The 72089-nt window shown below is 41.0% G+C and overlaps 3 protein-coding genes across 7 annotated transcripts in view; 2 read left to right on the top strand and 1 right to left on the bottom strand.

The window, feature by feature from the left end:
- Positions 1 to 5856: 5856 nt before the first annotated feature.
- On the bottom strand, positions 5857 to 11524 carry LOC144023011 (adenosine receptor A1). Its single transcript, XM_077528260.1, has 4 exons — positions 11439 to 11524; positions 8217 to 8559; positions 6282 to 7006; positions 5857 to 6209 (listed from the first exon to the last, which is right to left on the bottom strand). The coding sequence occupies exons 2-4, from the start codon at positions 8555 to 8557 to the stop codon at positions 6166 to 6168; spliced, it is 1110 nt and encodes a 369-aa protein (XP_077384386.1). The 5' UTR covers positions 8558 to 8559; positions 11439 to 11524; the 3' UTR covers positions 5857 to 6165.
- A 2093-nt stretch (positions 11525 to 13617) lies between these two features.
- Positions 13618 to 17892, top strand: rps19 (ribosomal protein S19). The gene is made up of 6 exons (XM_077528042.1): positions 13618 to 13704; positions 14365 to 14435; positions 15140 to 15240; positions 15723 to 15906; positions 16013 to 16067; positions 17839 to 17892. Exons 2-6 carry the CDS (start codon positions 14365 to 14367, stop codon positions 17866 to 17868), a joined length of 441 nt encoding a protein of 146 aa, XP_077384168.1. The 5' UTR covers positions 13618 to 13704; the 3' UTR covers positions 17869 to 17892.
- Positions 17893 to 47081: 29189 nt separating this feature from the next.
- The window catches only part of bcam (basal cell adhesion molecule (Lutheran blood group)), a 58682-nt gene continuing 33674 nt past the window's right edge, over positions 47082 to 72089 (top strand). For 3 of the 5 annotated variants that reach the window (XM_077527127.1, XM_077527128.1, XM_077527130.1), the window contains exon 1: positions 47083 to 47364. In XM_077527127.1, the coding sequence (XP_077383253.1) occupies positions 47301 to 47364 (64 nt within the window). In that variant the 5' untranslated portion in view covers positions 47083 to 47300. Of the gene's footprint in view, positions 47365 to 72089 lie in introns of all 5 variants that reach the window. The other 2 variants (XR_013284318.1, XM_077527131.1) reach the window with 1 other exon arrangement.

Consider the following 72089-nt stretch of genomic DNA (forward strand, 5'->3'; position numbering starts at 1 on the left):
TTGAAGGGAGCCAATCCTATCAGGACTGACATGACGGATGGCTCGTCAAAAAGACAAATATTGGACTTTTTATTGGGGCTTCCAACCTCAAGCGGCCTTTATCTGTTTCCCGCAGGACAAGAGGGGAAAAAAAGCGCATAACTACGACTGCAAAAGTCAACAAGAGACGAGTAAAGTTGTCAAAATGATCAAACGCCAGCGGATAATCCCTTGGGATAATCTTCTGGGCTCGTATAAACAGCGAGTCGAATGATGGTCGACGGTCTCGTACGCACACGAAGATAATTGCTTGAAGCAAGGGCGGCAAGCGGCAGACTATTTTATTTATGAGAAAATTACCCGGTGGTCCGAGGTGTGTTAGAAGTGGATTTGGTAGAACCTCTGCTGGACGAGCACCCAAAAATGTTACGTACTCGTCTAGGGTTAGGTGCATATCATAAAAAGGGAAAACCTCTTGGTCCACAAGATTAATATAATACAGGGAGTCCTCGCGTTAGCTAGCGATTTAACCCAAATTTCGACTTAAGTCAAATTTCCCCATTTGTCAATATTTACATCAAAATAATTTGCATTCAAAAATCTAAAATACATTAAAATAAAAAAATAAGATGCTGTCCGTTTGTCGGCGTCTCTCCTTTCTGCGATCTTTTTTTGCCGTCTTGCTTCGCTTCCACGGTAATTGCTTTTCTTTTGGCTAGACCAACATTGATAGAAGACGAAGCTTTCTTCTTCTTTGGGACCATGATGTGGAAAAAAAGAGGGCGAAAAAAGCCAAAGATACACCCACAAGTGCACAAGCGCTAGCATTAGCTAAGGGCTATATAGCGGACGAGGCGAAAACACTGCAGGCTACATGGCGGACGAGGAGCCAAAATGGCGGACCGGGCGTAACCATTGTAAAGTCAAAAGGCCTTAGGTCGAGTGAGCTTAAACTTGAGGACTCCCTGTATGTACAGAAAGAAATGGTCGGGGCTATCGGGTAAATTTGTCCCAATTTTACAGCTTCATAACCAAGGACGATAAACGTTATATTTTGTATCTTATATCCTGTGGTCTGAGGTGTGTTAGAAGTGGATTTGGTCAAACCTATCCCGGACAAGCCCCCAAACTTTTTTCGCAAAACCGTCTTGGGTTTGGCGCATAGTTCACACGGACTACAAAAACCATGAAATGGTTGACTTTTATTTTTTATTTTTTAGGTCCAGACTCCAGGTACACAATTTTTTAAGATTAGTCCTAACACGGTGGACGAGTGGCTAGCACGTCCGCCTCCCAGTTCTGAGGACTCGGGTTCGAGTCCAGGCTCCGCCCTTCCTGGGTGGAGTTTGCATGTTCTCCCCGTGCCCGCGTGGGTCTTCTCCGGGTACTCTGGTCTCCTCCCACATTCCAAAGACATGCATGGCAGGTTAATTGGGCGCTCGGAATTGTCCCGAGGTGTGCTTGTGAGTGTGGATGGTTGTTTGTCTCTGTGTGCCCTGCGATTGGCTGGCAACCGGTCCAGGGTGTCCCCCGCCTACTGCCCAGAACCAGCTGAGATAGGCGCCAGCACCCCCCGCGACCCTTGTGAGGAATAAGCGGTCAAGAAAATGGATGGATGGATAGTCCTAACGCACGTTTCACACATTGTAAATGACTTTTCATCCACCTTTCAAGGCCCTCAAAGCACTTTACATTCGACTATCCGTTCACTTAACTGGGGGGTTCAGTATCTTGCTCAAGGATACTTCGACGGGATCACAATGGCCTGGGATCGAACCCACAAACACTGGGTTGGGCAGTCTATAGGGTCATCTAAGGACAGTCTCAGTCTGGAACCCTGTGCAATTCTGAACAATTTGCAAAACTGCAAATATACGGGCGCTCATGGGAGATATTTACATACAAATAATGTATCTCTGCCCATTCTCGTACATTCTTCCAAACCAGCCATTCACGCGCCTTTGAAAATACCGTCAAGCTTTTCAATATTTATTGAACCGCGTCAAACGGCGCAGCCATGGACGAGACACAAATCCATAGACATGAGCGAGCCCGACGAGAAACAAACACATATTCCTCTCCTTGACTTTATGGCATCCGGCGAACGGGCGCGTAACGCGCTCGATAATGACAACGTCAAGTCGATGAACGCCTCATTCGCTCCTGTGAGCAATTGTTTGCGGCCCTTTGCGGAAGGTCCCCGTTTACGACCGTCGTATTTCATTCGTATGAGATGCGGTAAACACGTCGCCGCGTCCGGTCCTGATGTCTTTACCGTTATCGGTTTGTACCTGTCCCGTACGTTCGCGTCGTCGTTGCGGAAAGCGCGAGCGGCGTGACCATGGCGACGTGTTTAAAAGTGTCATCGACGTGAGTGTGTTGAGGAATAATCAGGAAGCCGAAAGCAGACGGAACAATTGACGGACAAACCAGAACAATCGATACTTTTAACTCCTTGAGCTCTGAACAGTCAACTTGGCTGGTTTGAAAGCGGTGGAGAAAATGTACTTTATTGGGAACACCTGCTCGACTTCATGACATCCAACACAGGATCTTTCGCTCAACAAGAAATTTAATATATTTATAGCAAAATGACAATACAGTAGGACAGTGGTGTCCAAACTACGGCCCGGGGGCCATTTGTGGCCCGCCGTCCATTTTTTGTGGCCCGCGACATATGCTAAAAATGTCATTTGACTCGGTTCAAATAAAATAAAAACAAAAATGTTTGCCGATGGTCAAAGTAAGAAGGGAGGGTGACGAAAAACACAGGTGCTATTAAAACTCATTCACTGCCTTTGACAAGTATACTTGTCAATTGTATTTTTTAGAGCGGTGCTAAATGGGGGCGAATCTGAGCATGCTCCACTGTAAATATCAAACTTGGAAACAACTTTACTGATGCCCAACCACCGGTAGATGACATCATTGCCCCATTTTATAGGAAATAAACACAGTTTCAGAGTCCATGGGAGAAATGGCTGTATTTTGGCAAACCTACATTTTTCTGCTGTCAATTATAAAAGAACGGGACGGGACAAAAAGTAGGGAGTCTATTCTGTTATTTGGTAGATTCGGTTTATATATAATTATTGAATGTAATATCACGTGAGTACTGGAAATGTAAAAATTTTCTATAATGACTGGCAGTGAATGAGTTAAAGGTTATTTTAGTTAACTAAAACTAACGAAATAAACTAAAATTCAAAAAATGTCGTTAACAAAATAAAATAACGAAAACTGACTGAAATTACATTTTATGTTTACAAAACTAATTAAAACTATAGCAAAAATGTCCTTCGTTTTAGTTTTTGGTGTGATTTTTAAAAAAAAAATTTTTTAGTAGAATTATTTTGATATGAACCGGAATAATTACGTTTGAAGGTATATTACACAGAAGTGACGTCATCTAGCAGCAGCCAATAGAAAAGCACCAAAAGATGGCGTCACTCCCATGGTGTTGTTTAAATATTGTGCACAAGTAGTACACTTAAAAAACAAAAAACAAAAAACTAATACTAATACTGAAACTAACTAAAACTAAGCATTTATTAAAGAACTAAAACTAATAAAAACTAACTAAAATGAAAAATTCCAAAACTATAATAACCCTACTGCCATATTACAAATAAAAAAAATTTATATAGTGTAGCATTTTCCTAAATATGCAAAAGCACAAATAAATTATTTGTGCACTTTTTAAGACTAAACACAATTTCTCTTCATAACATTATGTGGCCCTTGCGTCCTTCTGATTTTCTGGATGTGGCCCTCAAATGAAAAAGTTTGGACACCCCTGCAGTAGGGCCTATTTCGAAATATACAGTAGATATACCAAACATGGAATTGCACCCAAAATCGGAATCCAATTTGATTAAAAAAATATACAGACTGAAGCAAGTTTTCATCCAGGACCGTACAGACTCTCATTCTGTGTTTTTATGAGTTTTAACAGCGTTTGAACGTAATTAAAATAACTAGTAGGGGTGTTAAAAAAAAACAAAATGGATTCGTCGATATATCGCGATACATCGCGCGATTCTCGAATCGATTCAATAATCGGCAGAATCGATTTTTTTTATTTTTTTTATTTTTTTTAGGATTCACACCTTGAGCATGGAAGAATGTTATATGAACGGAACATTAAGCCTTAATATTTTATTTTAATGCTGTTCAAACATGAAATATTACAACCTCTATAAGACTGAAATTTCAGATAAATAAATAATACATTTTCATATAAATCTTACACTCTACAAGCTTACTGATTAGTATTTTCTAAATTTGAATGAAAAAAATCGCAACAATCGACTTATAAATTCGTATCGGGATTAATCGGTATCGAATCGAATCGTGACCTGTGAATCGTGATACGAATCGAATCGTCAGGTACTAGACAATTCACACCCCTAATAACTAGTAACGAAAAGTAATATTACTTTTCCCCAAGTAGCAAATAGTGTAACGAATCTCAACACAAAAGAGTCACATGACAAGGGCAGGACAAAAAAACATTCCAAGCAGCACAACTCAAGATGAGAATAATATTCGTTTTCATGTTTTCTCCGGCACATCAAATGGTGGTTCGAGATGAACAATCCAATTAGCGGGAGTCGGGGCCCACTCTGTTTTTTTTGTTTTTTTTTCATTACCAGAAAGTACCGCATTGTATTTACAAGTGTAATCAAAACAAGCATGAAGATTGTGTCAAAAGCAGGTTAATTATGTTCCCCGCCTTTATGATGCGACGTCCTCTCTGGACCGTCGTGTTATTAGTCAATGTTTAATTAAACGCTGTCACTCAGATGTGCGTTATGGGTGGCCGTCTTGGCAAAAAAAACAAAAAACAGAGGATGGGCCTTGGCGGCAAAAGTGACATCTGCGAACAGGATTGCCGTCATCATCGTGAGGATTAATTTTCTGGCTGGCATTTGGCGTGGGAGACGATAATGAAGTGGCCTTTTCAGTTCGCGAGCTACTCCCAGCATATGCGCATGAGGTCAATGATTAGTTTAAAAAAACAAAAAAAAATAACCACAAACTAAAGCAAATTGCTGTTTATTTTTGGTCAGACCGCAAGCCTGCAAAGTCAGCGGAGCTGCTTGCAACACACGCACAGCAAGGAGGGAATTGTTTTGCTTCACTAGATGCATGTTTACACTGAGGCAAAACTGGAAGTTATAAATAAGCGTATAAAAATAGGAAAATCGTGGAAAGTTTGGTCAGAAAGAAAGAAAATCCAGGTCCAGAAAGTAAAACCCCTGCCGCAGTTTGTCTTTGGTCACAGGCGCTTCTACTCAACTAGCAGGTAAGAGCTTGTTTATCTGCCGGTTCTCATCGTTTACTAGAAACATTTGTGGCTAAAGCCAAACTGCGGCAGGGGTTTTACTTTCTGGACCTGGATTTGCCATGAAAAAAAATCTATACCAAAAAGGAAAGCATGTTTCTAATGCCTCATTTTTTTTTTTAGTTTACAGGGTTCTTTTTTGGTCCTGAGCTTAGGAATAGATGGATGGGACTTTCGTTCATATTCTGCGATTGAGAAACAGTTCGGTTGTGACTCAGAAGGAAAACACGTGAAGTTGATTCTCCTAATCAAAGGGAAAAAATGTGAAAATGCTAACTCGCCATTTGTTTGTTTGGTTCTACCATTAGGACTAGATGGACGGTTCCGTCCATTTGTGAGTGATTCGACTACTTTTAGGTTCCGATGTTTGGAGTAGATGGCCCACCAGATGATTTTTACTTTTTTTTTTTTTTTTGGGTGCGGGGCTTAAAAGTCTGCGATTGGTTGGCAACCAGTCCAGGGTGTCCCCCGCCTACTGCCCAGAGCCAGCTGAGATAGGCGCCAGCAGCCCCCGCGACCCTTGTGAGGAATAAGCGGTCAAGAAAATGGATGGATGGATGGGCTTAAAAGTTAAAATACAATTCCTGAACAGAAGTGCAACAATAAGGAACATCACATTTGTCCACTTTTTTTTTGTCAGTTAGCAGGCTCCATAGGAATTGCCGAAGAGGACTCTACCATTTCAATTATGATGCGGGGAGAGTGATTACGTCAAATGGGGGAAAAGGTAAGATCATGTAGCGCTTGTGTCCATTTCAACCCAAAATAGTAATTGGTGGAGGTGAGTATATTTTGAAATAGGCATGTTCTTGTGGACAATTTTTAAGAACCTCAGAATTTCAGACCTCAGGACACACCTTTGCTCTCAGGGAGTTTTTGGCCGAGACCCACGAAGCGGCGTGTGCCGCTTCACACAAGGCCTTATGGACCGACTTCCCAGTCGGTTGCAACACCCCCGGCGGAAGCGCCGAGAGCGCGAATGCCGCCCGCTCGTCACTCTCTTGTTTCCCCGGGGGAGTGAAGAGAACCTGGGGCACGAGACCGTACAACTGGAATAAAAAGACGGCCATGGCGTGAACCCAGGAAGGGAGGGCGGCGCTGGGGGTGAAGAGCGAGACGGCGTGGATGATTTGCAGCGGCAGGCAGAGCAGAACTAAGAAGGAGACCGACAGAGCCAGAGAGCAGAGCCTCTGGGAGTCATACTTAGAGGCGTCTGACTGACTAAACTGCTTGGGGTTCCTGCACTGAAGATCGAGGTAAAGAAATAGCAGGAAAAGCAAGGGGAGCATGAACACGGCCGTCCCGTGGACGTACACCAAGAACTGGGGGCTGAGGATCGTGTCAGGCGCACAAACACCCCAGTGGCTACTGTGAATCTCTTCATAGGTGAAATTACGCAAGTCCTCCATGTAAAACTTGGACAGGAAACCTCCATACGGAAGATGCTTCGCGATAACCATGCGCTCGTGCGGGTATTTAGGGAGAGGGCTAAGACTGGGTGAAGGTGTGGTCCAGTTGCCGTCCGAGCCAAGGTCGACTGTGTGCTGATCTTGGCCCTTCCTACCCCACCTGTCCAGGACGTCGGAGCTGATGAATTGGCCGAATGAGGTCAGGACAGACGCCATCCAGCACAGAAGGACCACACACAAGGCCCGCTGACGGGTCACCAGGGTGGAGTACCTGGTGTTGACAAAGCACATCAATAATACACACGGTTGAATGACGCACCTCAGACCAATCAAAGACCGAAGACATAAGATCTGTTTTCAGTAGTAGAAGCCAAACGCACAAACCTTCATCACAACCAAATACTTAAGTGTATCCGTATCTGCACCAGAACGCCTAAGGCTCCTTTCTTAGACCCTGATACACTTCTCTTCAAAGTACCTTGGAAATTTCATAGATTCACAAGCGAAAGAATTCAGACCTAACCTATCAGTGTATTCCCTGCAGATAAGTGATGGCAAGTCCAGGTCCAGAAAGTGGGGTGCCTTTCCTCACAGGGTTCTTCTGTGCCCCGCGTGTTGTGTTTTGCGTGCGTGTCTGTGGGTCCGATCATGGGGATAGTGGGTGTCTTTTTCTTTTTATTGTATTATGGATGTTTTAATTGTTAAGCACTTTGAGTTGAATTTGAATGTATGAATGGTGCGATATAAATAAAGTTTGATTTGATTTGAATAGCTTAGGTTTTCTTCCAACCAATTCCCTTGAACAAGATTTTGGTTGACCACGTGTCAAGTAGTCCATGTGACATCAGAACCGGAAGAAGGCAAAACAAAGCTTGTCCTCCTCTTGTACCGAGTACTGGTTGCTGTAATGTGTTGTCGGTTTTTTTTTTTTTTTTTTTTTTTTTTTTTTTTTTTTTAATGTCTTATTAGAAATGATCGGGGGAAAAAAACATTTTTAATTTAATCTCCGTTTCTAAACTTATTAAAAGGCAATTCAATTTGATACAAACACAGAAAAGAACAATTCCCTTCTCTTAAAAACTACATGTTGCTGCCAATCAAACATCTTTCAGCCTATTCATATTTACTTCCGCTTTGATCTCAGCTCGCAAGTCAAGCAAACTCCGCAACAAAACAGTCCCCGTAGTGGCGCGCAGTCTGTTTTGATGTAACACGGTCCCGCATGACGCATCCTGGCATGTTTACAACCCTTTTTCTCTTCGTTAGATATTGATTTTCTCCGTTTACTGCAGAGAGCAGCTTGAGAGAGCGTTTCTCCACTCCAGCCTCCCACACGTTTACCCTCCGTTTTCACGCATCTACATCTACCGAGGCGGTAATGGCCGGTGTTTATCGCTTAATTAACAGTATGTGTTTTTGCGGGGTAAATTGATTAGGAGGTGCCATAATGGCCACTTACGTCTTCATAAACTGGAACTCACCTGCTGGGCCAGTGTTGCTGCAGGTGGCAGTCCAACGTGAGCAGCACCAGCAGGCACATGGTGAACTGCCTCACCAGCAGGGGGCAGCACACCAGGGTGATGCACGTGTACAAGCACTGCGGGGTCCTCAAGTTGAGGAAGACGATGACGGGGATCTCCAGCGCGCCCCCGATGGCGCCCACCCAGCCCAGGCACAGGCCGAGGCAGCAGGACACGCTCCCGTGCTGTTGGGGTCTCGCGCCCTGGCTGCCGCCCAGCGCCATGCATAACCTCACGCTCACCACCATCACCGCCACCGACACGATGCACTGGCAAAGCGAGTACAGCCACAGAAATTCCATGCCTGGAGGGACACAAGCGCAACATTTAAAGAGGATGTGGAAACGTTGAGAGATGCATTGATCTTATTTATGCAAATACGCGTATATACATTCCGCCCGTGGCGTTGCAAGGCTGCAGCTAAACGCGAACAATGATAACATGAAGGATGGAAGGGCCGCGGAACATTTAAGGACAAACTGCTTTACAATTTGGAATTCATCCAAAAATACGCCTCTACACGAAATTGCACAGATTTAATTCAGACCTCGGTATCAAGTGTATGAACGTGTGTTAGACCCCAAGGGATGACTTTTATATTGTACTGGTTCTACTCCCGAAACTGCTTGGTTGTGCCTTATGTTGTCACTTTTCAAGGCCATGTGGTTACAATGGAATCGTTCTTTAGAACCTCTTCCAATCTGGTTCCGGAACAAAGACCGACGAGCTGTGGTGTCACTGCCATCTGATTGGTCGACAGATTGTTGGTGTTGCTGTAAGAGATACGGCAATGAACGGCACACTCCCGTTTCCTGGTTTCAAGCAAGTCATAGTCATAAAAATAAAGTACATACAGTACTCGTATATTAGGAATGTAACGATAATGTTGCAATATCGTGATTTTGCGATATTAAAAATGCCACAATATATCGTCGTCGTCATGTCACGATATTAAAAGCCACTCATCTTTTTTTTTTTTTTTTTTTTTTTAAAAGGGGTTGATTTCCATTTGTGCAGTTCTAGCACCCTCTGATGGTGTTTTTTTTTTTTTTTTTTTAGTGTAGTTTAATTTTCTCAAAGCATGTTTTTGCCCTTCTATGTTTAAAATCCATGCTAATTGTCAGATGAAGGGGCACATAATATGCTTGTGAACCAAGTCAATATGTGGAGGATCTCAATGTGTGCTTACATGAGTGCCTCAATATATTATAGAATGTGTGTATATATGTATATATATATATATATATATATATATATATATATATATATATATATATATATACAAAAACAATGTTTTTTTTTTTTTTTTAGTATGAGCTCTTTTTTACAATATTGTGACCTTTTTTTGTTTCGCCAACCTCCTCAGAATACCGTGATAATTATCGTATCGTGACCTTCATATCGTGATATCGTATTGCAATGTTTTGATATTGTTGCATCCCTATCGTACCTTGTATTTTACAACAATATTCACAATTTTATTTGTACCATATTTAATAAGTGAAGCTCGACCCTGGTATTTTGATTTAGCCCGCCCCGACTCCTGACCACGCCTCCCTAACACATAGTTCTGCCACTGATATTGATTGATGTTGGATCAGTTTGCTTTCTAGATTTTGAAGTAGATTAATGGACTAGTCCCTCTAAATTGTGGGCCAGTCTCTTGGGGTAAAATGGATGAAAAATAATAATTAAAAAGCTTAAAAAGCAACTGGTTCATATTTTTGAATCGCGGGAAAAAGCCGTAGCCGAGACTCGGCCACTCGTGAAATGTTATGTAGGAGAATAACGCAGTCTGCCAATGTACAATGGAGGGTTGCACAATTGAGTTGATCCCGCCCCAATCAACACTAATCACATTTCCACACATTACCAGAGGAAAATCTGCTTCCCACTCCAAACAGTTATACTTTAAAGATTTCACTGTAATACATTTTACAACCAGCAGGTAGAGAGCAAAACAAAACATCAGAAAACAGGTGCAACTGTGTGGTGAAAATGTGATACAAGTGTTGGCCCACGGGCAGACAAACTTGCAGGGAGCGGGAGGATATTTTTGATGGGTCTGGCGGAGAGCTGGAAACGAGGCCAGTTGAAAAGGTCACGCGGGCGAGCCACTGAGAATGTGAGCGCCATGCAAAACGCGCAACAGGCAGCTGCGCACTTTTCACCGACGTGGATCGGTTTTCCCATCGCGCGCTCTGGCAGACTGCAGCCCATTAATGCAAAAATTACATTAGCATTCGTAACACTAGTGCACTTTCCCCACTTTGGAAAACATATTTGATGATTGGCAAGTCATGATCAAACAGCAGCTTCAAATACACAACAATGTAGGACTACTTGCCTATATGCCACATTTGCTGATTTTTTTTTTTTTTTTTTTTTTGGGGGGGGCTTTGTTTTATATATATATATATATATATATATATATATATATATATATATATATATATATATATATATATATATATATATATATATATATATATATATATACATAAGGGGTGTGAATTGACTCGTATCCGATGATTCGATCCATATCACGATTCATAGGCCATGATTTGATTTAATAACAATTAATCCCGATACAAATCTGTAAGTCGATTATTGAGATATTTTTTTTAACTCAAATTTAGAAAATACTAAGTAAGACTTTTTGTTGAATATTTCCATCAAAAATTGATGTTTAAATATTGATTCGGCCGCACATTGAAATGATACAAGAATTGTGCAATGTAAATAATATCGCGATATGTTGCAGAATCAATTTTTCTGAACACCACATAGATAGATAGATAGATAGATAGATAGATACATAGTTTGTTTGTTTTTTGTTATTTTAACAGAATATTTTTTGTTTTCAATTTTTTTTCAATATTTTTTTCTGCTTTTTGGAAAAAAAAAATATTAAAAAAAATATCAAAAACAGAAAAAGAAATTCCAAAATAATAATTAAAAAAAAAACATAAAAAAATGAAAAAGAAATTAAAAAAAAAAAATTCCATCAAACAAAAAAAAGTTCATTTGAACAGAAACTAAACTAAATATGCAAACGAAGCACTTTTTTTTTGCCATATTTTTCTCATAAAAGCAGCCAAGAAACATATGCATTAAGTAGTGGAGTGTTATCAATTCTGATCAACTGATTTGTGGCTGAAAATGAAAAAGGCGCAATGTTACCTGCTACAGCGACAAGCGGCGGATAACTTCAACCTACGGCGTGTCCCTTTTATGGCTGCATTTATATTCACCTCCCAAGCCCCAACCTCCTTTTCTACCTCACACCTCTAAAAGTGTGTGACAGACCAAAGCTGATTTATAAACCTCCTGCTGCCTCATATCTCTCCCGCTTGTCTGTGCAAACATATCAATTGTGTAAATGTTGTATCACGGCTGCCCTTTCTGTCCAAGATGTGCAAAGGGCAACGCCGCCACCTCTGCCAGCCAGGGAAATATGTAAATGAGACACACACAGGCATACAAAGGAGTGTAAAAGCTCACTGTTATCATCACGCAGAGTGCTTTTGCAAGTGTGTCTGACTTGGAGCTGATAAAGATGATGAAGAATATCCAAAAGGCCGTTGCTGCAAATGAGCGCGAGACGGACGCACGGTGCACCAAATGGCGCCAAATAGAATATGTGCGCCGTCCCTGACGAATATAGGCCACCCGAGTTTTTTTTTTTGCTTTACATCATCCACATGATTCCGTGTGATCTTATGACGGCTCGTTCAATAATACATAACGTGCGACGACACAAAGGCGAGAAATCAAAAACCGACGACCGGGAGCTAAAGCCGGTCGACGAGAAAAATGAAAATGAGTTTAGTTTAGTGCGCAGCGCTCAAACTGTTTTTGTTTGAATATGCAGATTGTTTTGAATGAACTGGAGGGCTGACGCTTTCTGGCTTCTAATATTCATCCAAGCAGAGAAATAGATTTCAAAACTCATTCTCCAGTTGAATAGCTCAAAACTTGAAAACCTCTTTGAAACCCTAATGATAACCTCAAACCCTAATTTCAAATCCATTGCGGAGCTTGAAAGCTTATTTTGCAACTCTAACACTAGTTTAAAACCCCAATTTTAAATTCTAATCCTCGTTTAGACCCACAATTAAAAACCTTAATGTGAAACACTAAGCCTACATGGAAATCCCGAAACCTGAGGAACCATAAAACTATCCACTAGTACAAATTGTGACCCTAGCTTGAAATCTTAACTCATTTACTTATAAATTGGGACCCTACTTTGAAACCTTACCCCAAGTTTAAAACCCTAATTTGACACCTTAATGCTAGTTTAGGACCCTAATGTTTAGGTAGATGCACTGCCTCATTGATGTCACCTTTTGTACGCCCCTGCAAACTCAGACCGCCATTAAAAAAAAGACAATCGAGAATGTGTGATTGGAATTTTGCTGTTCCCTGGGGAAATTTTGATGTTCAAATTTACAAAAATATGCAAAAATGAGGATTCGCTGTAGAAAACAAACCTCTTTGTTCCCTATCAAATATGTGGCACTTGGGTTAAGGTACAGTTGGTGTGTTTGATTTACTTATTGTCAATGAAAAGAAATTGTAAAATAAACAATTTTACTACAGCATACATTTTCCATGTTTTTTATTGTAATTTTTTTAAATTCTATTTAATAGATGGTTTATTGATTACAAATAATACTGAAATGTATATTATTTAAAAATACCATTCATAATCATTTAAATATTTAAGATTTATTTATCTATTAATTGCACAATTTATTTACCATAAATTTAAAAAAGTTTTACAAATATTTTACATACACATTGAACATGTAGTTACTTGTTACAGTATTTGTGTTAATTGATTTATTTACTGTCAATAAAAGAAATTGTTAAATAAACAATTTTACTACAGCATGCATTTTCTACGTTTTTATTTTTTTTAATTGTGTTCAATAGATGGTTTATTTATTGCAAATAATACTGAAATGTATATTATTTAGAAATACCATTCATATTCGTTTAAATATTTAAGATTGATTTATCTATTAATTGCACCATTTATTTATCATAAAAAAATAGTTTAAAAAATATTTTACATACACATTGAACATGTAGTTACAGTATTTTTTATTAATTGATTTCTTAAATGCCATTACGTTTTAATAAGTATCGTTTGAAAAAAAAGAAAAAAAAGACATTTAATTACTAAAATGAGAAAGTTTCCATTTAAATATTTTAATTTACACTCACCTACTAATGAGAGCACAAAACTTTAACCATTCCTGGTTATTATTAATCCTAGATCGCCTTTCTAAAAGTGCAATAATAATATTTAATTCGAACAATATTCATCGAACAATAACCCACGTCGACGTGTTCTCGCGTGACTCGGCGAGATTTGTCCGTGTTAACTCGCGTAGGAAACCCCGTCACAGCCTCTTTCCCTTCGCTGTCCACAAGCAAGGTAACGCCGCCTTATTTTCCGTATTATATTACGTTCATTTCAGCCCTATATAACGCCACGTACGCGTCTAGCGTGTATATAACCTTCCGAAATAAACAATTTCCTTAAAACAGAGTCTTTGTATATGATAACAGCAAGCGTGAATGAGTTTTAAGTGGTTTAGTGGCTTGTGTGCGTCGCTCCTCTGCGGCTGTGTTAGTAATGGCTGCTTCCATGCTGCCTCGTTGTGGCCTGCTAGCTCATCTCCATTTTACAACCAATTCGTCTGCGCGTACATTTTTCATTGTGTATATTTGAGCGTCGGGACCACTCGACGTTAAAATAAAGCAGTCTGTCGTTTCGCGGCGTACTGCAGAATTATTTTTGAGACGCGCCATGCTAACTACTAGATGAAAAGCTACATGAGAAGCTAACGCCGGCTCTACGTCTTGTACGCATGCGCACATTTGGCATTAATATTATGCCTGTACTATATTACTTATTGTAAAAGGAGCTGGACATCCAATGAGTGAAACTTGTAAAATAGACAGGAGCGTCTAATTGTTGATGTTAGCAGTGGCTATACTGTCAACCGCCGTGGTCACACACGTTTTGTACGTGTGAAATGTGCCTTTTTGCTTTTGATAACACTGGTTTAAATATAGTATTTGCTTTTCAAAGATGCCAGGTGTCACGGTGAAAGACGTCAACCAGCAGGAGTTCGTCACTGCATTGGCTGCCTTCCTGAAGAAGTAAGTTACTCGTGTATTCCCTAAAATGTCAGTGGTGTAAGGACAACATTTACTGCAAATACCTTGTTGAACAAAACAATTTTTGGACTAAAATTATTGACAAATATCCATCCACATTAAAAACAGCCACTTGTCATTTCTGTCACAGTGTAAACATCAATGTCTCGCAGTTCTGTAGGAAGTGCTCATGATGTTTACGCGCGCTTGTATCTTGTTATAGTGGACAGATTGAACGAATTTCAATGACGGTGTGCGACGGTTGTCGCTCGTTGCCTCGGGGGGGAACGTCCATTGCTCATGCAACGATATGGAACGGTGGCCTTGGCTCTATAGCTAAATCGCTTTGTGCTTAAAAAGACTTATCCCCTCTCAGGAAGCAGTTCTGACACCAAAGCGAGTGGCCCAGTACTTCCTACTTTCTTCCCTCTTCGATCGGACGGGAGTCACATGACTACAGGGAATGCACAAAAAAGTGTTTCCATAATACGTATACAAAATACTTCTATTTCGACACATCCCAAAAACGACCTCAAAACATTTTTGCGGTATTTTCGTGTTTTTTTGTTTGTTTTTTAATCATGTTTCCATTAAAAGTTTGCTTTTGCGCAAAACTGAGGGTAATGGAAACGCACCTATAGGTGCACCCATCATGATGTAGCATAATTAAATGGTTGTTTGTTTGTTTGTTTTTTTCTTCTATTTAGGTCAGGGAAGCTGAAGGTACCTGACTGGGTGGACCTTGTCAAGCTGGGCAAACACAAAGAGTTGGCCCCTTGCGATGAGAACTGGTTCTACATCAGAGCCGGTAGGTGAAGTGCATCGCGGCTTATTGACTTTTTGTTGCTGGATGTGCCTACAATTGTTTAATGGGTAAAAATGTGTGTGTGTGTAGGGATTACTCATGTTCACATAATGTGCATTTGCTAACTTTTGAGTGCTGGTTAGCCAATGAGAATCTAGAACATCCAAATTCAAGAGCTACCCGGTGGCCTACTAAAATGGGTCAAATAAACTTAAAACACATATTTATGTATGCTCACTAATCACTGGTAACACTGCCCAAAATCATGCATTCAAATCATGGCTCTTGTTACCATGACAACCTTATGGCGGACAAACAGCATATGATGACACAAGATATGACTCCTTCCAGAGTAGACGTTTGCTCCTCTGCATCCAGACTGTATTGAACTTACTGTGCTCGCATAGAAGCCGAATCGCTGCCCTTATCTTAAAGTAAGTTAAGTTGTCTTCCGATGACGTCATCTCTTGCCTGTGCTCGCGTAGCCTCCACAGTTCGCCACCTGTACCTCCGCGGGGGGGCCGGCGTGGGCTCCATGACCAAGATCTACGGTGGCCGCAATAGGAACGGCGTGTGTCCCGCCCACTACAGCGTCGGATCCAAGAACGTGGCCCGCAAAGTGCTGCAGGCCCTTGAGCTTCTTAAGATGATTGAGAAGGACCCCAATGGGTAAGCGTCCCTGCTGGGATTTTTATTTTTTTTGCCTCGCTGTGAGGTTGGGGTATGTCGTATTTTCAGCTAAATTAAATCTATATTTTTCCTTGGTTTCCTCCAGTGGTCGCAGACTAACATCCCAGGGAACCAGAGACCTGGATAGAATTGCCGGCCAGGTGAGCAACCATTTTCCTCTGTCATCAGAGGGAGGAAAACAAAAAGTATGCCCAAAGTTTCCTCCGTGCATTTGATTTAACTCAATTAGAGTTTTATGAGAAGTTTCTCGCCGCTTTTGAGTCACCTTATGCTCCGTGCACAAATCAAAGCAGCTGAACAAAACACCCATTAAGCCTTGTCGTACTTTGATTATCGCACTTAGCGCATATAAACAGTGAAGGTTGCTGCAAGGTTACTTTTTGAGAAATGCTTCCAACGGTGTTCGGCAACATCTTCATTTTAAGTGTGTATTCCTCTGTTGTGCGTCCTTAAAAATGCCACAAGTAACATGCAAATTTGTGCTGTTTTTGTTCACCAGAATCTCAAATCAGCCTTACCAGCTAAAATTAGCCGCCGCCATCTGTAGATATCAATCATTTTTAGTATTCCACCAATTTATTCAATAATTGGATAAGAATTTATTTTTCATTGAAGTTCAACGCAAATTAATTCCACCATCCCCTTGCCTCCATAAATTACTCTTTATTCACTGTAAAACTGTTTAAGTTGGTCTTGTTTAATGATTATACAACAAAAAAAATGTCACAAGAGGGAGTGATGTACTAAAATGTGAGATACTTGGGTACGGATTGTGACGTACACCTGTGAGGCTTTGTCAATTCAAATTATGGGTGCAAATAACCATTTTCCTAATAAATGTGACTATTTTTTGCATAATTTCACTATGATTCAATGACTGGTTTGGCCCATAAGATGAAAGAAAACATATGTTGATCATTGTTTTGTAACGTAAAAGCGGATGTTTGCAAATGACTTATTTTAATCCAACGCAAATATAATCAGTCTGCTTTCGCATGGGACTGCTGAAATCAGGATCGCAGCAAGTTTTAGTTTAAACAATGGCTGTCAACAATCAATGATCGAAATAGTTTGAAATTAATCGTTGCACCTGTAAAATATACCACAAGTAGAATTGATTTGTGCTGTCTTTGTGGACTACACTTAGATCAGCCTCCTTCCCTGCTAAATTTAGTCTCACTTGTGTTTAGAAATGCGTCATGCTCGTTTTTTTTTTTGTTTGTTTTTTTGTCCAAGCATGAGAAGAATCTCATCTTGGATATGATGTAACTTCCTTTATGAGAGCGCTTGTCCTTGGACAAATGTTACCTATCAGCCAATTGAGTTTGTGTTGCACGTCTCAACTCTTATTCCTCGAAACGCATCACCCCTCTCGGGTCTTGTCAAGAAGCAGCAAGTGGCGGTGTAATAATCCAAGGGTAAAAGGGGTAAACATTAGGAGGGCATTTCATGCTTGGCGAGACGTCCGTATGGCGTGTTCTCCTTGTTTATCCATGCTAATGAGCAGTAAGCAGACGAGCACCGCGCACACAAATTGGCAGGAAGCATGTTGCGGGCCCCCCCTGTGAACCACCCGCTACGCGTATTGTACTACGCGATGCCTTTGCACTCGTCTGTCAGCACACTAGAAGCCGCTTTTTGGCAGCAAGTACTTGAAGTCCCGTGCGTGGCATTGTTTTCAAACATTCCCCTGTTTGGAATGCACTATTGTGCTCGGTCATCAAGTGAGATGAATGTGTGTACATAGAATATAAAAGAGCTACGAGGCTTCATTTGATCAGTTGAACAAAGCCGTTAAAGCACTTCCAACCCCCAGCAAGTGGATGCATTTTCATTTGCGGACGCGATGTTTTAAAATGCACAAAAGCACCGCTGCCTAGACGGCTGACGCTTTGTTTCTCTTCCCAACAGGTTGCAGCTGCAAACAAGAAAAGTGCTTAAATAAATGTTTTTGGAGAAACTAAACGCTGTTGTGCGCCTTTTTGTTTTTCTTCATGTGAGAACCCATCAAGCACAAATGCTGTATTTTTAAACTGTTCTCTCAATATCATGATGCAAATGATTGAAAGCAACCTAATAGTGGTAACTAATTATTAAACAAGTTATTTACCTCTTTGGTTTGCCTCAAGTAGCTGTCAGAATGATGCAGAGCTGTAACATTTTACTGAGCAAATCAAACTGACCATAAATTTCAAGCTCAATGAGTTTGTGCTTTGCAACTTGGCTGCCATCTGTGGGACAAAAAAACGACTGCAGCAGTATCAGCATTTGGATACAATCTTTATTATGACGTCATTGGTGTAGGGGGAGAAAATATCCAACTATTTCATTGAGCAATTCAAACCATTGGCCCAAAAAAGGAATCAGTTTATTGCAATCTTGCATTGATTGCATAGGGTCAATGAATTGTTTAAAGCATACCTGTTCAGGCTTTACTTGTACATCGATGACTTGTGGAGTAAGTTAAAAATAAATAAATCCAGTCAAATTTGCCTTAGTGTGATTTAAACTTGATCCATGTAAATGCATATTTAAAAAATATGGTCTATTTTAACCATCTGGCTCAGGCGCTTTGCCGTAAGGCAAACTGTCTAGACAGTACTGTACTGAGCACTGACATTTATAGTCAGTAGAGCATCTAGAATATCTTTACGTTCGGTATTTATCTTGCAAGTACGTAACATTGCATTAAAATTTACACAACTTTTTTTTTTATTTTTATTTTTTTTATATATATATATATATATATATATATATATATAAACATTTAGACTAAATGAACAGCATGGTTTCATTCATGTAATATGTACATGTTGGTTTGGGTATATATATATATATATATATATATATATATATATATATATATATATATATATATATATAATGTACGCTAAACAGTTTGACAATCATTTGAAAGTCGATCAAAAAAAAACACAGGTGCTTCCAAGTACCCTGCAGAGGGCGCCAGACGACCGAATATCCACGTGACAACCAACTTGGAACCTCTTCCCGTCCATGGAAAGCAATTCTTGAAACGCCTTTTTGTGTTTACAGTGCGCAATTTCATGTTGTGACGATTTAATGAAATCTCTCGAGCTATCTCTTGGCGTCCTCCAATATCTCCCTCCTGCTTCTGCTGTAACTGCTTCAGGGACGTTCCAGAGGAATGAAATGCACAGTGCTAATTGGCAGTAAAAGACCCAAATATTTGTGCTTCATTTTTCTTTTGAACCAGCAAGGCTTCATGATTCCCATCTCTCGGTGTAAACAAACGGCAAAAGAAGACAAATTGTTTTTACCCACCACCACGTATCCATTTTTCTGCCCATCTCACCTGTAAACAACCTTTCTTGGGCCTTGACCCCTGCCAGGCTGTCTACCCACTCCCCTCTAATTCAGTGGCCACCAGCTGTTTCGTTCCACCTGAACCCATCTCTCCAAAACCATCCTTTTGCCCCCTCACCCTGTAATTTTCCGACAAGACGGATAAACATATCCTTCGGTGTTTGGGGAGAAATGTGCGGAACCCGCCACTCAAGGTGTTAAATGTTTGCTTGTGCTTGTCTGTGCAGGCTTCACTTGAACAAGTTACACTTTAAAAAGCGCGGAGGCGCGGCCGAGTGTTTTACTTGTGCCGTTTTTATTCTCGGCTTGAACAAGCTGCCAATGGAATGGATGCAGACCTGCCTCGCACCCTCCTCCAGGCTGCAAACGGCAGATAGTGGAGAAATGCCTCTCCTGCTCAAGTCTCTCCAAAATAGTACTGCTATCAGGGGAGCTTCTTCCGCATGCACACGCTTTTCATCAACCCACAGCTTCATGCCCTGTGGCGTATCGTCCACTTGGGACCAGGTGTACCTGGCTTTCCAAAAGTTTTCCCAGCCTTAACTACCGTCTCTCCTGAATCCAGTGTAGAATTGACCGAGATCATTTCCCTTGCCGCAGAGCATCTCTCCACTTTAGGCACAAGCTCGGAATTTCAATTGCTGGTTCCCATGTCCTTGTCAACAAAGCATTTATAGGCTACAGTTTGAATGACAAAGGCCTAAATCAGTGGCTCAGCTAACAGATGTGTTTGTCGCCAACCGCCATCTGTGCCAGTAGGAATGGAATGTGTTGATGTAAAACAAAAAGTGCGGCATTGCCATAATGGAAATCTCTTCCCCTTTCACACTTTGTTTTTATGGCGATTTAACAAAGATGAATCTGCAAAGCTAATGTTGATAAAAAATAAATAAATTAAAAAAAAAGGACAGTCAGGAGAACGGCAATCAAATTAAAGATGGAGGTCATATGACCAGTAACAATGTTCGAAAGAGTGGCAGCCAAATTGCCAACGAGGAAAATGTTGCAAAGTTTATACTGCTTCTGTCGGAAATGATCATCTTTGCCAGGTCGTCTTCATTGCACATTTTATGTACTAGAAAACTCGTTACCAGAATGCCAGTATTAGATTGTGTTGTGCCATAAAGTACTATGACCGAATGATCTTTGCTTAGGTGCCATTGGGTGAAAACGATCCAGGGTTAGGAATGCTATGGAAGAAACCTTCCCTATTGGGTGTGAATTTTCTTTTTCGCGACAAAAACTCCAACCTACTGCCGCATTCGAGGAGTTCAAACCAGGAAGTCTATACAGAAACGCCCCCTTGAACTCGGAAATTCCACTTTCGAAGTCGAAAAAAAAACAAAAAAACGAAGGACCCCGACTTTACTGACGGACTACAAGTGACGTCACTCTACAATGGTTTCCCCTTTGGAAACACAGACCGTGAATGGTAAAACACAATTTACTTGACTATACAACTAGATAGGTTTCTTAATTCATAAATATTCCCCATAACTTCACGTAACGCAACGTACGCGACAGTTATGCCGCTAAGTTTGCTGGAGGTCAAAACTGAGTTTTAAGAACCAAAATAAAAAACAATTTCCCACTACCTGCCATTTTGGTTGTTTACTTTAGCCTCAAACGCTTTCAGGTCAGAACTGGGAAAAACCAACTCTGATATATCCGACTTCCAACCATTAAGGTCAGTGCTTCTGATATCAGCGAATGCAGCATACGAAGTAAGTTTGGACACGACGGTTTTCCTGTTTGTTGTTCGCCAACTGGTCTTAAATGCGCATTACTGCCTCCCACAGGTCTGGAGTGGAACATTGTCGGTTGTTGGCTGTAACCGACAATAAAGTTAGTCTGTTTCGCTAACAGCGCATCTGCACATACAGTTTTAGATTCTAGCCGCAATGCTAACGGAATCTACTGACTCTTTTTGTTTTTGTTTTTGTCTGGACTTGGCGGACGTTTTTGATAGTGTCAAAAGAATAACACGTATTTTGTGTGTTTGTTGAGCCCTTCTTTGTGTGCGTCCTCTCTAATGCTTCATCCTGTGTTTGGCCTGAAAGCAGGTGGTGTCGACATGGCAACATGCCGCTTGCGCCGGCCTGGCACCACAGTCCTCTGCAGCACTGCCCCCACAGCAGGTGTGTGTAGAAAAATACTCACCATGTGTCAGTGACTTTTAGGCTTTCTGTGCATGTGTCTGCCTTGATTCCGAATACCCCCACCTGTCAAGAGGAGGAGGGTGACGGCCGGGGCGCAGAACAGATGCGGTTCTCAAAGCCATCCGCACTCTGCACACTGTGTGTATATGTGTGTGTTTACACCAGCGTGTGCACGCACACTCGAATGCGAGCTTTCAAGTCATAACGACTTTGATGCAGTGGCCCGAGCTTTTTTCCGACGCACAATAAAAGGGCCGACGAAAAACAGAGAGCGTGTGCCACATATCATTGTGACAGAGTTAGAGCAGGAAGTGTGTTTGGATTGTTTGTGTGTTTGGTCTGTTCTGGGGAAAAGATCTGAACTGAACGGATCCTTAAATGAAAATGTGGGTGCGTCGTCATTGTGAATCCTGAATGTGATTGTCCACATGAGATGGCAGAGGCCAGACCAGTCATTATTTTATTGTATTTTTATTTTATTTATTTATTTTTTAGTTTGGACATTTAAATTCAGTCAGTTTGAATTAGTTTTCAGAGCAGAATTGATTCGTTTTGATTTTTTTCGAGTTTTGTTTTAGGTTGTATTAGGTTTAGTATTAGTTTTATTTATTTAAATTTTGACTTTGTTAAAAGTAATTTTCGTTTTTAGCTATTTCGTTATATACTTCATAATGTACTGGACCAGATCTGTCTTTTTTTTGTATTTTTATTTTTTATTGACATTCATTTGTCTTGGATACCTTCTAACGAATCACGATAAGGGCTCAATTGGGTGAATTTGATTAATTAAGACCTTGCGGTGTGCTAGTTTCCATTGTGTTTGTGAATCCTCAAAATGATTGTAGTTTGTAGAAATTACAGTAGATTGGCAAAATTGGTGTCGTGGGACACGATTTGAGTTTCGGCCAAGTAGATCACCATTTTGAGGACATCCCCCCCCCCCCCCCCCGGGGAAGAATCCATGCCCAAAAATACTGGAAGTCTACAATTTTGGATTAAATCAGCCATTTTACATATTTTTGTTTGGTATTTCCAGGTGTCCTTTATAAACAAATTTGTCCTAGAAATTGTTTGTGTACATAATGTGCATATCATCTGTGGCGCCACATCAGTCTCTGCCCTAACATCCTTCCTTGTAGTCATACAGTCAACATTAGATGTGCTTCGTGCATGAATTAGCCAGTTTAGTTGTGAAGCGAGCCTGTTCTTGACTTACAAATGATGATGGACTTTTAACAGCAAGAGCCTCACACTTTGCGCTCTTCAACCATCTAATCAGCTTCAACATTTCCACCTTTTCATTGTAGAGCGCATGTGCCCACTTTCCTGCTTTCCGCGTACCACTATTATTACCCTTGTTCAAGTCTTCATCCTTTGCAACCATTACCCCCTTGATCCCCTCTGCGAGACTGAGCAGCTCATCAAAACTAAAAGCCCTCGGCTCTCAGCAATGCGCTTCTTCGCCTCTGCTGCAAAGCTTCCATGTCATCAATAAACCATCATAGCCAAGTTCAGGTGTTTTATCCTTTTTTTTTTTTTTTTTTTTTGTGCGTGCTTTGAAAGCATTCAGAACAGTGCCGCGTTGGCTGAATATGTAGAAAATGACCACGATCAGGGAAACGTGATTAAATAAATGTTGAGTTTTTAGGAGGGTCATTTAATACCAGCCGACGATTAGCCTCACATGGTGATCTGGGCATGTTGTCACGTCATCATTTCTATGAACAGACAGGTTGTTAACTGTCTAGACAGCAAGTCAAGAGGTTTCCTTTGCGTTTTTATAGTGTGTTTGACTCAAATCTGATGCTAGCCAATCTGCATTTTGTTCAATTTTCCCATTGGGGGAAAAAATGAACATAGACAATGTTGACACCTACCAATTCTTTGTCATGCAAGTGTAAAAATTATTATTGTTAACTTGTGACTCGAAAAAATACTTCATAGTCCAACAAATGAAAAATCCTTATCAAAATATTACGGTAAATGGAGTGCACTTACCGTATAGTACACTTAACTTCTCCATATGTTTATAAAACCATATTCACTTATCTCATTCAAATGTATCGGAATTTAGCCTGCACGCAGTAAAAAGGTTTCCTTTACAGTTTAAAATACCTTTCTGTTTGGTCCCATTTTAAATCCATCCCCATTGTGTAGTACTAGCCCATAGCCAATTGCTAGCTAGCGCTAAGATAGTTTGTCTTTGGTCCAGCTCGTGTCCACGTTTGCAAACTCCCTTTCGTTTGTTCCTAGAACGGAATGAGAGGCCAATAGGTAGCCAAATATGCTGGTAAGATGATTTTAGTCGTCCAAATACTCACATACGAACACAACTGTTTCCAGGTGGCCGCTCAAATGTAGCATGTACGTAGCTTCCGCGCATGTGCAATCCCCACATTGAAGGAGGAAGGGTCATCCCATCCAAACATTACTCTCTGACAACAATTTTGACTCGAATGGGAAATTTCTGATTCAGCGTTTTAGTTTCAACAGCCAATTTGCAACTCAGTTTGGGTGACCACCGATTCGTGCACAGCCGTAGTAATAACGAATCGCGAGTGTTGTTGTGGGTGCTGGATTCTTAACAGGTGTGACAAAAACCCAACGAAAATCCAAACAGAACTCAATTGAAGCCTCGAAAAATGGATGAGGTCTAGCACGACGTTATGCAAAACAACACTCATAACCTTGTTGAGCTTGTGATGGGCTGCCCATGGTGGAGAGATTTCATATCCTTTCGGGAATCCAAAATTTATGATCCAAGTCATTTGAAGTCGTCAACTTGCTTTATGCTTGCACCTAAAAATGAACGTAGCTCACGGGGGCTTGGCGTTGTGGCCATGTACTTTCTTTTGCTTTCATTGCAGTGTAATCCTCTTAAGTCTTGCTGACTTCTCAAATGACTGTAGAAGCAGTTCTGCATTTTTAACAAACTCTTGTTATTAAAGCAAGACTGTCTGTAAGGTACCTTGTAGGGTCTCGCCGGCTTCTTTTAGGTTGAATTAGTAAGACCTAGTTACTGATATTGTCCAAAACAAAGCTCGAGAACATCGTGTAGGATGATGAGGAATAAAACTGGGGGCAGGAAGTGTTATCTCGATTAGCTTCATTGTTGAAAAAATGATGTTGCAAACACCTATTCTTCGAACCGTAGCCTTGGTGTTTATCACGGTTCTTGGCTGCCCAGCTTCTAGTTGAGTGTGTGTTTACATTCGATCAGATTTTAAGCCTTTGTGTCATGTCACTGTAATCTGTCCAGGGCCTTCAGAATCTGTTTATCAAAATCTTGGCTTTCGCAATGGTTTAGTGAGGTTGGCGGGTTTTTTTGTTGTTGTTTTTTTTGTTTTTTACCCCCCTCTGGTTAATTAGACGTAAGTGCAGAGGACAGATGCCAAATGTCAAGACAAATGGACAATGAAATTCCAAGGCGAAAACCGGACAACGTGAGCTGACAGACTTGTTTCAACCTTGAAAAGGATTTCTTCAGCATTTCCAGAGTGGCGCGTACGAGTTCGACAACTACTACAGGTCGCTCTGATATCACAGTTAACAAACTCGGAGCAAAGAAAGGAGGATGGATTGTGATCTATAAATAATCACTATCTCTGGTGAGTATGATGCAATTAATTGAAAGTTTTTGTCATGTTATAAATATTGAAAATGCATCGCCCGACACTGGTGCTTATCTCTAGTGCCGTTTTTGCTTGGGTAATTTGTTGTGAAATAGCATACAAGGAAGGATAGGAAGGATAGACAACATTACTGTTCTCTACGCATTGAATCGAATGCCCTATGGAACTCAACAAAACAGATTGTAAACTCATTCAAGACAATTTAAGAAAAGTGAGTTGTAGATTTGAGCATAACTTGGCATGAGAGTAATGCCACAAACAAAATTTGAGAGAGTGAAAGCTCATCTTCCTTTGGCAGTTGGTATGAGAACAGATTTTTGTTTTTTGCCAATGTTTGAAAAGTGTGATTTCAGATCATAAGCAAGAAGTTGTGGAACCCAACAAACAATTACATGCTTGGACGGTTGTCAAGAAAGCTTTGCTGGATTTCATAGCCTGAACTGCAACGTGAGGATCTTTCCTGGATGGTGAAAGAGGTACGGGTATCGCACTTGCATCCATTAAATCAGAGATCTGAATACAATGTCATTCCATGATATCTTGGACTTTTGATTCTGTGAACACAAGACAAGAGGTGACATTCTAGTCTTGCATAGTACACAAAACCCGACTTGTTCAAGATACTGATTGAGCGAATCGTACTTCACGGATCAGAAACCTGGACACTAATCAAAGACGCATTTCTTCAAGATTGCGTGGAAAATGTATTCTACAAAAATAAATATGCTAAAACATGTTTTTACTTTCCAGGTTTGGAGGCATTTCAAGTCGTTCTGCTCAGGGTGCGAAGTCTTGAGTTTCCACTTAAGCTTCAGTCTGATTATCTCGTGACCTCCTAACATGCTTCTTAATTGGAGTTTGCCTTCCGTTGGTTAAGGGGGAGGGGTGCACTCGATTCAATGCGTTGCAACGCATTCTATTGGCTGCGGGGAATGTAATGGGGTACCTGACCTACTTGGAGTGTGTGTATCGACTCGCTCACTGCAACTCACGATCGTATCTCATTCAAACATCTACTACAAGACAGATGAGTTGTCGTTTTTTTTGCATGTGCTTGTATCTTGGTGAATATTTACATGTGTGCGTATCTGGTATGGTTTCTTGACACTTTTTTTGTGGGTCTACTCATGATTGAAATTTGTATCACGATGTGATCAGTGGTGGTTTCTGGTATGTACAATGTGTGGCCTCATAGGGCTTCCATGAAAAAAAAAAAAAAGGTTTTCTATTGGCATCATGTCATTTCTAGTAAGTCATTAATGCACCACTGGCTTAAAGAAAGAACCTGACTGTCTTGTCGTAGATTTTTGTGATTTAGTTGCTCAATGTCTTCATCTTTCAGACTCTTTCGATATCCTAGCCGAGGTTTTCCCCTTGATATTCACTCAAACAGGTGACCTTGGCTTTTTCAATGGGCTTTTGTTTGTAAAGAGATAGGCTATCTGTTATCGCTCACCGTTTCAATGGGTTTACTGTTTGCCCCATGCACGCGCGTGTCCGGGAAGAGCGCAAAAGCTGGAAGGCGGCCGCCGTCTTTTTTTTTTTTTTTTTTTGTGGGAGTGAAAACGGCGGACGTTTCCTGTCGGCGCCTATCTGCGAGCACAATGAGACCGAGGTGAGGCCGTGTTGGGGAAATGTAATTAAGGGGCGACTGCTTTCAAAGCTTCCCGCTTCAAAACAGACAACAACATTGCGTCTGTCCTCGCTCGCTCGGCTCATATGAAGAGTAAAACAGGATGCGGTTGCAGATGCGCGTCTCAGATGTTGGTTGACTAACTGTCGATTTTCATGTTGTCAAAACCGCCATATGATTGGAAAACAATGGCTACTGTATCCATAGAGATGTCTTTTATTTTTTATTTTTTTTTGTGCGTGACTCTTCTAGTCATAGTCAACCACCTCGTCCGATGAAAATCAGTGACAGTGACCAATCAGAGACAGACAATGTGACTTACAAGGTGTCAGTTGTTTGTCAGACACTTGCAGGCGCATTCCCACAAAAAACGGCAAAAATTCTTGTCATGTGTATTCTAATATGGAAAACGTGTACAATAATGAATGATATAATTAAACACAATAACAAACTGATTTTTTTTGGTAATTGTTGCTACAATGTATCAATTCTTACGACGCCGTATTAGGGCCACGTAGAAATATATTTTGTTTTTAGAGGGCGGGGGCAATATGACGGGAAAAAAGTTGCAAATAGGCAAATTTGCGAGAAAAAAACTCGTAAATTTGCGAGTTTATAATGTGGCAAATTTGCGAGTTTATAACGTAGTAAATTTGCCAGTTTATAACGTGGCAAATTTGCGAGTTTGTAAAGTGGCAAATTTGCAACTTTTGAAAGTGGCAAATTAGCAACTTTTGAAAGTGGCAAATTTGCAACTTTTGAAAGTGGCAAATTTGCGAGAAATACACATAGTGTAACTATAGTCTAATCATTTGAGGATTCGTTGGTAGTTAATGGGTCTGTTAATAAATTCTTAATTCTTAATTCATTCTTAATTTAAAGTTCACTCGTCATACGTGGCGGCTTAGAGCGCCAACACTTCCTGATCTGCTATCAGCTGACTAGCACTAACCAATCATAAGCGAGCGTACTTGAGGTACATGCGAGTAACCCTAACCTTTAGTCAAAACCCTCCGTGCTGGCAAAGGTCACATTGGCGCTCTTATAATTGCAAATGTGAACGGTTTTAGCATAAACAGACACTCTGGTGTGGTTTTAACAACTTTTTTTTTTTTTCCTTGATGTCTTGTGTTCTGTTTATTGTCTGCAAGTTGGACGGAGCGGGCCGACTAATTGCCTGGCAGAAAATGTTCTGTTCCCTCACAGGACTGTGAAGCACAAAAATAATTCTCGTGAGGCCTGTTTTGGCGAACTGTGGCAGAGCTTTTGCTCGGCTCCATCTGATAACGTTACACTCTTGGCCTCGGGACCCGGTAGTGCACATGGATGCGCTTGTGTGCTTTCCAGTCAGAGAAAAAAAAATGGTCTGCCAGTGTCTCTCCGTCTCCTTTTCTCTTCTCATTATTTCATACTTCTCATTTCCCGGCGTAGCGATTGGGCTCAACCTCTGCCTCTCCCGCCTTCGTCTGTCGCAGCTGTGTGCCGCAGCGGAGGTCAACAGCAGCCCATCTGCACGCGCGCATCTCATGAATAGAAAGATCTCAAAACCGACAGGCAAAATGGAGTGCACAAGTAAAGTTCATTTCAATATTTTGATTGCTATGTATTGAGAGCCCAGCCCACGGTGGGTGCATGTATTTCTTCAAAAAGGCTCCGTCTTGAATTCGATTTTCCAGAATGAAGATTTTCTGAAATGTACATAGGTTCACTGTTCCAATGGATTTAAAAAGGGACAAAAGTCTTGTTTTTTTGTTGTGTGTAAGGAATGTTTAGGTTGTTTTGTTTGCATTAATACAGTGGCTGAATCTGTGACATTTGCTTGCTGTAACGCTCTAAAGATAAACAGACATTTCTGGCTTTTACAACTTTAATCTAATAATACACATATTGAACTACTTTAATACGCTATGTAATGGCCGATCTCAGGCAACTTTATATTAATTTTTTTCAATGTACAAAATGTCTTATTTAAGTAACAAGACTGGAAGAAACAGGAGACAGTTTTGAACAGAGGCTACATGAAATAAAGTCACGCGAAATTACTCATGGCATGAGGACACTAACAATGATTCAACGAAAACACGATAACATGACTTAAGGGTGAATTTGAACGAAACTGTTTCAAATATAACTGTTTTCCGGAGTAGCCAGATTAAAAATTTACAATCGATCAAAATGACAATATTATATTTCCTGGTAAAGTCTCACATTATAAAGCAGCGACCGTCAACAAATGATTTTTTTTCCAATGTTCAACGTACTCTAAAATTAATGTTTTAAATTGCATTTCAAATACACAATCAGACACTAATTCAACGTATTTCGAAGTGATGTAATGTTATCGTGCCATTTTATGTTTTTCGTCCTGTGGATGTAAATGGAACTGATTTAATGGATATTGAATTATGAATTTTTAGTGGACGAGTGGTTAGACATTAACCTTAAATCAGCTAAAAGCTTAAATTTCCCTTTCATAAAGCTCCAGTTTCACTGTCGATAACAAATGGATAGTTTTGCTTCTCCGTTACAAACAGTAATTTTATATCTACCCTTTTCATATTTATTATCATCTTGGCTACCGTGGTACATTGCAGCCGGTGTCCCTTAGCTTTGGTGTTATCGCACCCGCCGGCCTTGTGAGTTGTCATGTATGGTCGTCTCCACTTGTTTGTCGCACGGTGAAAAGTGTTACATTGTGTTAACACTTGTAATCATCTGTCGATCTGACAAGCCTGTCTGACTCTTTCCCCAAATTGTCAACCAAGTTCGAGGTTGCGTTGTCAATGCGGGTAGATGACATGGAGCACTTTCACGAGGCGTAAAATCTGGCGCATCTTCATTTTAGTGTTGAGGCAATTTAGTTTACCGTGTTTGGGAATTTGGCAGACGGTGCTCCGCCATGTTGGGCGTTCCGGCAAATTTTGGTGTGTTTTCTTTAAAGGGATTACATCACAGTATTTTAAGCCTGACCGAAGTTAACAATAAGCATATGATGATTAAATTTTACCCTTGACATCATGGCGATGTCATTTTTTTCTGAAATATCAGGTGTTTTGACGGTTATTTTTTTTAACGCTGACGAAAAACGGTTCAGTAAAACCCCGCCTATCCCCGTGTGGTTGCCGCGCCCCCGACTCCGGCCTGCTGCTGGAGCTTTGCATTTGAGCACTCTTAAGAATGGCCACACAAGCCGCCATTTTCTTCAATTGAACATTTGAAACAAAACAGGTCCTTTCTGTGAAAAATTGTGGAAGAGGAGGAGAGGGAAGAAGAGAGAGGAAAGAAGGAGGGGAAAAAAAACCTGAGTGGTTTGCAAACTGCTTACATGGCGAGCCCACTAACAACAATACCATTCGTTCAGTTCGGTTCAGCTGTGCAAAAGTATTACTTTTAGTTTACACATGTGTCAGCCAGAACCCTTTCTGGGATTTTCAGATGGTCAATTGTCATTGTACTTTGTCATTGAAAATGTGAAAGATAATTGATTGTTTTGAATTCATTTGGACAGAAATGTTTACTGATAAAGGTTACTTTTGTCACTATCCCATGGAGTTCTCAGGGGGAGTGGGCGTGCGTTTAGTCCGCAGAGGCAGTTCGGGGGAGGGGCCGCACCTTATGATGTCATAAAGTGAGCACTCTCTCGTTTTCTCAAGTTGGGAGGGGCTAGTACTTGGAATGACCTGGAATTTGTCATAGGGGGCGAATGGAGGAAAACACCACTTCGGTGATGTTTTTGGTGAGGAATTAGCATTTTAACATGGCTAAAATCTCCAAAAAGTTGATTTTTCATGTTGCTGTCGGTTTAACACTCCTCGCACACCTGATAATGTGGACAGAATGTAGACTAGACCTAAAGACCAGTTCGGAGTAGGTCAATCAATCAAGGTGGAAGGCGGTCTCCCAGTGCAAACTTTACATGCGCTGGCACATTGTATCTATGAATAGATTAATTCACACTTGGTCTGAGCAGGATCATAATTAATGCAAAGTCTGAGCAATGAAAACAATTAGATTTTTATTAAAAAAAAAAAAAAAAAAGAAGAAGAAGAAGAAAGAGAATGAAAAATTAAGCTCGAAATAATGTTTCCTAAATTTGAGTGGGAAAAATGGTGCCCATGAATTTGTAATGTATCTGAGCGTAACATTTCATTACTACTTCCCAGATATGATCATGTTCATATGCGTGGAAATATTACAGTGCTATCAAGCCTGACTTGAATGGGCCATTTTCCTCCTCATTCTTCCCCACTTTGACTCTCCTCACTTTCTTGCTTTCTTATTCCCGTTTCCTGCGTTCTCCCCCCTTTTAGCCCCCATCTAGCAGGCAGCCATGTTCCCTTTTCTGCCACCTCTCTTTCTTCGCTCAGCTGGTGGGCCAGCAAGGAGTCCGTGCGTACGATTCAGGCGCGTAATCTGTTCTTTCTCCCCCTTTTTGGATTTCCATTTCAATCATATGTTCACAGCTGGAACCGAGGCTGCTGCGCATGCAGATGAGCACGGGCCACTTCTTTTTTTTTTTTTCTTTTTTTTTTTTCTTTTTTTTTTCCTTCCCCCCCAAAAAAGACCGGGAGGCTGCAGAGTGACAGATTATGCTGCGATGCAAAGCAACTGTTGCTAACGGGCGGAAATCGTTCCATTCCGCTTCATTATCATTCAGCCTCACACCGAGTGCACAGAGGACGACTGAAAGTGTTGTTTTGGGTCAGCGCGTTTGACACACGAAGCAAAACAGACTCACGCTGTGAGGAATAAGTATCAGATCAAAAAAAAAAAGAAGAAGAAGTCAAGAGTGCAAGAAGTAGTAAAACTAATGGAAAGCACATTTTATTTGTTTCAATTTAACTTGAGATGAATCCGACACTGAGACGGAACTTTCTGCTCCGCATGCTGTGAGTGTTGTACTGAAAAGTCAAGTGAGACAGACGACTAAATGGGACTGGAAAATTGAACCAATTTCTCTGTATTTATCTGATTCTTCCCAATGGACAAACGCTCAGCTGTTAGAAAACTACAGTTGCTTGTTTACTTTCAAACTCTGCTTGTAAAAATTTGCGACATCTTCAGGATCAGTATCCAGGGAGTCTTCGAGTTACGTCGGCGTTCCGTTCCTATGCTAGCGACGTAACCCGAACTTCGACTTAAGTCGAATTTCCCTATTAAAGTCAATATCTACATCCAAATAATTTGCATAAAAAAATCTAAAATACATTAAAATAAATGTCCAACTGTCCGACTGAAACCCAAGCCTTTGCCGATGTTTGTCGGTGTCTCTCCTTTCTGCGATCTTTTTATGATATCTAGCTTCGTTTCCATGATAATTTATTTTCTTTTGTCTGGACCAACATTGATAGAAGCCGTAGCTTTCCTCTTTGGGGCTATGATGTGGAGGAAAAAAAGGGCGAAAAAGCCAAAGATACTCCACAAGTGCACAAGCGCTAGCACTAGCTAAATAGCGGACGAGAAGCCAAAATGGCGGAGCGCGCGTAACCGTTGCAAAGTTGAAACGTCTTAGGTCGAGTCCGCCTTAACTCGAAGACTCCCTCTATTGTTATACTAAGGTGCAACAAAATTTGATACCGTTACAACCCATCCAAGAGATGTAAACAAAACAAAATGATCCCCAACAGATGGAGGAAGACATAATGGAAAGTTTGACGGTTCACACAAAACGGTGCGCCAGTTCTTAACTCATTCACTCCCAGCCATTTTCACATTTCGCAATCCCGTTCGCTCCCGGCTGTTTTACTGTATTTTGACTGATTTTGCATGGCCCACAGAATATTGTGTTCTATTGCTATAAAAGCATGGAACCTATCAAAAGAAAGATTAAAGTAACTTCTTTCATCAGGAAAAAAAAAGTATGTTTCTCTCTGTTTCCGTTTTGCAGCAATTAGCATTAGAAGAGAGCTGAGTTTCATCAGTTTTCACAAATCTATTTAAATTTGTAAGTAATTTAGTTTTTTTCGAGATGGCCCTATTTGAGCTCCTTTGCTCTGCTGCCACCTGCTGGCCGTTGGTGTAATAACTACCATTTCTGCAACCGTTCTTTGCAGTTGAGAGACTGCATCAAAGCCTTCTGTATGCTTTAGCATTAAAAAAACAAAACAAAAACGTATAAATACATCTTTGGGACACTTAAAACATAAAAAACAAAAAACAAAAACGTACTTACACGGTACTGGGAGCAAATGAGTTAAATGGAAAACAAATTGTCTTTTTTGGGGGGGAAATGTATATTAGAAGGAAATAACACGTTTACATTACTGACAAGTTCATTCAAATGTATGTAAAATGACGACAAAAAACTCTCTCAAACTGAGCCGTACCATATCAAATCGAACCGTTCTTGACTGTACGTATCGAAGACCATATCAAATCGTCTTTTATGGAGCGATGCACACCCCTATTTTTTTTCCCCCAGTAACCTCAACAATACCCGACCTAACCTTGACTTGCGATTTCAAAAGTAGTATTCAATTTGTTGTGTATATGTAATAATCCGATGACAGACGATTAAACAGTTATTTCGTTTCACCGTCCTCTGAAGGGAGCCGTAACTACAAAGTGGCCCGAGACAAAAATGATACTTACACCCCAACCTGGGAGAATCGAAAGCATCCCTAATGAGCTGTAGATTCCTTGCGCACTCGATTTTGGTATATTTCAAATCCTGGCCGTGTGCTCGGTGACTCAGGCGGGTCATAGCTGCTCTCTGTTCCTCTCTGGCCGCAGTCCAGCACTTTCTCGCAATTCCTCGGCTCCCCTCTTGATGACAAAGCGTGAGTTCATCAGCGAGCGCGTGACCTCGGCTGGCCTCGACTCGTGTTTGTGGCGTCAGAGTTGCGTGCCGAGCGGTCGCGTCTGAGTCACGTTCTGCCGGTCGAATGCGCAGGATTTGTTTGTCGGTGATTTCGGGAAGTCGTACGCACGGGCGCCATTATACACGGCGCAGATACAAACGCACTCAGGCTAATTGATGTTATTGTGGTGGGAGGCCCCTAATGCACTCGGCCGTGCAGCCGGGCACTCAAGTTGCAAGCGAATCCCATTTATGGCCCAAAAAAAAAAAACATCTGCTGCCAATAGATTATCATAACAGATATTGATTTGAATGGACGAGTGCGGCTGCAGAAGTAATTTGCTCACAGTGAGGTGGGAGAAAATGTGTTGGCCATTTAATCTGCTTATTAAATCTTTAATGCCATTGTCACCAGCCGCTCCTGGGGGTGCTTTTGTTTGGGGGGAGGTCAATCTTTTACAATAAAACAGAATGTGATTCACCCTTAAACAATGGATATAAGATATGTACTGGGTCTATATAGTGTTGTAATCCTCAAGACAACTTTTTTTAGGGTCTCATTTCAGAATCAAAGGCATTTTTAATCTTGTTTCAGTCTCAGACTCTCAAGACTGCTGACACATGCTGTATACTGTAATTGTGCGTATATATATATATATATATATATATATATATATATATATATTAGGGGTGCTAAAAAAATAATCGATTCGGCGATATATCGCGATACTACATCGCGCGATTCTCGAATCGATTCAATAATCGGCAGAATCTTTTTTTTTTTTTTCTTTTTTTTTTTTTTTTTCGATTCACACCTTGAGCATGGAAGAATGTTATATGAACGGAACATTAAGCCTTAATATTTTATTTTAATGCTGTTCAAACATGAAACAGATTACAACCTCTATAAGACTGAAATTTCAGATAAATAAATAATACATTTTCATATAAATCTTACACTCTACAAGCTTACTGATTAGTATTTTCTAAATTTGAATGAAAAAAAATCGCAAAAATCGACTTATAAATTCGTATCGGGATTAATCGGTATCGAATCGAATCGTGACCTGTGAATCGTGATTCGAATCGTCAGGTACTAGGCAATTCACACCCCTAATATATATATATATATGTATACACACACACACATATACATATATGTATATAGGGGGTAAAATGATTGTCCTGACTAAAAATAGACTAAAACGTTGGCCGTTTTTGTTGACTAAAACTAGACGGGAAAAAAAAGTTTTCTCGGACGAATGCTAGTTTTATAGTCGACTAAAAATAGATTAAATAAAAACGGGATGTGGTGGACGAAGATCAAAACTATCAAGCGTGATTGAAACGGGACTAAAACTAGGACAAAATCTCAAAATGGCGGATAAAATTAACACTAGCGGACACGTGTGCAAAAACTTTTGCAACAACTCAACTTGGGTGTTGGAAAAAAATCAAACTCAAATTAATGACTGCTTTTTTTTTTTTTTTTCGCCAGTTGCCAGGCTATCGTTGGGCAACCAAAGCTGTCATTAGTGTTAACATTTCCACCTGCGCTTTGACAACACGTGAAAAGGGTCGATTAGCATACTGCATCGAGTGTGGGCAGCGTGCGTGCGTGCGTGTGTGAGAGAGGGTCCGGCTGCGAGTGGGTGTCTCAGGGGGACGGCCTTCTCCTGGCCCCTGTCATGGGGGGGCGGGGGCCGCATTAGTAGCCCGTGTAATGCTTCAGGCTTCATCAGCCACACGCAGATGGCTCCCTCCATTTACGTACTGTACAGTGGACACACAAACGCGCACAAGGTGGGGAGGACAGATACGGACGGCAGGAGGCCAGAGAAAGACCGTCAAATGGAGGCGGGGTCATGCATCCATCATGTGGCTTGTCGCACGGCTGAATAGATTGGTACATTTTGTTTTTCAGCATCAGCTGGATGGATGCCACGTCTGATGCTCACACAGTGCTAAAAGGCGTCTACTGCCAAACTTGGCTGTTGTCCGTCCTAGTACTTACATACCCAGGTGAACAAGTAGCTTAATTTAAATTGAGTTGTAATAATACAGTAATAACTCATTAATAAAGTAGTAATTACTAGGGATGTAACGATAACGACGATATCGCGATATTAAAACTGCCACAATTTATCGCCGTCATCATGCCGTGATACTAAAAGCAGAACATCTCTTAGAAAAGTCGAGTTGATTCCCATTTGTGCAGTTCTATCAACCTCTGGTGGCTAGTTTTTTTTTAATGCAGTTTAATTTTCGCAAGCATGTTTTGGCCCTTCTATGATTCAAATCTGCACTAATGGTCAGATGAAGGGGCACGGAATATGCTTGTGAACAGAGTCAATATGTGGAGGAAGTCAATGTGTGCTTGCATTAGCAAGTAAGTGCCTCAATATACATATTATATTTAGAGATTTTTATATATAATATTTTTCATTGCTGTATTGTACAAAAAGCACTATATATATATATATATAGTTACATCCCTAGTAATTACACTACTAATAATTAGTAGTGAAAGGTTCTTTGAGTCGCTAGCAAATTTCACTTGATGAGAATATCACAGTAAATATCTAAAAACTGCCAGAAAGTATTTTCCATGAAAATCTGGTTTAAAAAAAAAAAAATCAGAAAAAAAAAAAAATCCACAAATGAGAGGGTCAGCCACCCTTCCCCAGTGCAGAGGAATAAAAAGCGCTAAAAACTAAGACAAAAAAATAAAAGGCTAAAAGCAAAACTAAAGGACAATACGATAAAAGGAACTAAAAACTAAATGACAATAGGATGAACTTAAGTCAAATCTTTACACTCTCTTCCATTTATTTCTAGAATGAATGCACATTTTTATAAAGTACAGTATTATAGATTGGCAGTTTTATCATTAAAAAACATTTGTTGTCTTTTGGAAGTTTGGAACGGATAAATGGCATTTCCATTCATTTCAATGATGAAAGATGCTTTAACTTAGGAACTTGCTTCCTAAACAAATGAAACTCGTATCTCCAGGCACCAATGTACCTTGAAATGGACGATATGCAGTGTAAACATGCAAAGAAGCTACACGCCATTTGCTTCTCGACAGCGATTAGAACGTTTTAATCTCGGTTAGGCGGACACAGAAAAAAAAAAAACAAGCTGCAAGAGGCTTGCGAAAGTTGATTAATATTCCACAAAACTGTTTATGTATTCTCATTCAAACCCTGCAGGGCGTGTGTGTGTGCGTGCGCGCTCACGCGCGAGTGCAGAGACAACGCCAACCTTGAGTTGCGTAGGCATGATGGAGTCCGCGCACACACGCATGTACACGTCCCTTCGCCCGGCGGGTTTGTTTGCGAGAAAGTGCCGAGCGCAGGCGTTAAGACTTTGAAGGCAAAGAGCTGACTCCTAATTAATGAGTCTCCCAATGCTGCGTTTACGAGAGCGTCGGCAACGGCAGACAAATGAGCTCCAGAAAAGACGACGACTAACGAATTAAAAAAAAAAAAAAATGTGCATTTGTATCTTTTCACACCCTCGTTAAATTGCTCATTTTTACAACCTAACCTCGTGACCGCGGTTCCATTCCCATTTGCATCCTCATTTGAGAATAGAACTTGCATTTTGGATGACTTTGCATAACGACTGTTTCGCTTTGTTCCACTGGACTGATGCAAGAATGGGAAAGCGAAAAAAAAAAAAAGATTCATCGACAACTAAACAATAATCAGTCATCATTTTTGAGAATCAATTTGTCATGTGGTGAGGTTGGATCCCAAAGCGCAGACACAAATAAGAATTGAACTATTTATTCACATCGAGAGGCGTAGAAAAAACTTGACTAGACGAGAAACAAAGAGAGTTGCACAGAGGAACAGAAAGCAATAATCCGGCAAACACAAACACTTCTCAGAACGCTACTACAGACAGTAAATCGATCTGATTGGTTGTCACTAAGTAAAGGATTAAAGATTGACATCACATAGGTCCTGACATCACATAACATCACATAGCGTCTTTCCACTTGAAGCCAGATGATGGTTACATCTGTTCAAAACGGACGCTTGACCTCACGTCATGAACCCAAACTGTCAATTTGGAAAAAAAAGGCTTGTTTTGGAACAAATGGATGGAAATTATTTTTTTATTTTTTTTTTAAATCAGATTAATTGACAAAATAATCGACAGATTAATTCATTATAAAATAATTGTTAGTTGCAGCCCTGCATTTAATATAATAAATATTTGGTTCAGTTTTTTGTGTTTTCAGATAAAAACTTAAAAAATATTTCTGGCCATTACTTTATATTGTACTTTAGATAAACAAACAATGATGGCAAAATAATTAAAAACAGTTGCAATTGTCGGACTTTTGCTCATTTTCCAAGCTAATTGGATGGAAAAACGAAAATCAGTCGTGTCACACCCCCACATACCATGATGATTGGTCAGTATAATCTTTTTGGTGAAAACCAATAATTGGGGTTTTTGCTGACTTTGATCAACGTGGACTCGGCTTCAAAATCCGCCGGTTTATCGGTACGTGCGTCGCTGGCCTTTTTCTAACAGTCAGGACTGAAAAAATGTTGCCTTTAAATTGAAAATATCACTAAGTTATTGATTGTTGAGCAGACTGCCATTTCTTTCATTTTGTTTGCTATTCATCAGTACTGTCAATGTTGTGGTTGTTCTCCTGGCGAGTAACGAGAGTTGAGCTCAACGTTTGGGAAATCTTCCAAAGAATCAGCAACGGCTCGTTTTCCTCTCTTATGACCAACATTGTGGATTATTTATGAGCACGGTGTCATGAAAGTGAACAGCAGCAGCAAGAAAAACAAAAAAGTCATTCTGAGATGAATCACAATGACTTGAATCCTTTTACCGCTTGTTGGCTCTATTGATCATCTCCCCGTGATAAGTGCGGAATTCCCAGAGACTTGAATATGCGGTGACTCAGAATGCGATGCGCGATTGTGGCGGAGAACACAAGCCGGAGAAGATTTCGCCAGAGATGAGAGAGATGTGATACACATAGTAACGACGAGCAAACAAATACAGCAGTGCCTTGAGATACGAGTGACCAAGAGGTTAGCTATGCCGTTCGCAATGCGAGCCCGAAGGCACGTCAACATCAATTTTAGTCATCCTGGATTATTGCTTCTTAATTCTTATTTCACAACTAAAATATTAATTGAAATACCGTGTTTGGACTAGTGGCGTCTCAGATATTAGAGCTTGGCCGATTATGGATCTTTTTGTGGCCGATTTTGATCTTTAGCAGAATAAAATTTCATTAAGCATTTCATCAGTTGTTAAATGAAAAAAAAACATAAAAGTATCCATCCATCCATCCATTTTCTTGACCGCTTATTCCTCACAAGGGTCACGGGGGCTGCTGGCGCCTATCTCAGCTGGCTCTGGGCAGTAGGCGGGGGACACCCTGGACTGGTTGCCAACCAATCGCAGGGCACACAGAGACGAACAACCATCCACACTCACACGCACACCTAGGGACAATTCGGAGCGCCCAATTAACCTGCCATGCATGTCTTTGGAATGTGGGAGGAGACCGGAGTACCCGGAGAAGACCCACGCGGGCACGGGGAGAACATGCAAACTCCACCCAGGAGGGTCCGAGCCTGGACTCGAACCGGAGACCTCAGAACTAGGAAGCGGACGTGCTAACCACTCGACTACCGTGCCGCCCACATAAAAGTATAAAATAGCTTATTTTATGGTCCGTTATATTCTAGGCATAATATTTGTTTTTACAATTCTTTGTCCTTTAGTAGTTTGACGAAAAATCGGCGAAAAATAATCAGCTGATATTTGCTTTTGCAGCAATGTTTGAATGTTATTATCTTTGTGTTATGTTGTAATGTGTAAAAAAAAAAAAAACTAAAATCAACAACAACAAAAATTTGCCGATTTGAAAAGAGCTAATATTGGCCGATTAATTGTTTGGGCCCTAGAGGAGAAAATATGTTTGACTTAACCATTAAACCATTAAAGCAACAGATATCTGAACACAACGACCTGTAGTCACATAATGAAACAATACTCACAGGCAAATATTAATAATCGTTTAATAAGACTTTAAACTTACCGCTGAAAAAAGTCAACCTTGGTTTCGTCGAACCATAATAAAATCCCGCAATCACGTGGGAAAATGTGTTCTGGTTAAGGGTACACCGATCGATCAACCGGCCGATTTATCGGCCCCAATTTCCTTAATTTTGGGTGATCGGTGACCGGCTGACCCCTTAAAAAAAATGAAACGATCTTTTCCACCAATCTCCCTCCTCAGAGGTCTGAAAAAGTCAGCCGCTGACCTCTTCTGCTGAGATGACGAATAAGGATTTTCATTTTGATTTAAGTGAACTAATTCATGTGCAGTGAAAACAACCCGTTTGTATTACTTCACCGATATTGTTCAATGTTTTCCGATAAAACAAGATTGGAACACTGAAGGTATACGCCGCTTGTTATGAAAAAAAAAAAAAAACGGCACAGGCAAAAATCGGGATCGGCAGGTAAGATTTTTTAAAAGATCGGTTATCGCGATCGGCCGGGAAATTGTGATCGGCGCACCTCTGCTTCTGGTTCAAGCGTCTCGTCTGTCATCCTGCACTGCAATGCGACGTCCTACTAGAATATTTCTACCTTCACTTTCAGTCTTCCCTTCTTTTTTCCCCCCCTCCTCATTCCCTTGTAGTCATTCCTTGGGGCTACATGTTACTCATTCCCGTACTTTTTTGGAATTAAAGTCCTCTCCGCCTCCTTCCTCCACGTTTAATCTGCTCTCTTCATTATTCTTTCATCACACGTCTCCTCCCTTTGTAGTGCCTCTGTGTCGATTTCACTGAAACTCTTGGCTGCAGGCAGCTGCGTTAAATATTCTCTCTACGCTCTGTGACATACAGTAAAGGAGCTGGCTTGCGTGTCACATAAAACAAGCCTTTTTTTTTTTCACGCGACGCCCAGTCGTTCATGTCTTTTTTTTTTTTTTTTTTTTTTTTTTTGCAAGGTCTGCCGGTTTTGCTTTTGTGTGTCTTTTATCAGGCGGCGCATCGTTGTGCGCTTGTCACAGGTGAAATGTTAAAAATGCTGACGAGCCTCGTGCGAGCCTGCTCGGGTTGCTCACTTTTTGCGTGCGCCTTTTGATGTTATCGTTTTACGGCCGTAGGTTGATCGCAACGTGTCGTTTCAGGCTGAACTCCCAAAATGAGACCTCTGAAATAATTGTTGGCTAACAGTTGGTTTCAACCGGGGCTGTCGATTATCCTGTCGATTATTCCCCTGTTACTAAGTTGTTGTTTTTTTTGTTTTTTAAATAAAAAAAAACTGGGTTGTTTTGTACGGAAGAAATATTGCATTGCAAAAAAAAAAATCCTGTTTTTCTGAATTTTTTGGGGGGGGACCTTTGTTTTTTTGTTTGTATTCTATTTTTCTGAATTATTTTTTTCTGTTTTACTGAATATTTATTATGTTATAATAAAAAAAAAATACATTCCGAAAAACGTGGAGAAATATGAAGACAAAAATAGGGAAAATTAGTCAGAAAAACAGTGGAAAACAAAATCTGAAAGAAAGAAGAAATTTATATTTTGTAAAACGGGGAAATTAGTCAGAAAAACAGGGAAAATAATATTGAAAAAAAAACATTAAAAACATTAAAAACAGAAAATACTCAGAAAAACAGGGAAAATATTGGGAAAAAAACGTGAAAAATATTCATTGAAACATAAACTAAAAATATACTAAAAAAAATAGTCAGAAAAACGGGAAAAAAATTCTGAAAAAAAAAAGAAAAAATGTATATTTTGTAAAACGGGGAAATTATTCAGAAAAACAGGGAAAATAATATTTAAAAAAACATTAAAAACAGAAAACAAAATACTCAGAAAAACAGGAAAAAAATATTAGAGAAAAAAAAACAGAAAACTATTTTTTTTTCAGAAAAACAGGGAAAAATATTAATTGAAACAGAAACTAAAAATATACTAAAAAAAATTGTCGCAAAAACAGGATTTTTTTTCTTCAAGTGAATGCAATACACTTCCGTGTTTAACTTAGAAAGTTTGGTCAAATTGACCCAAGTAGATAGTCTGTGTTGAATTGACATAGTTGTTGAGGTAACCTTTGAAAGTGGAAAGTTTCAGGTTTGAATTATGTGCACCCGTTTCCTGTTGGTGGCATTTATTCAGATATGCAGATAAATTGAGGCTTAAAATTGGCTTTTACAGTCGGTGTGAATGGGGACTATCAAGGTCTGAAAAGGTAGTTGAAGCAGACCTCTTGACAGATGGAAGTTCACAGTCCTTATTTGAAAACGTGAGGGGACCAGATTGCGAGCCCCAATTACTGGGGTCTCCCATATGTTCATCAGGAATTCTGATCAGGAGGATGTGGCTGAACGTCAAAGCCCGTTTACATGTGTTTCGTGGAGGTGCACGTAGACGACCGGGCCCCCCTTGATGAGTTCGTTTGGCATAAATGTGAGGACGTGTCCAGCTGAGACGATACGTGGGAATTGTGCCCATGTCCCTGCCCGTCTTCTTTGGACATACAGTGCTAACTGACACAAATTGTACCCGGCAGCTGATTTCCCGGTTAATCTCCACTCACCGTTGAAGAGTTGAAACATCTGGATTGTTGCTGTCAAGGTATTCCAAGCGCATCCATCTCGATGGAGATCCCGAGGCAGAGGGGATCAAATTTCTGACCTTAGCTGCAGGCTCTCCCAGGTGAGAGCGGATATTTAAGCTTCGGCTTCCCGGCTAAGGCGGGATCCTAAAGGCAAGGTTTGGCTCATACTTTGGTCAGGCAATGAAACTAAATCCTGGAATGTCATGTGGGAAGCGCAGCTCTAGTTATTAGGGTTGCCTTTTGAAAGTTGACATTTTTCCTAGACATGAACGTTCGACACTTGAAATTTCAACTAGAGTAGCGACAGTAATTGGTTTTCTATCCAAATGTTGAGATGTTTAACTCTTTGACTGCCAAATACGTTTAATAACGATTAGTAAAATCATGATGTATGCTGCCATAAACGTTAAATGACGTCAACCACATTTTTTTTTTTTTTTTATCAATGGGCAGTGAGTGCTGCCTGGTTAATGGGTTGTGGAATCAAAAACACTCACTCACTATGACCAGCGGATGGCAGCATTGTATCTCATTTCAATGGGCTGCCGGTGTATGAAATTACAATGAAACATGACAAAGTCTGATGAAATAGAACGTTGTTAAGGATGATGTGAATGATCAAAGCCTTTGTCGAAATAAAGTTTTTTTGGTAACGTGTGGCAGTAAAAGAGTTAAGCAAATTCTGTCAAAATGTGCAAAACAAACTTCCCATTTGTTTTTTGTTTTTTTTGTGAATATTGAGAGGTGAGTGCACCATGAAATGACGTCACATGAGAGCGCCTCTTTTAGATAGACACTCGGCTCTTTTATTAGGTTCGGAAATATTTCGCCGCCATTTTTTTTTTTTTGGGTGTGTCTACTGTGGTATCTGGTGCTGTCGTCGTTTGTTCTCAAAATCTGACTGCAAAGGCAAATGTCGCATTTTCCTTTTATTGATACGCTGAAAATTTTACTTCACTCATTTAGGAAGTTATTTCGTTAATAAATGATGGAGAAAAATATGAAAAGTCGGATAGTTCCGCTCCAGTCCTACGTGCAAATTTCCTGACTTCCGAGGTCGTATCAGATGCGTAACGTCTGGGGCAGATCTCCTTTTGTCCAAACTGCAGGTCTTTAAAGCACAGGTCTCAAACTCCAGTCCTCGAGGGCCGCAGTCCTGCATGTTTTAGACGTTTCTCTCCTCAAACACGGCCGATTCATCAGCAAGCTCTGCAGGAACCTGATAACGATCCTTGTTATATGATTCAGCTGTATTTGAGGAGAGAAACCTCTAAAACATGCAGGACTGCGGCCCTCGAGGACTGGAGTTTGAGACCTGTGTCTTAAAGGAACAACCGATTCAAACCGATTTGGTTGAGAACAGAAGCGTTCGAAAACCGAGGTTTGACTGTGTTTGCATTTTTTATTTTTATTTTTTTTACACAATGCCTAAAATGATTCATAAGTGGTTTATCGCTTTAAGCACCTCCATCCATGTTCCCGCTTTCCTCAGTACCACTCACCTCTGTTATCCATCCTTTTCCGTCCCCCCCCCCTTTACTACTCTCATGCAGCTCCATTAGGTAATGAAGCAATGCGGTAAATCACACTTTGTATGACTACAGCGCTTACGTAAGAATGCCCTTGCTCGAACCACATCAGCATATAAGACACGGCTCTGCGGCACGACGCCGGGCTTATGTAAGGAAAATGCCAAGGTTACGTCAAACTAAGTCGGGACTTGTTAAGATCTTCTGTCTGAACAAAACAGATCCAAGACTGTTGGAGGGTCAATACGAGAGATGATAGAAAAATCTGAAAGCGAAATTCGGGGAAGGTGAAAGGGTAAAAACTGGTGTCCTCGGTCGCGTGAGGAAACTGCCGCCAGTGTTGTTGGCATGCGGGCGATGTATCGAACAGCTGTGGCTTGATATCAGAGCTGCACACGAGGTGGGTGCAGAGGAGCAGGTTGCAAGTATCGCCTCACCTTTTGAAACGGGCCTGCGAAAATATTAACCAGCTGTTTTGGGAGGCAACCACGCTCGGAATGCGCGTCAACTGCTCTTGCAAGACGGACCCATTATTTGCTGCTGCTGCTGCTGCTACTCGGGCGGGATGCCATCAATTCCAGATTTTCCAAACCTTGACTAAGCCGGAGCCAAAAAGCTCACAGCACTGTCAGAAAAATTATTTATCATTTTAATTTATTGTTATAAAAAGCAAAAAAGTATCAGTCCACATAACTTACAAAAGTCTGCTAGCTTTATGCTAACTTCCGATAGATGGGCTAACGAAACGAGCATTGATGTGTGGAACTTCAAACTTCATGGTAGGGCATTTTTTATTTATTTTTTATTTTTTTAGCAGATCAGCAACCACGGCAGATGTATAATTTCGATTGGAAATTAATCGGCAAGCGGGTGGCGCTCTTGTGGAAGTGCATTCCCAATTAGGGCATATATGCTCCGCCCCCTCCTCCAATCTGTCGAGGGGACTGGTGGTTTGCGACCGCCGCTTAAAGTAATTGATATTCAAACACAATCACATGGAGATAGATGATATAACAACACTCTTGGTCATATATTCTTTATCCTCTAGCTGAAAATGACTAACATTCTAGTATTTGTGAAAATCTTCTTCGTTTGTGTCTTAATAACTGCACTAAACTGCCCGGTGGTCAAGTCGCACACACCAGTAGGAACCCCAATGAATTACTTTTGATCTTTAGAACATTTAATACTTTATATCCTCCTGACTACCAGGAAAAAATATATATTGTCAAATCATGTTTATTTTGATATTCCCCAATCTTTGTGAAGTAACTGGAATACTGCAAAAGAAATTTTATAAAAACAAAAAAGTTTTTATTTTATTTTTAAGCTATGATGTGTCCACTACAGAGGACATTACCTAAAACTTAAATGCTAGGCTCAAATACAGTTAAAATAATTCAAACAATACTTTAATCTGTTCTTAAGAGTCTTATAGAAAACATGCTAACATTTAAGGCCTAAATTGGTTCAGTAAAAAGCGTAAAAAAAACACTTACTTTTCCTCTTCCCTAAAAAGTGCTTGCACTTAAGGAAGCCATTTTCTTTTATGATGCAATCAAAGGTAGCAAAGCCCCACCCCTACACATTTGCTATCATTGGAAAGTTCTAAATGTCCTATAGAGCACAAAATGTTAATTCAATTGTGTGCACTGGGTAGCAGATATTCAGGTTTAAAAAGGTCCACTACAGAGGACAAATATGAATTGCTGCAAAAAATAAATAAATAAATAAATAAAATATAAGAAAATAAAAAATCAAAACTTTTACCTCCTCAGTCCAATGAGTTTTTATTTGCAACGTTGTCGTAAAAGTCATTTACACTCAACAACTGTAGGGGGAGTTCAAGAGCAAAATAAGACCATTCCTTCCATTTCATCTCAGTTTTAGTCAAGTTTTGGACTACTTTTGTCGAAAGCCACTTTAGCCCACTACACAACAAAACAGTTAGCCTGCAACGTAGCCTGTAAACACCCAAACAGATTGCGAGGGGATTTCGTGTCTCGGAATGAATGGTATGTCTGCTCGCAACAGACGGATTAACCCACTGACGACAAATTGCTCCCACTTGCTTTGAAAATGAAAAGCACGCTTGCATGTTGGGTGAGGGTGTACGAGTCGACGACGCAGGGCGGGAACTTGTTCACAGGCGGCCGGCAGGGCAGCTGGAGGATGCCGATCATGGCTTCGAGCTCGGAAACCAAATATCTCCATCGATTGTGACAACCCCAGCGTGTTCACGTCCAAATTTAGGAAATTTGAATTGAAGTTCATTTTTAGAGTTACAACAAGCAAATGACACATTCATTCATCCATTCATCCATCCATTCATTCATTCATCCCCTTATTTTATTGTTTTCTTTGGCAGTAGTGTTAGTTTCTGTATTTTAGCACTCTAAATATTAGATGTATTTTTTATGTGCAATTATTGGTTGTAGTTATGCACTTTTTATTTATTTATTTATTTATTTATTTAACTTTAACTTTATTTGTCCGCCGGGGAATTAATGGTTGCCCAGGAGCCAATACTGACCGTGTTAAGACCATACTGGGAAAAAAATAAATAAATAAATCAAGAGTGCCAGTTCTTTTGTGAAAAATTAATGCGTTTATAAAAAAAAAAAAAAAATCAGGATTGTTTTTCCTCAAGTGCAGTAATTTTCCCCAATAAAAAAATGTTTTCTTAAATAAGAATAAAGTTTATATTTTTCAATAATAAAGTGATTTTGTGACTTTTAAATGGGAAAATTGTTTTTATTTCCCTAAAAAAAATAAAATAATTGACAATCAGAAATTTACAGGAATGTGGTTGACTTTTTAAACCTTTTCTTAAATTTTCATTCAAGAAAGGTTTTGTTTAAGAATAAAGATGTGGGGAGAAAAAAAAATCCGTTTTTTTTCCTTCAAGAAAAAATATAATTGCATAAAGCTCAAGTTGTAAATTAGACATTTTCAAATCAATTAATACAACTTCTTATGAGCAATGTTGTTTTTTCTTTACCCGTGTTGCTCATCATCATACTCTTTCTGCAGGCTCTCCAAAAACACACACTTGTGGCGTCAATCTTTTTAATCTCCATACATTTGAATAAGCCATATTTGTACATGGGTTCTATTTCCTGAACAAGAAGGGGAAAAATAAAATAAAAAATAAACAGGCACGTGCATACCAGAAACCCCCACGCCATCCCAATCACGTGATTCTTGATAAAAATCGCTCTTTTTTTTTTTTTTTTTTTAAACTTCCGTTTCTGCAAAGCTCAGTCAAGCAGATCTTTTTGTTTCTTTTTTTTTTTTTTTTTTTTCCCCCTCTGTGGCATAGTGAGTAAGGTGGGGGTGAGTTTCAAGAGAGATAGTGGAGAGAGAAAGAGGGAGGGAGGGGGGTTGAGGGTGAGGGGTGCACCTTTTGTGTAAATATATCAAGAGGAGTACCACCCGCGTCAGATTACTTGCGTGCGTGTACGCGTGAGCGCGTGCGCGAGAGGGGAGAGCGAGAGAGAGAGCGAGAGAGAGAGAGAGCAAGAGCACTTTCCAGTCCAAAAAAGAAGACTCAAGCCTCACACAAGCTGCTCCGCTTGCTTGAAACAACACCACCGAAAGGCGCAAAGTTGTTATAAAAAAAAAAAAGAAAAGGCTTCCATCATGGACGGGATAAAGTTCGGACACTCTTGGCTTGTGTGCACCTTGCTGCTCTGCGCATTGCAACGTAAGTCCTCTTCATTTCTTTCTTTTTTTTTTTTTTTTTTTTTTAAATGCGTAATTACAATTTTCATTCCTTCAAGTTGTGTTGTTTTAGCTTGAAACCAACTTTGTGGGTTGCAAGTTTAACTCAAGACTTTTGTGCTGGTTCGGTGAAAGAAACCGTGATGGATTCGTTCCGACATCTGTCCAACAAGTGCAAACTTGCGTGTGTGGTTCTGGTGGTGGTCGGGTCCGGCCCACTTTAACGTGACGGTGTTTGCTTTGAAGTCGTTCGGGGAGGGGGGGGTCCCCCTTGTCCACGCTTGATTGCACTTTTTTTGGAGACCCCATTTTGCCTTCATTCCCCCAATCAGGACACCGGCTGGTGTCCAGGCTAAGTGCAATGGTGCCAAAGGAGATTACCCAAAAAATAAAAAATAATAAAGTCAAAACAAAGACAATGTAAGAGTGTGGAAATGTACTTGTATTCCATATCAATCATTCCCAGATTTGCTCATGTTTGGATTGCATCCACAATGCACCGACATTTTTTATTTTTTTATTTTTTGCCATAATATTGGCTTGTAGCTAGTAGGCGGGGCCCACTTGTAGTTTGTGAGGGGAGGCTTGGGGGTGATCTTGCGATCGCCCGGAGTTTCTCAAAAAGAGATAGAAGTAGTGCTCACTTGAAAAATTCAAATAAAACTGGACAGCCCAGAGTTGGTATGGGCTCACCTGTCCATCATGACCACACCCATCTGGCACCCAGCAAAGCAGTAATGGGGTAGGGTCGAGGGGTTAGTGTAACCCCACCCCGGGGCACCAAATTTTGGCTACTCCAACATTTTAAAGAAAAAGAAAACATTCAGTCGTCGTAGAAGCCCTCATTAAAACATAAATAACATTAACTCATTCACTCCCAGGATTTTGACTGATTTTGCAAGGCCCACAGAATATTGTGTTCTATTGCTATGAAAACATGGAACCTACCAAAAGAAAGATTAGTCTATTATTTCATCAGGAAAAAAAAAAGTATATTTCTATCTGTTTCAGTTTTGCAGCAATTATAGCTATGTTTTATCATTCACAAATCTGTTTAGAACTGTGGGGCCCTGGTTGAGCTCGTATACTGCGCTGCCCCCTATTGGCCGTTTTTGTAATTACTACCATTGCTTTACCCGTTCTCTGCAGTTAAGAGGGTGCATCAAAGCCTTCTGTATGCTCTAGCATAAAAAACAAACAAACATATAAATACGTCTTTGGGACACTTAACCCATTTAAAATAAAACATATTTATTTTTAAAACTTGCTCACTCTTTTTGATGAAAAACATCACACGCAATTACAGTAGCTTCTGTGGCTCCATGCTATGAGCAAGTAAAGTTAGCTAGCATTCGTTAGCGGTCTCAGTAACATTATTGTTTGAACATTATTCACTTAACATAACATAACACATACATGCCATAACAGTACATGAACAGTTAGTCAACCTCATCTCATTTTTTTTCTTAGTCCATTTTTTGTCGGTGCCAAGTTTTGAGGTTTCTGGAGTCGGTGTTGGAGTTTTTGTGGCAAATTTTAGGGTGACGTTCAAAAGAGGGGAAAAAATTTTATCATACAAATGTGGTCGGCTGCCACTTAAGAGTCTGCATCTGACTATGAGGTCTCGGAGTTGCACACCTCGAGCATTTTATCTTCTCCCACGGTGACTTCTGTGACTTCTAACACATTTCTGCTCAGACTTGTCTTGGCCAAGTGTGAATTACGGTGACCCCTTAAGTGCGTCAAAAGGCTTCGTCCTGCTGGACCCAATTGGAGCTGAAAGTTTCTGAAAGTCCCTCCAGTATCTCAATCTGGATTCTCCACTTGTTATCTTTAACTCTTTTACTGCCACACGTTATGAAAAAAATAAAAAAATAATCCAACCCCTGCACAGTGCCATTTCGCTGATTACGAGCATTCATCAGATTCCATTAAATTCCGTCACATTTCATTGTAATTCCATACACCAGCAGCCCATTGAAAAGAGACACAATGCTGCCATCTGCTGGCCATAGTTAGGTGGTGTTTTTGATTCCACAACCCATTGACCGGGCATTTAGACGTTGCTCCGTCCATTGACGAAAAAAACAAAAACGTAGATGACGTCATTTCACGTTTATGGCAGCATACATCGTGATTTTACTAATCGTTATTAAACGTTTTTGGCAGTGAAAGAGTTAATGATTGGTTGTATATTACAACCTGTTGTTGAGTCATTTCATGACTACCTGGTTTTCGCGGCGCCTCTTTTTTTCGGTGTGTACTTTCCTGTCTGCTTCCCATCCGTGGAGCCTTTTAACAGGTGCCACCAAATTAAAACTTGCTGCCGTCTAATTGAAGGATGCGGTGCAGATCGCATTGATTTAAAGGCGGAGCGCTATACCCTTCCTCTTCCCTCCCTCAAGTTGTGAGTCGCACTTGTGGGAAAGAGAGTCATCTTTTCACCTTTTCCATAAAAGATTGTTTACTAAATCCCTCTATTTTTTCCCCCATCTGCATCTAGCATGCTTCGGCGCTAATAATAGCAACACGAGTAGCGTCTCGGTGGGACCCGCATTCCCAGTTACAGCTCGCACACAACCACTGGCAATGCACTAAACAGCATCATGGGACTCATAACACGATCGCCCCGGCATGTGCTTGCTATCTGGTGTGTATTTGCTGCATGTTCCCATGCTTTTGCCCTGTGACCCACTCGACTCGTGTTGGTGAAAGGTTCTCGTCCCATCTGGGGCACGGATAGTCTGGCATGAAAACATTTTGAGGCGGAACGGCCTTGGAAAGTCTTTTGTGAGCTCAGACCAAAGTGACTACGTTTACATGCAGTCAATAATCCTTAAAAAAAAAAAAGAGTATTGCCAATATTTGGGTTTTAAAAGGCAATGTAAACACACACAAAAACCTGATTAAGCTATTAATCAAGCTTGTAAAAACACAAATAAATCCCCTAAGTTACCCATTTTCTAAGCTGAATGTTTGGTCATATAAATGATTGGGGTACCTCCTTTGAATGGAACTCATGTTAGTGTTCTGAGCATGCTCTATTTTGTAAGGAATCTTGGTCTTTTGCGTAACTTGTATGTGCGGCGGCCATCTTGCGTTGCCACTCACTAAGTGACTGTGTTTTTACACACACATATAGGGAGTCCTCGAGTTACGGCTGAGTTCCATTCCTACGCGGGCGATGTCACCCAAATTTGGACTTAAGTCGGATTTCACCATTAAAGTCGATATTTAGTCAAGTCAGTCTTCTTCAGTTATATAGTTACATCAACATACTTTGTACAGTAATTAAAAACAAATACTTGCATGACCCGGAAGAGCTGGAACCAGTATTTCGTGTTTCCACACGGATATTCATTGCTGTCGGAACAGCAGAGCGGACCTAATGGAAACTTAAACTCGGAAATGTGACTCACCTGATGGCGAGCCAACCTGCTCGAGGACGTCCGTTGCTGGAGGTAACAACAGCACAACTTTAAATAACTTTAAAATGGCGTGATTATTGTGGGCAATTAACGATGAAGAAGGTGCTATGGACGAGGCACGGGCGCCGTAAAGTCGAAACGACAAAGGTCGCATACGACTAACTCGAGGACTCCCTTTATATGCGTGTAGATAAGTCAGTGCGCCTGGCACGCATTCCACCGGAAGTACACAAGCAGAGGTAGACAAACGTGGCAAAACTCATGAATATAATCATCTTTCATAAACCGTAGAAAGTTAAAAGCAGAAATGGCGTGTATTTGCGCCATGATGTTGTCCGTGCGTCGCAGTTTAAATCGGTATATGTGTATGGCGGTAACCCATGCATGCAAATGGGTCATCCCAAAAATTTCAGAAACCGGAATTTTGACCATCACCCGACTATTGACTCATGTCTCATTGACTCAAACGTCGTCGGTGATGTTAGAGGAAACAGTAACAGGGGTGACAGTCAAACTGTCAGTAAACTCCAAAGTAGTCGCACCAAGTGGAAAGAATCGTAGCGACAAGCGCCAACCGCGTTAAATGCGCCATTTCTTTGTCTACGGCCGCTTTCATTCCTGCAGTCATTTCCTCACTTTTAATTTCTACAACTCCACCACCCCGCCTTATCCTGCCAGCAACAACCCCCTGCAGCCAATTGCAATTATTATGGTATTAGGCCAGAAAAAGGGTCATTTAGCCTTAAGGCGATAAAAGCCCGTAGGAGTCCCCACTTTTCAAATGTCTTGGCGTTGACTCGGAATCTTTGAGTTGCGTAGCCACTGAGTGACAGACACTTTGCGAAGAGCAAGTCCATGTTTGCCCCCCTTGTCATTCAGGCATCTGTAGGTTTTGGAACATCGGAGCTGTAATTATTGAGGTGATTCATGCCCGTCAGTGGGCTGACGGATGGGTGGGTGGGTGTATGTTTCCTGAGAGTAACAGAGTCCTGGGATGGAATTACTGACATTCCCCAGGACGTGTCGTAGCGCGCTCTGTAAACTTTGCGTTTGCTTGTCGTCTCTTTGCATTCCGTGAAAAAGGGACTTCCTTTCTTCTTCTTAAGCCCCCCCTCTCACCGTCAGTAATCCGTTTACAAACAGGCAGGCTAACAATGCATTGGCAGAGATTCGCCGAGGTGCGAAGTTAGCTCACGCCCAGGCTGCAGTTATTGTTTTCTAACTGGGTTCCGCTCCACCGAACATCCAAGAGACACTCAGAACCCATTAGTCGTTTGAAAGTAGGGCGGGTTCGGGTTTCTCTCGCGAGGAAGGCCTTTGAGTTCGAAAATGGGATTTGAGTTGCCCGTCCTTTCACAAACCCACTTGTGTTGTTTACGTTTGTGATAAACCACACGTGAAACTCAATTAGAGCGACCAGACCTTGATGAGCTGGCACTCGGCGCTGCCAGGGCATCTGGGCCCTCAATCCTTGTTTACAGTCAGTTTGGCAAGAACGATGCGCATCGTAGTAGACTTTAGACCTTGTTGCATTCTCTCTAAACTCTGTTCAGTTTTGTTTGTTTAGTAGGCGATTAAATATAATGTTGGGAGAGGTGTCAAATCCTTGTCCAGAATGTCTGGCAGGTAAATGGGTTGAGTAGAAGTACCTGTGGCTAAAGCCAAACTGTGGCATGGTTTTTACTTTCTAGACCTGGATTTGACACATCTGATGTATGGTCCCCCCACACACTCCACCTGTCCTTAAGCCCTTCTGATTGGCGAGCCTCTTTTTGGCAGTGACGAATTACGCAAAAGCAAAATGTACTCCCCATTACATTATTTCATATGCAGTACTGTATATCCCTAATTCTCTCAGAGTTTTTAATATTCTCGTCTTCCTCATCTGTCTCAAGCTTCTGTTTGAACCTCCCCCCCCCCCCCCCCCCCCCCCCCCCCCCCCTGGCATCCTGGGGTATTTGTGCACGTGTTTGCTAGCCGTGATTTAGCACGCTTTCCCGACTTCTGTGCTTTTGTGTACGATTTCAAGATAATGACGGCGCTTAGCATCAGGAAGGTTGCCCGCTGCTTTAGTGCAGGGAGAGGGCTGTGTGCTTTTTGCGCTCCTCCCTGTAAACATTACCACCGAAGATTTATGGCCCCTACTGACCATTTTTAAAATCTCCCCACTTGGCATCGTTACCAACTATCCAAAGCACTTATGGCGTCTTATCTCCCCACTGTCTGTGCTTCCATCCGAGGTACTTCATTGGCAGCAAGACAGAAGATAGTTCCTTATCAGCAACCTCATAATACCATATAGTCTAATCATGTAGGAGGACCAAGGGGAAGCGTGAAGGAGCGTGTTAAATCTTTTGATTTGGTTAAAGGCTGTTGCGTTATAGATGAGCTTCCTTGTCATCAGTGGGAGCTGTAACAAGGAAGGAAGGAAGGGAAGGACGGATGAAGTCATGGCATGAGAGATGATTAAAGCTGACTATTGTGTTGCCACCATGGAGTCTTGTTATTCCTGTCTCGGGGGAGGAAGATGGTGGCGATGGGCAATTTCAAATGCGGCCTTGAAATGAAAAGAGCCTCCATGGGTCCGCATGCGCGTCCTTGCGCCTCTACATTCGATGCCGGTAGTCGTGGCGATGGAGGGGTGGGGGTTGCGATTCACAGGATGGAGCAATATTGAAAATTCACAGAGCTCGCTCGCGCAGGGAAGGGAAGGGAAGGGAAGGGAGGTTAAGTGCAGCCAATCCTTTTAGGAGGAGAGCACTGCAGCAAGATACGAATAACAGGCTTTATTTCAAAATATATTTGTTGACTTTGAAAAACAAAATTTGTTTTAGCTCTCACATCTGCCGAATACACCCATCGGAAGAGTTACTTGGAGAACCAAAAAGCACAACTCTTGAGTCTCGAAATCGGGTTTGGATGAAACAAACACAAGAGATGTTGGCAGTCAAGTGTCAGCAGTGAAGAATACCAATTAAAAATGAGGATTGCCCCAAAAAAGCCTGAAACCGTGGACGAGGAGATCATTTTTTTGTGGCAGCACAGAGGAAATCCTAACCCCTCCAAACCCCAAAGCCACCATCTGACTGTTGGCTGGCAGGGTGTCCTCTGGGAGCCCCACAAGCTGTTGCTTTTTCAGACATCAACAGTTGCTTCAGCAGCAGTTGTCTAATGCACCCCATCCAGAAAGAAAGAACCCCCCCATCCCCCTTTCCCCCCACACTCTGGGTTCAATTACCACCTCTTGGTGATCCACCCCGCTGGCTTGGTGGCACAGTTGTGCAGCTTGCATGATATCCTCGTGCCGCTGTGCCGTTCTTCCCTGGGAACAATAGCTTGGAAGGAACATACTAAGTACTAAAATAACAAAAACCATGTTGTCCATTTTGGTTTTGTTCACCACTATAGAGGTCGGATGAGCACATGGCAATAGTTGCATAAAAAACAAAAAAAAGCATCATATCATGTAGCAATAAACAAGTGACACAAATATTGTAAATTCCTTCCACCATCATAATCAACGGTTACAATTTACTTCTATCATTTACATTCCATGGGAAGACAAAAGTAACATTTCTGTGGTGACCAGTCAATGGACTGCATGACTCAAGGAAAACCATCAAGTGGTAGGTCAGATATTTTGGGATCAATTACTGTGATATACTGAAAAACAATACATTCCCAAGTCAACCGAACTGGCGTTTGGTGGAAACGAGCTTATGTGTCAACCATGTCACCTTCTCAAGGTGAACAACAAGCCCCGAGGCGGTCTGGGCTGCCTCAGGCGTCACATGACCCCCCACAAATGTCGAACCTGATGCATAGACGGCGGCAGACTGTCAGCTTGCGAGTACGTTTTTAGCCCAGTCTCTATTTCAGAAGGAAAAATCGAAAGACTTCCACTCACTCGCTCATCACTCAAGCATGATGAATGATTTCCTCATGCCACACTGCCGTATCTGTTGAAAAATATTTGGGTAATGCGTTGGGTGATCAGATAAGAAAACTTGTTTTCCCGCTTCACTCGCTAATGTTTCTGGTCTCGGCTTTGGGTTTGCTAGGGCTAACCAGGCAATCAGTTATATCTACCACCAATAGTTCCCCCGATACCTTATTTGGCAAGAAAAACCCTCCGAGCAAGGGCAAGCTACTTTTGCTGTCGACTCGGAGTACATATTTAAAGGAGTGGTCAAGCAATTGTGTCAATGGATCCCCGAGGAATTCTTTCTTGTGCTTATCTCGGTGGTATATTGATAACCACGAGGGTGACTGAAAGTTCACGGTGCCTCGGAATGTGTCTGTGAGTATACTGTACGTGAGGCATATACATGTGTGAAAACTTACTAAACCGCCGTGACAAAAGCCGAGGCCAAGAGTGCAGAGATCACACTATCGCTTGAGCCACTTCTCATGTCCAATCTCCGTCTCGCGGCGGCTTGAGAACATTCCAGCGGCCCTGTGAATTTAATCGAGTTAATGGTTAAGCAGCGGTGTTTAACCTCTCCGGTGTGTCTGGTCACTGTTTGACAATGAGATCTTATTGCTTTAACTGGGCCGCGGGGACCTTTCGAGACAGGAGTGGAGACATCAAACCTCCATGCTGCAGGAGCACGAGATGCTGGGAGGGATGGAGTGGCCGTGGAGGTTGTTGGTGAGAAACGGACGCCGTTATTGTTTGGGTCTGACGCGCGCTTCCGCCACTGGTTTTGGTCTATTACGTCTGCCAAGGCAGTGGTATTTTTATCGCCATGCGTTGGCTCAAAAACTTATTTCCATTAAATTTTGTGGAGAGGCAGTACGAGGGCCAAGAGAGAAAAACGTTCCTTCATTTCCCAGGAATGTCAACCAGATGTGAGGATTGATATCATGAAGGTGTCCAATTTTCGTGATTATATTTTTGTTTAAGGTCAAAATTCTGGTTTCTGAAACATTGGGGGTAACCCGTTTACCAGCATGAGTGGACAGCGTTACTCCTGTCGTTCCTGGGGACCAAGATTCCTTGTGAATAAGGCATGTGCCTCAAACCAAAGTTCCGTTCAAATGTGGTTCCCCTCATGTTTATATAACCAAATAAGTTAGAAAAGTCTTTTTCATTTTTTTTTTAAATGCTGAATAAGAGAATATTCAGATTTTACACGTTTTCATGGCCTTTTAAAACCCGAATACTGTCAGTGTTTGGGTTCTGAAAGGGATTTTATTGACTACATGCAAATGTATTACTGTAATACATGTTAGGATTTGTTTGCCTTGGTGGAGGTCTGCTACGTAGCAAAACATACAGAAGTCAACCGATTTTCACGTTATTTTGTAGAAGGGTGAGACGTGGGTCAAGGCATATTCGATACAATTTTGGAATGGATCCATTGAATCAGATCCAAGCTTTTTCACATTTCGTAGCATCGCTAGATAAGGATTTGTTTTCCTGCAATTTACCTTAATCTGTTGGGGGCAAAAAAAATAAAAAATCACGAGTCTTGATGATGAATTTAAGATCAATGTAAGGGTGACTGTTTTGGTTGCTGGTCCAGTTTAGGATTGTTCGGCTTTGGTGAAGGTCTGTTAGATAGCAAGAAACCATTTTAAGTGTTTTTTGTTTTTGTTTTTTGTTTTTGTAGAGTGGTGAGATACAAGGATTAAGTTTTGGGTAGGGATAGAGAGTCCGGGATTAGAGTTTTGGTTTGGGTTAGGGATCGTAAATAATGCAAAGATTATACAGTTCAGGCAGATTCCCATTCAATCTGTTCCAAACTAGGATGGCGAGGGCTTGGCCGAAATCAGAAATTCTAGTTTGTAACCATGACTTCACATCTATATGTGTGGGAAAGTTGGGAAGTCACCTGAGCGCTAGGCCGAGAGTAGTGTCACAAAAACAAAAAAACAAAACAGGTGTCGGTTTTCATGGCGTTGCAGGCAGCTGCCTCAAGGACATAGCTCGTCTTTTTATTGAGGGTTCTGCTTACAGGGAGTCCCTGTGATGAGGCTACCATGGGACTGAAGTTCTCTTTGCTGCTTTCTGCTCGTGTGAACTTGACTTTGTGCGGAATGTGTACAGTTAGCATGCGCTGACTGCTAATGCTGCGCAAGTTTCTTCCTGTCCTTTACCTGAGATGATTCTCTGTCGGGTTACGCTTCTCCTTGGAATTTTCTGACTCATGTGTTGGCTCGAAACTTTGACTATCTTATGTTTGACTCTTTGACTGCCAAACACGTTTAATAACGTTTAGTAAAATCACGGTGTATGCTGCCAACGTCCAAGTGCAGCACAGCCGGGTCAATGAGTTGTGAAATCAAAAACACCGACTAACTATGGCCAGCAGATGGCAGCATTGTATCTCTTGTAATGGCAATTACTCAACTCAACTCAAGTTTACTAAACCTCGCAGCAGTAGCTGCCTGGGCCCTAACTAGAGCTGCAAATTATAATGGAACATGACACTATCGGATGAAATAGAAAGTTTTCAAGTATGACGTGAATGATCAAAGCCTTTGTAACTTTCAACCCAATTTGACGGAGTGTCACTAAACAAAAAATATTAGTATCAAAGTCACTGTTGTGGAGAAAATGTATCTTTTCTTTTCAATTTTGGGGGTTGTTTTTTGATAACATGTGGCAGTAAAATAGTTATACTGCATCCGTCTTGAATCCTCACGTGACCTCTTGTATTGTTTACGGCTTGCATTCGCATGTTGCGGTAAACCGGCGCTCTCAAGTTTCGCCGCTTTGATTCATCACTGGCAGGAAAAAGGAAAGGAGGCCGCCCCTGCTTTTTATATGAATATTTCATCTCAAATCAATAGCGTCCAATTGGGTTAGAACCCCATCAGGCTAAATGATTCCCAATTCCGCCGTCTGTACATTGCGCAGAGCAGCAACAGTGACGGATCGTTATTGTCGGCCTAATGTCAGACTTACAGAGTGCTTAACCAGTTTAGCCTGTTGTTGTTATTAAAGGGGGCCTAAAGTAATTACGACCCCGCCGTCTTGCCTTGAGTCTCTCTCTTGTGTTGGGAAACTGAGTTAACAATTTATTTCAACTGAATGATGTCAGTAATTTGAAGAGAGAGCACAAAAGGAATATTTGGTCTTTTTTTTTTTTTTTTTTACCAACGCAGTGGTGTGGCGAGCACAGGGGTGCAGGACAAGCAGCCTGGAGGATGTAGCCACCCCCCCATTCACGCACCCCGCCCATGCCCAGCCCCTTTTCATCCCATTCCCCACTCACATCACACTTGAAGATTTGTCTCGGTGGACAATGATGAAAGACGTGCCCGGTCCCTCCATGTCAATTAGCGGCGCAGGAGTGTGCGCTCGGCATTATGTGCGCGTGTGTCTATTGAAAGCAAGTGTGCAGGGTGGTGCACGAGCTTGGTTAATGGCCGGGGCCGAGAGGACACATGTCCAATAATAAGGCCTGACAAAGGCGGGCAGGCGGAAGGGAGGATGATGGGATATTTAAGTGCGTTACTCCTTTTCAGCCCAGGATGCCCTTTAAATCCACAACCAAAGAATAGCCCATTATTATTATTATCATTAGTATTATTATTATTCCACATCTTGTGGCCATGGCCAATTTCTGTAGAGGGGACGCTGCATCTAGTCTATCAAGGGTAGTAAGGCATTTATTCGTGGAAGGCCAATAATTCTATATTAATAATCATGCATTTTTTCCAATACACACAGACACCCTGCAACCAAACAGTAAAATCATATGAATATTTTTCATAAAATGTTGAATCTATAAGGTTAGGTTAGGCAAGGTTATTTTAGTTAACTAAAACTACCGAAAAAAAAACAAAAATAAAATAAAAAATGTAAATGAAATACTGTACAATAAAAACGAAAATGCTTTTTAAAAAATGAAAACTAACTGAAACTACATTTTATGTTTAAAAATCTAACTAACACAAACTATAATTATAGCAAAAATGTCCCTCGTTTTAGTCTTTGGTAATTAATTTAATGCGTGAGCCTTTGGGGATGATTTTTAATGGGATTTTTAAGCACAGTTGATTTACTTTGATATTAACCGGAATAAGGATGTTTGAAAGTGTGTCACACAGAAGTGCACCAGCCAATCGAAAAGCATCTTCAGATGACATCGCTCCCATGGTGGTTTTTAAATATTGCGCACAGGTAATACACATTTTTTTAAAGCTAAAACTAAAACTAATACTGAAATGACTAAAACTAATCTAAAACTAAGCATTTATTAAATAAGTAAAGCTAATAAAAACTAAAAGACCCACCCTCAAAACTAATTCAAACTAATTAAAGTTAAAAGACAAAACTCAAAACGAAATAAAAACTAACAAAAATGAAAATTCCAAAACTATAATAAACCCTGATGAGGGGGCAAGTAAAGCGTGGCTAAAGCACTTGGCGGGGGGGGTGGGGGGGATGGACTCTCAAGTGCAATAACTGGAAGAACACTGAATTAGATGCACGCGCACAGTTCATAATTGATGTTGTTTTGGTTAGCAAAGGAAATCATTTGGCTCTGAACTAACAGACTTTAAAGAATTTCTATTGTAACTGTATGTAAAGATTATTACAGTTACCTGCTTGGACTTGGGTGGGCGGTGACTATATGGGGTTAGGCGCTTATTTATTTGAATCATATAATACTGATAGTATAATTGTGGCGAATGCTCAGTGTTTTTCCAATAACTTTTTAGCTAATATTTGACCTACGCTGACTTGGCAACCTTGTTTTTTCCAACACCATGCGACCCGTAAGCATCAACCGGAACAAAAGAACCTGCGGTTTGTTTACTTCCTGCATGCCGCTCAGCAACTTGCAAAGCAAAACCCTTGTGCACAAGCTCAAAACAAAAACTCAGAACCTTGCAGTATGTGCCTTTTCCTTTTTTTTTTTTCGAACGAGTCAAGTTCTAGTCAGTTGCATGTCAATTGAAAAATGTGAGGCGGTGTGTTTTCATGCATTTTTCAGTGGGGTACCTTGAACAAGGCCACATTGTTAAGACATTCCTTCAGGCTGTTGGAATTCAGGTATTAATAGTGGGGCTAAGCGCACGCACGCACGCACGCATACGGTCGACCAGGAGAAAGGAATGGGAAGGAGGCAGAGGGGCGACAATGCATCTGCACTCTCCCGTTAGGAAAACATTTCAGCCAAAAAGTCATGTGGGACGAGTGTTCCCTTCAACTGCACTAACGCCGTCATGTGTGTGTCAGGGATTGGTTGATGGGTGGGCCGCCATGACTTGACCATGTGTGTGGGCATCCATCACTTGGAGCTAATTAGTGCATGTGAAAGTTACTAGGATTTAAGCGAGGTTATGAATAGGCGTGCGCGGGTCCGCGTGGTTGGCAGTACCAGCTGGCGATCGGACCCGAACCGTTTCGTTCTTTCTGCTTTCCACCATTTTTTTCCCCCTCGTCCATTTGTTGTCGCCATGTTTGCATTGTGCCGTATCTGTCCTGTCAGTTGGGGGATGTGTGTCATCCAGGCTGGTGCAGTTAGACCTTGCGCCTCCTTGGCAGAGAACCCGGACTCCTGCGTCTTTTTTTTTTTCTTCCCTGCAAAGCCCCTCACCCACGCGATACCGGACCCCCCACGCCTTGGCCCATCTGTTTGTTTGTGTGTCTGAGGACGGTTCAGGGAACTGCCGAGCCTCGAATTGTGTTGATTTGGCGAAAAATAATTTGAATTCAATGGGACTAGTTCGAGGACTTAATAGCAGGATTGTAGAATATTCATCCTAAAAAGGACTGTCATATTTTTTCTAGGGCCAAATCAAATTTATGATTTTTTTTTTCTTTCACCTAGCAACACAAAACCGCTATAAAAGTCTATTTTGATTTGAAGTGGCCATTTTAGGTTATTTCCGGGGATCTCTCTTTGTCAAAGCATTTTCTCTGATTTGACACCAAATTTGAATCTCGCCTCCATGTACTTTGGTCGCCCTGTTTGTCATGAGTAGACCCACAAAAAAAGTCCCAAGCCCCAAAAGGACACAGGAGGCCTGCCATGTCGGATTGAGGGTAGCCATTTTAGGGTCATATCGGCGATTATCATGGATCCTTCGAGTCGTCGACATTTTGTCCGTTTACTACCAAAGTTGAACACAAATGTGAATTTTTGGGGTCACGCCAGGGTTACGTTTTTAAGTTCATGACCTGTTAAGTTTGGGTTCATGACCGTGAGATCAAGTGTCTGTTTTGTACCGATGTAAACATAATCTGGTTTCAACTGGAAAAACGCGATGTGATGTGATGTTATGTGATGTCTGGACCAATGTGATGTCAAGCTTTAATCCTTTACTGAGTGACAACCATTCAGATCGATTCACTCTCTGTAGTAGCGTTCTGAGAAGTGTTTGTGTTTGCCGGATTATTGCCTTCTGTTCATCTGTGCAACTCTCTTTGTTTCTCGTCTAGTCAAGTTTGTTCTACGCCTCTCGATGTGAATAAATAGTTAAAATCTTCTTTGTGTCTGCGCTTTGGGATCCAACCTCCAGCACATAATATTTTGTAGTTATGTTTGTCATGAGCAAATCCCCCCAAAAAAACTTTCAGAAACCCATGACCCAAAAATAAGAAGACAGGAAGTCCGCCATGCTCGTTTGAAGCAGAAAGTTCTAGATGAATTCCACTGGTCCTCTAATCAGGGACTTGTCGTAGAGATTTAGATTCTTGTGATTTTGTCAGATTGTGACAAAGATTGAATCAGCTCTTCTAGACTTACAGTTTTAGCGATGGTATTGTAGCTAAGTTTGCCATCACACGAAACCCTAAAAACTCCACTCTACAAAGTCAAACCAAACATTTTGTGTGTGACGAAGGTCCTCTCCTTGATTACGAACCCTACTTGGCAGGCTCCCCTGCCACGCTCTAATGGTGACATAGCAAAGCAATCCGTAGGTTTGGCTGAAGAGCGCTAAAATGATCGGAGCCCACGTGGTCAGTGGACCGCCAACCGTAGCCTCCCCGTAAAAACACGAGACGCGATCCAAATGATCCGCACGCTGTCGAAACAAGCGGCCGTATCACACTCAGCCAGGCTCGCTCGTAAACACGACAGGGGGGGGGGGGGGGGGGGCAAACGGAAGTATCAGATAAATACAGAAGCCTCGCTGTCACACCATGCTGCAGCGTTTTCGTTTGTAGAGGATGCTGCGCTCGTCTGAGCCGAGTTTTGAGGGCGGGATTACGTCCAATTCACGCAAAACCTGGTTCAACTTTCGAGTATCCACTGAATTCTGACAAACAGAGTCACAGGGACAAATTCATAAGTCAACCAAAAAAATAAATTCTAATAACAAGGTAGGAATCCCTGAAAGGAAGACGAGTCAGTTTGCCAGACGTGTGTCAGTTGGCAAAAGCGTCGAGGCAGCGGGAATGGGAAGCTGATATCGCTCTTTACTCAGCTGCTGCCCGCTGCCTTCATATGGCGGAGGGAGGGGGGGCGGCGGAAAATACACTGTGTACATGAAAGGGAGTTAAATATTGTCATTTTGTCTTGGACTTTTAAAAAGAATATTTTGATTGTGCCCTGGTCTGAATGTCATAAATAGATGCAAACGTTGTCCTAGTCGACGCGCTTCTGTTTCATATTTTGGTTTGGTTGTGTTTGCCGCATGAGACGTCTTCCTTCCAAGAGAGAATATGCGGGCCCATATGTGGCAGACGGTTTGTGAATGGAGAGAACAGTTGGTGGGATTTATGCCCGGTTGCGTGCATGTGCGTGTCTGTGGCGACGGGAGCGAGCATCTGGGTCCGAGTTTGCTCATCGAAAACTCTTTTTGTCTCAGTCTACTCTCTCTCGATTCATTTTTAATCAATCAGGAGTTGCGCCGGACCTCTTCGAGTTTTCTGTTACCAGTGCATATTTGGAGGAGTTAACTTTGGAAGTGTGGAAGAACTCATCCGACGCCCTCCAGAATCTTGTCTAATATCATCCCACAATAGTTTTTTTTTTCTATATTTTGTGAGTATGTGTGGAGTTCCTCAGGGAACTGTTGAAGGTTCCATTCGTTTTCTTGTAAAGAATGAACCCTATATGTCATTTTAACTCCTCCAGATGTTCTTCCTTGTCTTCTGGTGGGTCTCTGAATAATTTTGTCCATTCATTTACAAACTCTGTATGCGGCATTCCTCAGAGAAATTCATTATAATTATATATTTTTTTAGAGCTGCGAATCTTTGAGACTGTCTCACAATTCGATTCGATTGCGATTTTTGGGTCTACGATTTGATTCAGAATCGATGTTCGATTCTCAATTCAAACAATTTTCGATTCAAAATTATTTGATTGACAAATGATTTCTGCTTCAATTTACAAATATGCAAAAAAAAAATAAAAAATGTCACGATCTACTCCAGTCTGCTTTGCAAGACAAAATGACAAATAGAGACATTAAAGTGTCTTTTTTTTTTTTTTTAAACATTTATTAATTTTGTATTGTAAGTGCCTTTTTCCACAAAAACAGCATGTGGGCTACAGCTGCCCTTCTTTTCTAATTTGAATAAAATTGATTTTTGGATATTAAATATCGATTCTGAATCTTAATAAATGAGAATCTCAATTCTTTTATGAATTGATTTTTTGGCACACCCCTAATATTTCTATATAATAATTATACCAACAGCTCATTCTTTTTCATTCATTTCCACTCCCAGTAGGTGTACCAATACTTTTGTCCCCATATTGTGCTTCTGGAGTTCCACAGGGAACTGGTCCAGGTCCATTGACGTTTTCTGGTTTCTGTCGCAACTCCCTATTTTCTTCAATTTCTGCTTCCTTTCGGTGTCCCCATAGTTAGTCGTTGAATCATCTCCATCCCATTGCTTGTTCATAACAGATGACTTCAGTCATGGAAAATTTCACAGTTAGCTTCGATGACAGACATCCTCCACATCTCCTGTCTGTCAACTCGCCACAACCCCTTTAGCATTCCTCTCTTCACAGTAGTTCTCAGCTCTTCTTTTTTTTTTTTTTCAAGAGCGTGCGCCTCTTTTCTGATCGCTTGTCCATGCACCTGACAAAACCAACCACCCCCTCGCTATACTTTGCAGGCCACTTCCACCTGCATAGACAAGCTTTTTCGCGCCTCCGACGACGCACCATAAATGTCAAAACGTGTCCCCGGGGCGTCCAATCTAAAAGTGGAATGCGTGTAATTCTAACCTGTACATTTTCAAAAGCGCCGTGTTCTCCGATGACATTTCCCAACTTACGCTTTTGTGACATTCATAAGAGATTGGGGGGGGGGGGCGGAAACGCGGGTGACTCGCATTCAAAGAGTGCCAGCAAAGTATTAAAAGAAAAGAAAAGACGTCTCGTGGTCACCTGGGCTTAAAACAAACCACCAATATTTATGTTATCAAGAAGGAATGGGACTCGGTTAAGGAAGCTTCTTTTTTTTCTTTTTTCTTTTTTGTATGCCGCATTTCATATACAGGACAACGAAAGCATTAACTCTTTGACTGCCAAATGTTCAAAATGTCCAAAAAACAACCCCGACAGTGCCAGCCGATTTTGAGCATCACTCATCTTTTTGGGGCAAACAGAATATTGTCAGCCTACGCTATGACTACATAAACATGGATACCATATGAAAGATTGGATTCCATTCTTTCATTATGAAAGAAAAAAAAAGTACATTTCTACCTTATTATGTGCTTTAGTAAATCACCATTTGAAAATATTGTAGGTAATTTGAGTGGCATAAGCGGAAATAAAAAAATAATAATAATAAAGAGAAAAGTTTTTTGTGAAAAGATGCATTTTGACACAAAAATAGTTTTTAGTGATGCTCTGTGATTTAGACTTAATGTGACAAAGGCTTTGATCATTCACGTCATTCTTGAAAACGTTCCATTTCATCCGATTCGTCACGAGTCATTGTAATTTCATATACCGGAGGTCCATTGAAAAGAAATACAACGCTGCCATCTGCTGGCCATAGTTAGTGGGAGCTTTTGATTCTACAACCCATTGACCAGGCAGTGCTGCGCTTAGACATCGCCCTGCCCATTGATTAAAAAAAAAAAAAAAAAAAGTAATTGACGTCATTTAACGTTTATGGCAGCATACATCGTGATTTTACTAATTGTTATTAAACGTTTATGGCAGTCAAAGAGTTAAGAAACTGAATGACTAAAGACATTCGCAGAGCAAAGAGAAAAATAGCTCGTTTAAATGACTAAAAGAACAACATTTAAACACATTTTCAACAAAAGTGCAATTTTTTTTTTTTTTGCATATCCAGCAAAATCCTGGATATGCACATGCTCATATCATGCGTTCGTCCTTATGCAGTGCTCCGCCCCTCCTTGAAGTTTCCTCTTCACCGCTTTCGTATTAGCTCCCAAATAAAGTGTTGATGAAAACAGAGTAACCTCCTTGGTGGAGGTAATGAAGGACGCCGATTTGGAGCCTTTGAGCTTCTCATCTCATTGAAACGAGTTCAAAAGAGTCACAATGGCTTTCATGTCCATCTCGTCTTCCCTTTTCTCTTCTCCCACACGCATGCAGTCGTACATTGGATGCATTTGTCTTTCAGTTTGAGAAATTGCCCGTCCGCCCCCCAAAAAAGGTTGATGAATTAGCGTCTTTTGTTTTGTAGTCATGAATGCTATCATGACCGAAAAGCGTTTGACCCCACCCATCTTTTTTTCACCTCCATACCTCCCAGATTTCATTTGTTTCTAGATGCCTGGTAAGGTAGGAGGAGGAGGAGGCGATGGTGCCAGGTTAGACCAGGCACTGATTGTTCAGTGTCAACACCTCGACAAAAATGTAATTTCATTTAAATTCTAAGTCTCCTCCTTGCTCCAATAATAATAATAATATAATAATAATAATAATAATAATAATAATAATAGCAAAATAATATATAATAAAACAATAATAATAAAACACCAATTTATACCATTCAAATCCAACACCCACAGCTGAGTCATTTTACAATAAAAAGAGCACCAACATTACATTTTATAAGCAAATGCGATAATCATAAAATTTTGAAATAATTACATCAAATCAGATAAATTACTTTTAATTTAAAAAAATAATAATAATTTATATGTGACTGTTCTGAACTCCTTTTTCCACGACAACCATGTAGTGCACTTCATTTTGTCGCTATTGTTTCAAGGCATGATTAATCACTTAGAGCTGCAACTAACAATTCTTTCATTAATAAATTAATCTGTTGCAGTGTTGTTTCGATACCGTTTTTTGGCCCCCCAATAACGATTCCGATACCCAGGTTTGTAGTATCAGCTGATACCATACTGATACTAACGTTTTATTCTCAACATGAAAAAGCTGCCCTGCCATTGGTTCAGAGCATTCAAGGGCCAATAGGATATCTTAGATCGGCATGCAGTGAACACGACACACATCAATGAATGTGGTGGACGAGCGAGACACAAAATGCTGCGTTCAAAGTCCTATATTAGCATTGGAAATAATGGCATCGGCATGACAGTGAAGAAAATTCACAAACACAAATGATTCCAAATTAAGCAAAAGGAAATATTTTAATTTCAATTTTGATTCAACATAAAGATGATCAGTCTGCTCTCTTGGAGGACGACAGAAATCGGACAATATTTACAGTTGAGAAGATGAAGTATCGAACGTTTGATCAATTTCAAATTTCAAATGATTGATCGATTCTAAAAAATAAATAAATAAATAAATAAATAAAATAAAATAAAATAAAATAAAATAATCGATGACCGGTAATTTGACAACCGATTAGTTGTTGATTAATCGATTAATCATTGCACCTTGAAAATCAGTGAATCAATTATGATAAATCAATAGATGTCCAGGTTAACTCCAAGAGATGAGTCAATAATAGAATGTTGCAATGTAGAGTGCATAACTCCGCCAAGGCTCCATATTTGTGCAGAGGGCGTCCGAAAAAATCAGCAGTGAACAAAAATCAAATAAAAAAATCTGTCTGACTTACTGCAGAAAAAAAAAAAAAAAAGGTCATTAAAGCAACTGACTGTGTTCTGTGCTCGTGGGAAAGCTCTCTCCTGACCCGTGCCAAGCATCCCAACTATGTGTTCTTAAGAAAATGAAATTAATAAAACAGAATTTGGCAAGAGAAGATGCAACGGTTGGGGGATCAAAAGAGGGCCAAAGGATACGAAGGGGATCGCGTCCTCGTATCACTCGAATAACGACGTGCCAAAAGGGGGTGCAAATTTATTAATAACAATAATAATAATAATAATAATAAAATACTTTGTAATGTCATTTTCCGTTATGAGGAAACTCTTAAGTTCAGAACATGGAGTGAAATTCTAGTTTTCAAAATATTATTGCATCCAAACTACCTGTTATAGATTGTAATTCCTTCAAATTGGCGGTAGGCTATAATCAGCTAGCTTGCATTTATTTACTGGTGACCAGTTGTACTTTGCAAAATAGGTACATTAGCTTCTTTTATTCATTTTATTTGGCACTGTATCTCTTCTATAAAGTGTGAAATGATCCCAAACTTGTAACTTTCTGTCTTATGTACTCTCTTGTGTCCTGACTTGTGCCACATGAATCAGCACTAACAGTCCACGTGTAAAAATAATTCTCGCAAAAATCTCGCCATATAGCTAACAATCCACGATATAAGCACAATGGAAGTAAATTGGGATGCTTAGTCTGCAAAAAGTGAACCATGATTTAGTGAGGAATGTAAATGTGTGTACGTCATTAGCCTTTTTGAGAAGCTAATTATTAGCTTAGCTTCGTTTGTCATCTCTCGCCAAAAGAGAAGCAGATGTTCACACTGGGTCCAGTTTGTTTATTCAACAGTTCATGACCTTTTATTGTTTACGGGCAAGTGACAAATCCAGAAGCTCATTGGCGCGAACGTGTAATTCAATATGTTGGATTCAAACGGAAGAAGCGCCGGTCATCGGCCGTTTCCGATGCGGCCGGCCGGTTATCTATCAGCTATCTGGCCGGAGGCGGGGCCTGTGCGCATGTCGAGACGCGTCGTTGTTTTGGCTTCCCGCGCATTCCACGATGTTATCAAGCGACTCCGGCTAGCTTTAGCTGATAGCCATCTCGCAGTTATTTGGCGTGACGGCTGGCGTTCAACGCGCGTTAGCTGATCCATTCAACTTTTTTTCCTGTGGCATCCCTCAAAATGTTAATGGAAATTGAAATCCCACCACATATGATTGAGTCTCTTGTGCCCAATTTGGTAGCTAATGACTTCATCATGCAAGCTATGAATAGTAATCGAAAGAACCAGCATGGATGAATATCCCGCATCCTTTTTTTTTTTTTTTTATGTCGCTGTAGAAGTGCACTCCATTTTGTTCCTTTTGTTTTTATCGTGTTGTTTTCATTTTTCATCATCACCTATCATATAATGGAGGTCAGCGTGTTGCGCACCCCCCCGCCAACCTGCTCTGTAATCCAGCCTTCAGCATCTCGAGTCCCCCGCGGGCTCCGTGTCAGCAGCCCGACTTTGATGTGCTTCCACAATGTATTCGTCCCGTCTCTGTTGTACTACTTTCCCCCCCCCCCGCTCCGTCCACATAATGTCTGCCAATCAATAATCACCTGACCTCGCCGTCCCGCCGCGTTTCCATATTCGCCCCCCCGGCCCGCGTTGCGCCGCCGTACGACCCCCGAAGACCCTCTCGCGACCCGTCCTTGCTTTATTTTTTAGCAATAACGCCTGTCTTGCTGTGATAAAACAGCCTGTGTGTCTGTTACCGCGGCAACATATATCACCCCCCCAAACACCCCCAAAAGCATGAGCAAATCTCTGGTTGGGAGAAAATATGTGATTATGGTTGGCAGATAGAAGACGAGAGGAATATAAATGAAAATGGAGTGAATTAAAACGAAGATGGATCAGCTGGTAGTTGATGATTATGGTAAATTACCCCCCCCCCCCTTACACTGTATCCCCACGGAGATGATGGGAGACGACAGGTGTGCTATTATGCTGCAGATTAGCTGGCATTTGTGGAAGGTTAACACGCGCGCACACAAGCTAACTATTTGTTTATGTGAGCAAAAGTATTGGGACGCCTGCATGTTGCGACGCCGACAGGAAGTTGCAACGTGGAATTCACGAAGAACTCCTGCAAAGTTTTGATAACCTGATTGTGGGAATTTATGTAGAACAATTATCCAAGAGGACACTAAGGGTCACTCTGAGACAAGTGGAGGCTGTGGGAAATGATACAAAAGCAAAAAGACGGCTGGATGCAGGCTAAGTGAACAAAATGAGTTAAGGAAAACTTTCTAGGAGTGTGAATGTGAAATTTCTATGTCCATTCATCCAATGAACATTTATTCAAGATGAGAATCAGGGCTGCTGCAGCAAAGGGAGACTGTGGACTCCACAATGTGTTCATTTTTTTTTATATTATTTCTAGCTGTGTTCATGAGATTTGTTAACTACATTAAGGAGACTTGTTTTTTTTCCAAGAGGAGACTAAGGACCTTTAAATTGGTTTCCAATTTGTCCACCGTGTACCGTGCCTAAAGTCAGCTGGGAATAGGCACCACGTGACCCACAACCCTAAAGATAGAAGATAGATGCATGCATGATAAACGGTCTACATGAAGTGAAACATTTTGGAGATTTTGGTCATGTGGGAATTTTTTTGTCCATTCATCCAGAAGAGCATTTATCCAAGAGGAAACTTAGGGCCACTCTGGTGTTTAGTTTGCAGTATTTATTTTTTGCTTGTTGATTTTTTTTTTTTTTTTGGTCATTTCTAGCTGTGTATACATTTGTGAGACCTGTTGTTTGCCATGTCAAGAAGAATCAAGTTATCCAAATGAAGACTCTGGGCCGCTGCGGCAAAGCGGAGATTGTGGAGTTTAGTTTGACCTGTTTATTTTTGCTTGTTCATTTTTTTTTTGTCATTTCTAGCTGTGTGTGCATTTGTGAGACTTATTGGCCAAATCAAGGAGAGTCAAGTTATCCACGAGGAGAAGGGCCTTGCAGCAAAATGGGGTTCAGTTCTACACAGTTAATTTTTTTTTTTGTCCTTTCTATCTTTGTATACTCAAATGTTTGTGTTCATGCCACAACACGAAAATCTCTTTTTCACACAAATGCTTCCGTTAATTATGACTTTCCGCCTGTGACAGCATAATTTAGTGAGACATCCCCCCCCTGTAGTCCATAATTACATTTGCAACGCATACCTGTCTCGCGCAGTCTCGCCTTTCTCGTGCCCTCGGGCCACATACGTATAAGATACGGTGGCGTCTGCTAATATTAAACATATGCCGGCAACGGCAGAGGCTATCTCCTCGCCTGCCGGCTTATCTCGGGGCCTGTCTTGAAGTGTCGCCACAAAAAATAGATTTGAGTTTGTGTCAAATACGCTCTTGAGCAACGCAGACGCGCGGAAGATAAGCCGGTGCCACGTAAGGCGCGACGAAGGACGTCTTTTGCTTTTATCTCCTTTTAACGAGGCTATCTGCGTGAGAGCTGACATCGGTCGGGAGAATGGGAGGAGATATTCGAGGCGTCCGTCAAACCGCCGTCGTCGTTTGTGAGCCTCATCGTACCAAGGTTGTTGTTGGTAGTTCACGAAAACATGTCTCAGTGTATTTTGATTCCGCTTTGTGGGAAACTGCAAAAAAAAAACTGAAAAAAACGCCACCTCGAATGCATTATTCAGCTACCAAACAAAAATGGAGATTAACGAGGGTCTCCCTCATTTATGGGTTTTTGGCCTATGACTAGTTTCATCTGAGAGGAGACTAAGGAGACTGTGAGGTGTAATACCCCACTGTTTAGAGGTGTTTTTGTTGTATGTTTTCTGTTTGTTCTTCCTCAATTCATGAGACCTGTTTGACACATTAAGGTGACTCATTTTATCCAACAGGAGACTAAGGGCTACTACAACAAAGTGGAGACTGGGCTGTCATACCGCACTATTTATGATATACTCGAAGAGAATATGTTCTTTTTCGTGGGGGGCGATTTATTTAAGACGAGAAGAGAGTAAGGACTGCTGCAGAAAAGAGGAGACTGTGGAGTATCATACTGCAGTGTTTATTTTTGTTAGCAAACAACGAGCGAGTGTCTGAATGTGCGACAATGCGGGACTTGAACGGATTTAAATCAACTGGGGAAAAGGAAAGAAATTTGTATTTTTTTTTTATTTTTTTTTTTATTTTTTTTTTGTCACTTGTTGCCGGGTATACATTTGTGAGATTTGCTGGCCACATTAAGGTGACTCATTTTATTCAAGAGGAGACTAAGGGCCTTTGCAGAACAGGAGACTTTAGAGTATGATACAGCAATCTTTATTTTGTTATTTCTTGCTGGGTATATAATTGTGATATTTGATGGCCTCATTTTATCCAAAAGGAGACTAAGGGCTGATGCAGCAAAGTGGAGACTGTGGCGCATCATACTTCCCTGTTTCTTTTTGTTAGCAAACAACGAGCGAGTGTTCTGAGCGTGCGACAAAGCGGGACTTGAAGGGATTTTACGAATCAACCCGGGAGAAAGGATAGAATGGCGAAGAATGATAATTAACTCCTGAATTATTATATCTGGCTGCGATAAAGCGGGATTAATAAAGCGGCTTTTGGTGGGGATTGCGCGCCCCTTTGCCCAGATGCATCATGGGAGTCCGCCAAGCCGTATCTGGCTGCTGAAGGCTCCATGCGTCTCCGCCAGCGGGGCTTGTGACCATATCTGCCTGCCTGCCAGAGATTGCCGGTGTACTGATGTGTGACTGCGTGCCCCCCACTTACTGGAGTTCATCCAAGCATTAGAAAGTTAATCCACCATAATAGGCAAAAAAAAAAAAAAAAAAAAAAGAAGGCCCAAAAGTCAGCAAAGATGCTGGGGGGAGCGCTAGGGTGAGAGTGGGGAGGGCAAAGTTTGATGCGTGTGAGGTATGACACGCAAAAAGGCTTAATGATTCGGGGTGAGACGAAATCAAGGGCTTATGTTGTGTTTGGGGACAGCAGGTGGCGATAACATCGCATCAAGCCACACAAATACAACAATCGAGTAACACAGGCGAGGGAAATGTGAATCTGTCTGGAGCGAACCACAAACGAACAATCAGCAAGAAATACTGTAAATTGTATTTCAAATTATAAGCGTAAAGACTTAAAACAATTAGTCAGATGTCCCATTTTTTTTACTTGGCACTTGAATACATCATATATTCACAGACTGATGCTGCATTTGAGGAAGTCGGACATATCAAGATTCCGACCGCAAAACGTTCAAAGCAAATGTAAACAAAAAAGATGGTTGATTCCGATTAATTCTTTGTTGTTGTGGTTAAAGG

The sequence above is a fragment of the Festucalex cinctus genome, chromosome 7, assembly GCF_051991245.1.
Source record: "Festucalex cinctus isolate MCC-2025b chromosome 7, RoL_Fcin_1.0, whole genome shotgun sequence".
NCBI lineage: Eukaryota > Metazoa > Chordata > Actinopteri > Syngnathiformes > Syngnathidae > Festucalex > Festucalex cinctus.

Coding starts and splice junctions, on each gene's coding strand:
- LOC144023011 (XM_077528260.1), bottom strand. CDS start 8,557: ATGGAATTTCTGTGGCTGTACTCGCTTTGCCAGTGCATCGTGTCGGTG. Junction 7,007..8,216: donor CAGCAACACTGGCCCAGCAG/GTGAGTTCCAGT, acceptor TGTCAACACCAG/GTACTCCACCCTGGTGACCC. Junction 6,210..6,281: donor GCTCTCGGCGCTTCCGCCGG/GGGTGTTGCAAC, acceptor CTTCGTGGGTCT/CGGCCAAAAACTCCCTGAGA.
- rps19 (XM_077528042.1), top strand. CDS start 14,365: ATGCCAGGTGTCACGGTGAAAGACGTCAACCAGCAGGAGTTCGTCACT. Junction 15,241..15,722: donor CTGGTTCTACATCAGAGCCG/GTAGGTGAAGTG, acceptor GTGCTCGCGTAG/CCTCCACAGTTCGCCACCTG. Junction 15,907..16,012: donor ATTGAGAAGGACCCCAATGG/GTAAGCGTCCCT, acceptor GGTTTCCTCCAG/TGGTCGCAGACTAACATCCC.